The sequence below is a fragment of the Oratosquilla oratoria genome, chromosome 30, assembly GCF_046742065.1.
Source record: "Oratosquilla oratoria isolate Oo_2021 chromosome 30, ASM4674206v1, whole genome shotgun sequence".
NCBI classification, from domain to species: Eukaryota; Metazoa; Arthropoda; class Malacostraca; order Stomatopoda; family Squillidae; genus Oratosquilla; species Oratosquilla oratoria.
The window spans coordinates 785,740-857,828 of NC_134806.1; the positions used below are offsets into that span (position 1 = coordinate 785,740).

Sequence of the window (72,089 nt, forward strand, 5' to 3'; positions counted from 1 at the left end):
GTATTGCTAAAAAGAGACGGGCTTATAAGAAATATAAGTGCTCGGGTGCATCTAATGACTATGAAAGTTATGTATCAATACAGAGAGATTTAAAAAAGACAAGAAAAAGAAAACGACAATACGAAATGAACATCGCTGATAAATCCAAAGAGAATCCCAAAGAATTCTATAGTTACATTAGAGATAAAAAAGTTGTTAGGAATCACATTGGTCCACTATTATTTGCTGACGGTCAACTTGAATATTCAAATGAAGGAATGTGTAATATCTTGAACGATTATTTTAGCTCGGTATTCAAAGTGAATTCCAAACTGAAACCTGTGAAAAGTCTAGGGAAACTTACTACAGTAAATATAACAAAAGAAAAAATTAAAAGGTGTATAGACAAACTCAAAGTTAATAAAACACCAGGGCCTGACGGTTGGTATCCAAGAATCCTAAAGGAAATAAAAAATGAGATTGTTGTTCCATTAGAAATTATTTTCAAGAAATCCATCATATCCGGAGATGTCCCAAGAGAATGGAAGCTACCTAACGTTACTCCCATATTAAAAAAAGGTGACAAAAAGAATCCAAATAACTATAGGCCTATAAGTTTGACTTCAATCGTAGGAAAAATAATGGAAACTATCATCAGAGATGCTATTGAACATCATTTAGAAAGTAACCGTTTGATAAATGATAGCATGGTTTCAGACGGAAACGTTCTTGCGTGACTAACTTACTCGAATTCTACAACACAGTTATCTCGAATTATGACAAAAGAAACAATATAGATTTAAAATATCTAGACTTTGCAAAAGCTTTTGATACCGTCCCACACGAAAGACTACTTACTAAATTAGCTTTACACGGAATAAGTGGTAGCCTATTAGGTTGGACTAGTAATTGGTTGAATGGTCAAAAACAGAGTTGTTTTAAATGGAAAAACTTTTAGATGGAAAAATGTTACAAGTGGAGTTCCTCAGGGTTCCATTCTTGGGCCACTTCTATTCATAGTATATATAAATGATATAGACCATGGACTAAAATCTACTGTTTCCAAATTTGCTGGTGATACAAAACTGTGCGGAATAGCAAATGATCACTCAAACCAATTAGATATTCAAGAAGATTTAGATAAATTACAGCAATGGTCTGAAAAGTGGGTAATGAAATTTAACACTAGTAAATGCAAGGTAATGCACATAGGTAAAAATAACAGTAAGTACGATTACAAGTTATTTGGAAATTCGTTAACAAAAGTGAATAGTGAAAAAGATCTCGGCGTAATTATCAGTAAAGACCTCAAATCATCCAAGCAGTGTATTTCAGCCTCTGAGAAAGCAAATAAGATTCTAGGACTGATTGTGCGATCTTTTGATTTCAAAAGTCCATCACTCATTAACAAGCTATATAAATCGTTAGTTCGTCCACATTTGGAATATACTGTTTCTGTATGGTCACCGAATCTCATTAAAGACATTGACAGACTGGAAAAAGTACAACAGCGAGCCACAAAACTGATTCCAAATATCAAAAATAAATCATACGAAAATCGACTAAAACATACGAATCTGTTTTCCCTAAAAAAGCATAGACTCAGGGGTGACTTGATACAGGTCTTTAAGATTTTAAAGGGAATTGACATCAAAAGTGACAAAATTTTCACATTGAATGAGAATCAGACCAGAAACAATGGTCTCAAACTGTACGGAAATAGATTCAATTTGGAAGTAGGTAGAAACAACTTTGCCAACCGTGTAGTTAATGAATGGAATAAACTTCCTGCACAGGTAGTGCAATGTAGTTCAGTTCGAAGCTTTAAGAATCATTTAGATAAACACCTAAGCAAGATGCTGTAACGATTATATTTTATTTTATATTTGTTTTTGTTTCGTTATCATTTGTCTGTGATTTTCATTTAGTATTAGTTATGTCAATTTATTATTATTTACTATTTACCTGTTTGTTTATTATTTAACTATACCTATGCATTTATTTATGTATTTTATTTATTTACATTATTATAGTTTTTATCATATGATATTTTTTTTCGTATCCGACCTACATATGGACCAAAAGGTCTCCTGTCGGCATGCTCCGCCTTTGTAATCCTTTGGAGATAAATGACTACTTAAAGATAAATAAGCATGATATATTGTGTCTAGTGGATACTAAACTCCCCCAAAAAAATTATATACAGTTGGGGAACAATGGATAAACCTGGAAAAGAGACAAGATAAAAGAAGGGGTGGAGGAGTAATGTGTGTGGTGGAAAATGACAAAGGTACACATACCAAAGGCTCTTGATCCCTTACAAGGTGGAAGAAGTAAATCTGAGTAAAGGCAGGGATGAAGCAATTCACCTTAAGCATATGTTCCCCCTAAGACAAGAGCTTGGGATGAAACTAAGTATCAAGAAATGTTAATGGAGACGGCTCTTTTCCTAAAGAAAAATATTGAACAAAGTAGTAAAGTAGTCCTTACTAGAGATTTTAATTGTGGTGAAGTCAACTGGGAGGATTGGGAAGCGGGCGGCAAAGCAGATTCCTGGGGAAATACATTGCTGAGTATAGCAATGGAGAACACAATGACCCAGTGGGAAAAAGAAGTGACCCAGATAAGGGATGCACTGGCAGACACTAATTCAAACACCACAAAGAGGTACTGGTGCTGCAGCGTCTTCGTTGTGGGACCACCCCACTACCCCAAAAGTTGGGGAAGTGCAGCAAACATCCCTGGCCACTGGTGCTACGCAGGTGGCACCTATCCCCAGGAGGAGCTTCCAGACTGCTCAGACAGACAGTCTAGGGAACACTAACAACACCACGAAAAATAGAAAACACCAAGTATTCCACCTCAACGAAAATACACAGAAAAACTGTGATGAATAATCAAAAGTAATAGCTAAACGGACGAAGAAAACAATTAATGGTACAAATGACACACCCACGCCGATAATGACCTTCGACCACAATTTCAACCTAACCTAACCTTAAGTTACAAAAAAAAAAAAAAAGTCTATGCTGTATTATCAACGCACACGCTGCTGCTTCAACCGCCATCGCTTTGGACAGACATCGGGGTCGTCGCTGTGCACATTGCACAGCCCCCAAGCCCCCCCCACACACACACATATGGTCCCTCATCCTTGAACCCAACCAAATGTACAAATTGCAACGAAGATCCCCTGCATCATCCTCGAACTGTAGAGTATATCATGTTGAAAGTCTTGTCTCGAAGACTTAGAATGCATCATAGTTTCAGACAAGCCTGAAGATGAGTAAGATCCAAGGTAATCAGACCTGGAGTCACAGTATATGGAAGTATATGTATCGCAGTCCGTCAGACAACCCCACCTCCCACAATAGTTCGCCTTGAACCACCACACCAAAAGAGACAACCTGAATTATACCAAAGCTCTCCTAAACAAAGCCCCCAACACCTCACTTGTGTCACTAGAACCCTGAACTCGACACGACCACCTTCTCCCAATTTTGAAGTACAAGAACTTGCTATACAACCCCCAACCCCTCCAGTCCACCACAGCCCTCACCCACAAACCTATTCACTCATTCCCCTCACTAAACCCAACACCTACAACTTTCCCCACCTCCAGAAAAGAACCAGTTAAAAGAAACTATGACAGACCTTATAGCGTACATGAACTACACCACGCCAGTAAACTCCCCACCCCAAAAGCGGCAACAAACCATGCCCTTTCTAAACAACCGAAGTAAATCTCCCCCATCACCCATCGAAACACTCGCAGCCTTAAAACTGAAGTACAAACTAAAACCCATCCTACTCCATTACCACGTACACAACCCAAAGACTATATAGGAAAGACGGGAAAGCTCACGGAGAACCGCATCGTCCACATACATTTTACTGTGCGGCTCTCTCACTAGATGGCGTGTACGCCAATCACCAGTTTTAACTGCATGGAGTGTGGGCGGAACTATCACCCATGTGTGGTGTGCAAAAAGAAAAAAAATGCCTTTCCCCATGTAATACTTAAGTTTTTCCTAAAGATAGAGAAAGGTAAGAGATTCAACATACACAATACATGGAAACTTTAACAGAAAATGGAGGAATAAAATAGAACATAGTTAAAATCTTCTTTATCTTTATGTCAGACTCAGTGCAGTGTCACTTAGCTTGGAAATGAAAATTATAGATGAATACCTTACAAATATCTAGAAATATGAATTGATCATGTCAAATTCATACCATATCTTTATGGCAGTCCCAGGCAGGCACAGCAACTTTGATATAGTTATGTCATGTTCTTAGCTTATGTGGTAAAGTTATAAACTTTTACCTTAATTTTGAATAAATGGCCAAATACACAGCAAAAAAAAGTTGAATCGCATGTATGTTTCTTTTTTTTTGTAGGTTGTGACTGCTTCTAGTTCTTTGGTAGTTTTAAAATTTAACGGTTTTTGTTGAATGATTTCTCTGTGTTATGCTTGTTCTTTTACGGTCTCACTAAACGTCGACCAACGCCGACCAAACCCAAATAATGACGGCTTTTGCTCAAATGCATAATTTTATATAGAAATTAGCATGTGGTTGCATTATTTGACCAATTTTCTTTTTAAATGTGTGATTATCATGTAATTTGATCAAAGAGAAGTTACGTTTTTATCGTCTGCAAAATTACCTAAGTCGACCAACGCCGACCAAACCCAAACAATGACGGCTTTTGCTCAAATGCATAATTTTATATAAAAATTAGCATATGGTTACATTATTTGACCTATTTTCTTTAAAATGTGTGATTTTCATGCAATTTGATCTAAGAAAATTTACGCATTTATCCTCTGCAAAATTACCAACCACAGCTACGAATGCCGTCCGACTCACTAATAGCCGACCAACACCGAACAAGGACGGTTTATACTCAAATGCACGATTTTGTATAAAAAAAAAAAAAAACTAGCATGTGGTTGCATCATTTGACTTATTTTCTCTAAAATGTGTGATTTCCATGTCATTTGATCAAAGAAATTACGTTTTTATCCTCTGCAAAATTACCAACCGCAGCTACGAATGCCGTCCGACTCACTCATAGCCGACCAAATCTCAAACAAGAACGGTTTTTGCTCAAATGCATAATTTCATATAAAAAACTAGCATATGGTTGCATTATTTTACCTATTTTCTCTAAAATGTGTGATTTCCATGTAATTTGATCAAAGAAGTTTGTATACCAGTGTGGTAGCAATGGGGTTGTGGCCACCGGTCTATACCTTTGTAGGTATGGTTTAGTAACCGTTATATATGGTGTGGGTGAGAATGCTGCTGGACACCAGATTGTATACCAGTGTATACCAGTGTATACCGTTATGGTATGTAGTTGTGGCCACCGCGAGCCACCAGTTGTATACCAGTGTGGTACGTAGTTGTGGCCACCGCGAGCCACCAGTGTATACCAGTGTATACCGTTATGGTATGGTTGAGTAACCGTTATATATGGTTACGTAGGGAAGTCTTAATGTGGCGAGATAGACTCCAAAGCGGGAGCTTTCTATTTATTTTAAACAAGACATTGATGTTAAACTACAAATCGGAATGCCCTTTGGGGCTAAATACAATAAGTGCCAGGCCTTGACCTAGGGCACGATAGCTCTGACCTCCGGCCGGTAGGTTCGTGACCTACCCAGCCTCTGGCAGTAGGTTCTTCACCTACTCCAGCTCTGGCAACATTACATGGATGTCATAGAATATATAGGGTTAGAAGGGTTGCTGTAAGCAAAGGCGTTAGTCTCGTTAATCTATGGATTGGGGACGGTTTAGATATATAAGGGTTAGTTGTATAATTGGTGGAGATTGTTAGGTATATTATATCTATGTTAGTTTATGCGTAATACACTAGGGCAGTTATAATAAAAGGATTTATGATACGTTAGTCTGGTGACACTAGGCATCTATACTTGTTTGTCTTCAAATGTGCTGTGTTAGGGGTGCATATCGTGGGAAACGCAAGGTAAGCAAGAGGAAGTCTCGCTCTGTTGCAAGCATGTGGATCACGTGCGTGGTGGGTGATGGTTAGTAATGGTAAAGGATACATTGCCTCCCTGACCTTTTTGAGGTACGTCCTCGTACCTTGGGTTAAGGTCGTGACAGTGGGGATGGCATACATAATTGAATATAATATAATATATGATAATTTGTAAGTTTGCTAGTGGGTGATATTGATCAACAAAATATGTTTGAATGAGTAAAAAGGTGGGATTTTTACGTATATTATATCTTTTTGTGTTTTTTTTTTTTCAGTAAGCTATGTACAAAAAAATTTACACTAGTATATTCTCTTTTCAATGAGGACAAATTTCACTGTTCACCATACACTTGTTTCTCTGTTCAATGAGAATTTTTTTATATAATCTCTTTTCTATGAGATATTATTTGGAATGTACTATTTCACTACAGTCATAGCTTACTGAAGACATGACATCCTAAGTGGTTAGTGTGTTTTTAATTAATATGTTAGATTGTGTAGAGCTAAAAATACATATATAACATTTTATAGACATATAAACTTATACAAGTTTGTTATTTATGAGAATTGTTATTGGCTAAAATTTACATTTATATTTATTTAAGGCAGTTAATTTATTTTATTTTATTTATCTATTAATATATTTTTATTTATTCTAATGTATGTATGGTATGAATTGCTTATTCATCTTGTTTGAGTGGGTGGGGTTTTGAGTGTATTATTCCGGGGCTTCACGGTCGGAAGGAAGTAGAGAAGTATTGTATAGATATTTATTTATTTTTATTTTTTTTATAAGTAAATGATCGTGAGGACCTATCCTATCGAATCGCATGACGTCCTGCGTCCGAAGGGGGAATAATTTTAAGTGTTGGTTATGTTCATCTTGGGAATTGTCGTTGTATATTGATTTATCTTAATTTACTATGTTTCGGGTGACTGCCTGGGAGATTTCTTCGCGGTGACATTTTGATATTCTAATTCTACGTTCAAATTGAAAAAGATGTTTTTATCCTCTGCAAAATTATTTTATGTATGATTGCAAATCTTGTTTGTTTGATTTTGTGACTTATTTCTTGCATGTTCATCCTTTTATTTTTGTCTATGTTTTTTACAATACAGTACCTGTCTTGCTACATATGTATATATTTTTGTTTGTTTGCTTTTGGGGTTTTCCTTTGTTCTGTTAACATTTTTTGCTTTATTTTTGCTTAATATGCATGTTATGTCTGCTTCTTTGTTTATTTTTGTTTCATATTATTGTTTTTAATTACTGATTTTCCAATGTTTTGTTTGGTATTTAATATCTGATTGCATGTTTTGGTTGCCTGATGTATGGTTCATTTTTGAAGTTGAATAATGTTATTTCTTTTAGTTTGTTTGGTATATGTTCTTTACAAGACAGTATTGCTTTGTTGCAAATAAAAGAATCTCATGTATACCAAACTTTTACTATCCTTGTTTGTATAATTTGTGTACAGATACTTGAATAAGTATACAAAGTTCAAACATAAGCACAAGCACAAACAAGAAAAACATGATATTACAGAAATAATAAGATAAATATAACTAAAATAACCTTTTAAATTTTAACTGTTTACTCAATTTCAAATATTTAGTAATGAATGATGCATTGTGCAGAAGTATTTTACCAACTTTTGATTTTATAAATGTGATCATGTGTGTAAAGCATATATTAAATAGTCTTGTTTGCATGCAAAAGTCATAAAATTACTACTCATTATTTTATAAAGAGAAAGTAAAACTTTTTCGAGATGTTGATTATTTTAGCGAAAGGATCAGTTTTAAAATTTCCATAAACACTATATATGATACAAGTTAAGTATGATTTGAAAGTAGCGCTACGCCACTTCCGATTTATAGTTTGCGGCTGTGTCGATAGATGGCGCGCATTCACGCTGGATGGATGACGTTTTCTTATTAGTAAAAGATAGAAGCTTTCCCATCTTTCCTATATAGTCTTTGTACACAACCGACAACAAACCTTACGGAAGCCTCAGAGACCTTTCAGTGCCTTCAGTAGATCTAACCAGAATGAATGTGGGGCACGACCCAAAACATCATTCATCAGACCAGACAATAAATAATGCGCTCCATTATACAATGGAAATACCAAGGAATCGTCCCAAACCGGAAAAAAATGTATCGTTCATGAATATAAACTTGTATATGTTCCCAAGAAACGCTACTCTTACCCATCACCTCCACCCAACCCACAATCTGCCCCTGAATTCTAAATTCCTAGGAAAGACCACGCGCTTGCGCGGGATCGGTTTTTTGTAGGAGGGGAAGAATGTTTGTAAGACTGAAAATATAGTAGTGTATTAAAGAGGGCTATTGCCCCTAACAGTCCAAACGCATGACGACAGCTTCGGCCGCAACTACGCGTCTCCTGGCGTAAGCTCCTCACCACACCATGCTGCTGCTGTATATTCTAGACTGGGATGGCTGAGGGCCTCGTTAAGTTTTCTCGTCATCGGCGCATTGTGGAAAATTGTGCCTTTTCCTCGTGTGGGCGATGTTATCTAGAATGGGATTAATATAATACTAGTGTCCTAACTCTAAGCGCATTTTTTCCTCCTCACTGTCAGACAACAGAAAACAAGGTCAATATTGACCTTGAAAGTTTATTTTAGGAGCGAGTGAGAGTGAAAGCGTGTGTTGACAATCGATGGTACAAAGTTGCCCGTGGGCGCGCGAGAGTCTGCAGTCACGAAAGATCTCGAACGCGAAACAAGATGTGTTATGAGTACAGTGCGCCCTAGTTTTGTTTATAACATAGAATAGTGAGAGGTATTGCTGCCGGCAATAGCGGTGATAATGTTCGTGTTGTGATGGATACACAATTCGCTTGTACAGTGTACTGTGGATCTAAGACGTTTTTATATTGTGTTCATTCATGGATGATGGGTTAAGGAAAAATGTAATTTGCCTTCTCGTTGAAGTGAACTGATGAGGTTGGTACCATAGTGTTATACTAGTCCATAAAGTCATAGACGAGTTGCTACAAACAGGAAAACAAGTCAAGAAAAAAAAAAAACGATGAAACTTTTATTGGAATGAGCAGACAGGTAGAATCCGTTGGGATGGTTTGTATCACTGTATGAGGTCTATTGTTTGTATCACTAGAGGTCTATGAAAAAAAATGTGGGTTATGATACCACATAAGAGAGGTTACTCTGGGCTGGGAGGTGGTTTAATCGCCTCTTAATCGAGGTTTGGAATTGGGTATTATCAATCATATTCCCATTAATTAGAATGCATTCTGTATAAACGTTTGCTATCCACATACGGTATGCAGTCTTACAGCTAAAACTTTTCTTCAAATTAAAGGGAATGAGAAAAAATCTATTCCAGTTGGTGTTGTCTACGAACGCATACGTTAGTTGTAATAGAATTTTGTGTATTCGTTGCAACCCACGCCATCCTACCCTACTCCCACCCCTTTGAGCAAACCACAACATTGCCACTACCTCTCACTGCACATCGGGTGGCCTAACATTTTTCCTGCAATATCTTGACGTGATTCGTTTAAGTCGGTTAAATCAGTGTCTCTTAAGCCGGGAAAGGGATTCGTTGTAAATAATTCTATTCTTGCCCGCCTCAAAGGTACCAAGCTTTGAAGGCGAGTGAAACTTGTTATGTGATGACATATAAAAACATGACGGCCACACGAAAACAAGCCTTACAATTGCAGATCCAGCGGATGTGAATCTAAAGGCACGTTGGATATTGTATCTCAACGTCCACTGACACTCAGTGGTAAGTACTGCTGAAGACACTAAGCATAACAATTATTTATGGCTGACCAAACACAACTCGTGGAGCAGAATCAGTCGCCTGTTGCCATGGCAACAGCGTTTGTAAACACGTCGGGCGGAAGACAGGCACAATGAACGCAGAGGTCGCAGTCATGACGTCACACCTGCAGAAAACGGATCTAAGACTAGGGAAAGGGGGAGAGAGAGAGGTAGGAAGGGGAAGAGAAAAAAGGAGGAATGGAAATAGAGTGAAGGGAAACGGAGAGTGGAGACTGAAGGAGCAAGGAGAGCTTTAAAGGGAGTGAGGGCAGGAGAAAAGGGAGAGACATGCTTGCCTCTCAGCAGTCCTCCAACGTAGTACAATTTCCACATTAGTCGACTATAAGGTATCAAAAGCCTTCTCTAGGTCTAGGTAACCACAGTTCACCCACCCTTCTCTCTTGCAGGAAATCAACCATTCTCGAGTGTGTGTTTATATATATATATATATATATATATATATATATATATATATATATATATATATATGTGTGTGTGTGTGTGTGTGTATATATATATATATATATATATATATATATAATATTCATTTTTATACACACACACACACACACACACATAGATCGGACCTACGAGCTCTGAGCTCTCTTCCAGGAGGGAAATAGCTGTCGATCACGAGTCCAACACGTGATCCAAAGACCAAGTGAATACACACACACACACACACACACACACACACACACACACACACACACACACACACACACACACATATATATATATATATATATATATATATATATATATATATATATATATATATGCTTAAAAGTGGCAGTTTGCCGACAAATAAAGGCTCCGTCCTCATATGGTGTTTATCTGTCAATGTATATATATATACAGTATATAATATACATATGTATACACACATACACACACACACACACACACACACATATATATATATATCTGAAGATAATCGCCTGTAACGGCGTATGTCAACCCATATAATTCCCGACAGTTGCCCTGGGATTCGAACAGAGGTCTTACGTAACGCTAGGCCAGAGCTCTACCGACTGAGCAAATGGAACTTAAAAGTGTCTCCATTAGAATTCGATTTCAAAATTTCCTACAATGTTTCGGTCTTCGTTGGTCAAGGAACGAAGTAGATCTAAAACCGTTGATAGTTTTCTCGAAACGTCTTATGGCCACCAATAGGCCATCTTTGGTAATATCTTGCGGTGACTAAAAGTATCCTTGGTTGACATGGCTATTTATATGGTTCATGCTGACACTGGGGGAGGAAACGATCTAGGAGGTAACCCTTGGCGAGGTAACTTTGTGTGATATGTCCATGAGGGGAAGCTCGGTGGGTTGTTGGGAAAGGTAACACTTGGGGAGGTAACTCTACAGGCAATCTTTGTCTAGTGTGTCCACAAGGTGGAGCTTCGTGGTGTGTTGTTTGTCGTGTTTGTCTAATTTATTCACGTGATGGAGCTCCGTGTGATGCTGCTTGAGATCTTGCCAAGGGGAGAGGGGATTCGGTCAGCACACGGAGCTCCACCACGTGAATAAACAGCACACCACTGAGCTCTACCTATTGAAAACACAACACAAAGATTGTCTGCAGAGTTACCTCCCCAAGTGTTTCCAGATTTGTTGGACTCAGGGTGTCCAGTCATTGAAAATCGAGGTAACAACATTTACAACTTACATGGAGGAAAAATGATAAGGAGAAACATTACTCTTGGTTGATGGGCCTTCTTTCCTTACGTCTTATTCACTGAAACACAGAAAACCATTCAAAACTGTTACAGGAAACGATGTCGTTGGATGGTGAAGCAACGAGTGAGGAGGAGGTGAGAGGCGTGGGGGAGAGCGACAACGAAGAAGCCGAGATGGATGAGGATGAGAAGAGACAGAACAGCAGCCACAAGAGGACAAACGACCACGACAAGCACAACGAGAGCAAGAAGCCGAGCAACGACCTGGAGGCGTCTCTCATCATCAGCGACTGGGACGAAGACGCCACTCATAAGGGATCCAACACCCTCGAGTCCACAATAAGTCCAGCGCATCAGGGTGTACATGAATCTGTCAGTGAGTGTCAGAAGGATGTCAACGACAGATCGAATGAAAGTGCCAAATTATTAGGCGCAGAAAGTACTGGGCATGTATGGCAGGGGGAGGAGACAGAACCTTGGAAAAGCAATCACTCTTCCAATCAGGTAAGGTTAACAGGATATAGGTCTATTTGTCTGCCAAGGATCTATCCACTATGCGGGCCCTCTTCTCACCAAGGCCTACCTTTCTCTCCCTCCCTCGCCGCCCCCCCCTCTCTCTCTCTCTTTCTCTCTCTCTCTCTCAAAGGATTACAAAGGCGGAGCATGCCGACAGGAGACCTTTTGATCCATATCTAGGTCGGATGCGAAAAAAAAATCATATTAATAATAAAATAATAAATAAAAACTATGATAATGTAAATAACAAATAAAATACATAAATAAATGCATAGGTATAGTTAAATAATAAACAAACAGGTAAATAGTAAATAATAATAAATTGACATATAACTAATAATAAATAAAAATCAGACAGACAAATGATAACAAAACAAAAACAAATAATATAAGATAAATTATAATCATTACAGCATCTTACTTAGGTATTTATCTAAATGATTCTTAAAGCTTTGAACTGAACTACATTGCACTACCTGTGCAGGAAGTTTATTCCATTCATTAACTACACGGTTGGCAAAGTTGTTTCTACCTACTTCCAAATTGAATCTATTTCCGGACAGTTTGAGACCATTGTTTCTTGTCTGATTCTCATTCAATGTAAAAATTTTGTCACTTTTGATGTTGTCAATTCCCTTTAGAATTTTAAAGACCTGTATCAAGTCACCTCTGAGTCTACGCTTTTTTAGGGAAAACAGATTCATATGTTTTAGTCGATTTTCGTATGATTTATTTCTCTCTCTCTCTCTCTCCCCCCCCCCCTCTCTCTCTCTCTCTCTCCCTCTCTCTCTCCCTTTCTCTCTCTCTCTCTCTCTCTCTCTCTCTCTCTCTCTCTCTCTCTCTCTCTCTCTCTCTCTCTCTCTCTCTCTCTCTCCCCTCTGTGTGTGTGTGTGTGTGTGCTCTCTCTCTTTCTCTCTCTCTCTCTCTCTCTCTCTCTCTCTCTCTCTCCCCTCTGTGTGTGTGTGTGTGTGTGTTTGTGTATGTGTGTATCTGTGTGTGCTTCTCTCTCTCTCTCTCTCTCTCTCTCTCTCTCTCTCTCTCTCTCTCTCTCTCTCTCTCTCTCTGTCTCCTGTTGATCAGCATGCATTTAGTTTACGGAATTGGTAACGCTCGTACGTAACATTAGGCTCCAGGAGATACTTTCCGCCACATGAATGTATTCTGTTTGCATAATTAGTAGTGCACATGTTCCACTGTAACTCACGTTAAATTATGTTCCAGGAAGTACTTATCAAGTAGACATAAACACTACCTTTGTAACATGATGCTTCCTTTTCGTCATTTTCTTACTCCTTTCACTTTTCTTTTATCCCTTATTGCAGGTTGGCGTGGGCGTTGTAGGATCGCGGCGTGAGGATGTGGTCACTGTGAAACTTGAGGCGGAAGTCAGGGCCGGGGTAAGGAACGAGGGCGTTCTGACCCGAGCCTGGGAGTTGAACGCACCGCTCGGGCAACTCCGCCGCATCGTCAGCACCACTACGAAAGTTCCTCTACCCTTCGTCCAGGTCAGAGGTCATTGTACAGGAAGTTCTTCGTGCCTGTAAAGACTTATAAAACAGTTTAGATACTATATTTTGAAGACATGATCATAGGGCAGGAAGACGAAGGGATGGAGGGAAGGAAACGCAAAACTCTGGAAGAGCCTTTGGTAGGAGAGTAACACACCACTATCGTCGATCGGTTTAAAATTAGGTCTTCCTCAATAGTTGGTCTTACGATTTGCAGCTGGCGGTGTCTGGGCTCTGGCTCCTACCTCCGGGTTGGTCCTGTTATCCGATAGGAAACTGTAGCCGTGCCCTGTGGTTTGGCGTCTCGCCATTGGAATGTCTGAGTTGTATTGTCAAGTGACCTGTCCACGCGATGTGATTTGGTTAGGCGGATTCTATCGGTGGTCAGTTCCGCGCCTCCTGTGTTGTCCTTATTACATATCTTCATCTCTGGTTTATATCCATATACAAGATTATCCAGACCAAGGTAAAACGAATACTATAAGGTACGTTAGCGGGGGGGGGGGGAGTGAGGGAGAACCAGAAAACCTCTCCACTGTGCAGGTAGATGATGACGTCAACGGAAATATCGAGACCAGGGTTCCGCGGGTCGAGAGCTGTCAGTCACTCACACACCAGTGTGGTGAGCGAAGCTCCATCTTCTGATTAAAGGGGTAGCTAAGGTAGACAAATAACATATAAAAATGCCAACAGTTTGTGTAGTGCAGAAATGCAATGCCGTTAGACTGAAAGGTGATAAAAATATACATTTCTTTTCACTACCCAAAGATAACTTAGAAAGAAGTGGATTGAATTATGTGGCACACACAATACTCGGTCATTTGGATATGTATGCAGCCGTCATTTTGAAAGTAACTATTTATTAGCAACATTTCCTGAAATTTTCATTCAATTGCAAATAAACAGACTAAAGAATGCGGTTAAAACATGACTGAGCTTGGTGGAGATAAAGGTCTACATATAAAATCTACGCCCCACGCAAATCCAAAATGTAATATAATAAAAACCATATGATGCTTTTATGTGTCATTACTACTGGGTTTCTGCCCTATACAGTGCTGTTGGCACAATCACTCCTCCATACAGTCTCCTCTTCGCATCCATTCCCAAATGTCTATTCCTCATTACACTCTTTAATCCACCAAGGCATTTACTCGCTTCTCTCAATCTACATTCTACCTCCACCTTCACTCCACCTTTTCCTGCTACACTTGCACCCAAGTATCTAAAACTATCCACTTCCTCCAGTCGCTCTCTCTTAATGTTCACTTCCAGTCTACTGCCACTTTCACCCCTTGTACATCTCATCACCTTACTTTTACCCACATTTATCTTTAGCTTTCTTCTATCACATACTCTCCCAAACTCTGCCACCAGCTTCCTCAATCCCTCCTCCGATCCTGCCACAAGCGCAGTGTCGTCCGCAAACAACAGCTGGCTCACCTCCCACTTTTCTCCATTTTCTTTAACCATCTCCAATCCCTGACCCACTACCCTTGCATTCACCTCTCGCACCACCCCATCCATGTATAAGTTGAACAGCCAGGGCGACATAACGCATCCTTGACGAAGTCCCACCTTTACCTCAAACCACTCACTCTCTCCATTTCCAATCCTGACACAAGCTCTACTACTCTCATAAAAACTCTTGACAGCTCCCAAAAGCTTTCCTCCTATCCCATAAATCTGCATAACCTCCCACAGTGCCATTCTGTCTACCCTATCATAAGCCTTTTCCAGATCCATAAAAGCCCAAAAAACATCCTTCCCCTTTCCTATAGCTTTCTCACATATCTGTCTTACCACAAAGATCTGATCTACACAACCTCTACCTGTCCTAAATCCACACTGTTCCTCACCAATTACTCCTTCTGTTCCTCTCCTAATCCTCTCAATCAAGATCCTCCCATAAGCCTTCCCAACTACACTTAACAAGCTAATCCATCTGAAACTACTACATTCACACTTGTCCCCTTTTCCCTTGTAAAGAGGAACTATACAGGCACTCCTCCAGTCCTCCGGTACTCTACCCTCTCTCCAGCAAACATTAAATAACCTCACCAACCAGTCCATCATCACTTGACCTCCCTTTTTCAGACATTCTGCATGGCAGCACTGTATGGGGCAGAAACGTGGAACATAAGAGAAGAAGAGAGAAGGAGTTTGAATGTGTTTGAGATGAGGTGTCTTAGAAGTATGGTGGGGGTTACTAGGCTGGATAGAGTGAGAAATGAGGAGGTGAGGAGGAGAACAGGGGTGAAAAAGGAGCTGGGAGATAGGGTTGATGAAAGAATATTAGGATGGTTCGGACACATGGAAAGAATGAGTGAAGAAAGACTAGTAAAAGAGGTATGGAAGGCAGATGTGGAGGGAGTGAACATGAGGGGACGTCCTAGGATGAGGTGGATGGATGGGGTGAAGGGGGCTTTGGGGAAGAGGGGAATGTCTGTTGAGGAAGGAAGGGAGAGGACGGAAGACAGAGGTGAGTGGAGAATGGTTGTATATGGATGATGTTGTGATTGCATGAGGAGGAATGGGCGGAGGGTGGGGGGTGAGGTAGTATGTGTGAGCAAATTTTGACGCAGCCCGAAGGGATTTCTCCCCGTCCTCTCCTTATATGCAAGGGGGGACGGAGAGGGGGGGTCGCCGATTAAATGAAGCGGACTTGCTGTGGATGTGCTGTGTCTTGCGACACTGCTTCTGACCCAGGGCGGTGGGCAAGGTGCAGGGATGACCCGTCATCCAGGAGGTGCTCAGATGAGAGGGAGGGTGGGAGGAGTGTGGAGTGTATTTAGGGATGAAATGGGTGGGAGTGTTTTTATGCCTTTCCCTTTTTGGCTACCTCCCTTGAAAGGGGGAAAAAGCCTTGGTATATGTATGTATGTACTACTGGGTTTATATTCAGCTAGTTTGTGTATATCAACAGTATGGTATCTTCCTCATCTACCTGGTCAACATATAAATTGACGTGTCATCCCATCTAATAACTCGTCATGTGAAAGCATGGAAAATATTTTTATAACTTTTCTGGCGGTCATATATCAGATACTGATATAATTTGAGGATAAGAAAGTGATATTGAGTAATTTCAATATTATGTGAACATCATAGTGTAATTTTAAAGTTTACCATACATACAGATGGTTTTCTTTAAAGTTTACATTTTCTTCCACCTCTCACTCTCTCCCCCTCTGGATTTCCTATGACGTCACGGTGGAGGTGCGCGGAGGGGGGGGGGTGTTCAACGTACCTTATAGTATTCGTTTTACCTTGCTCCTCACGACTAAGCGCTGGTGGCGTAATCGATAGCGTGCAGGTCTCTTATTTGCTTAGTTGTGGGATCGAACCTCATATCCCTCTCCAATTCCCAGCAATGACTGTTACCAACCCCAATAGTCCAAGGGGTATAATAGGGTAAAAGTGACGACTTTGGCTGCATACTGCTCTGCGCCTCGTGGCGTAGGCTCATCACCACCTAACAATACAAATCAGAGATACGAAGATGCCATGTGGGCATCGCAGGTAACGGCTCTGATCACCGGTGGACTCCGCCCACCTGATCCGCAGCATGCTCAGGTTCTGAGACATGACAACATAGGGACCGACCTGTTATAGTTCAATAGGTCGGACAAATCCTTTAACTGACCAATGGCGGGAAAACAACCCACGGGGAATGACAGTAATTTGAAATCAGAGGACAGCACCAATCAAGAGGCAGAGGAGAACCCAGACATTGTCACTAGGTGAAGTCGATGACTGGTGAATGTTAGATATAAGATGAAACAAGACAAGCGATGTGTTGTTATTCTCCTGATAAAGGTTTCTCCCTTCTTCTTCTTCAGCGCATTGCCCAGTAACTCTGCTTCTATGTAATACATTTCAGCTGGTTTTAGATGACATAGTATTAAATGATGAGATTACCTTAACGCAACTGGACATAGTTGCCAATGCAACAGTCCACATGTGTGTCCGATCAACAAGTCCGGGGTACCCACTGGTGCTGCCACCTAGCACACCACCTCCGCCAACGCCCGATGTTATCACGGTTACCCTGATGGACAGTAAGTAGCTCTTTGTTACAGTAACCCCAAGTAAACTCCAGGTCATTTCCCTCGGCGTATTTGCTTAATATATCATGTGGCAGATAATACAAGTAGTTCCACTTCGCACCGTTCATGTCAGTTCACTTTTGTATTCTTCAGTCGATTTTTTTTTCTTTCTTTAGATTTCACCGTGGTACTAAGGAAAAGGTTTAAAATGGTGACATTTGTGTGCTGTATATAAGAGGATATAAACATGGTATACGATTTAGGTTTTGGTGGAATTGTCTTGTAGAACCATGTGACTGATGATGTTATGTTTTTGTAGAATAAGTTATACCCGTTGCACTGAGAACTGGCCGTTAGGGCGGAGCACTGGGAGTTCCCCTGTGGTGCCACATCTAATTATTTCATAATTTTATTTTATTTTATAATTCTATTTTATGATTTTATAATGTTGCCACATATGATTATATTATAATTTTTGTCACACACCACCACTGAGGTAAAAATCAAAGCAATGTTTTCTATGCAAAGGTTTCGTTTCTTCGAGTCTAGACATGGCATATGGAAAAGAGAGAGCGACGTTGCCGCTACATCTAATCTCTGGCCCCGCCCCCCTCACACTGCATTCAGAAAACATTGCATCCACACGCACGTTCTCGCCATGGATGCCCATGTGTGGCAACACCGGGAAATCTCCTAGCCCCGCCTTATCGGCCATTTCTCCTTGCGCTGACTATAGCTTGTAATGGAAAAATGTACCATAAAGATAAAGCTACTTAAAAGGTTGCATAAGTAAGGCACTTCATAGATACTTTATTCTAGTATACTAGGATCAAGCGGATGGGTTTATATATGCATATGAGTGGAATAATGTGGCATTGTATACAGAGGTAACTACATAATTAATCTGATTAGACAAGTTCAGCTTTGTGAAAGATGATCTGTTTGCGTTTGGTTGTTAAGAACATAAGAACATAAGAAATAAAGGAGACTGCAAAAGACCATAAGGCCTACACTAGGCAGCTCCGTATCCATCACCACCTGTCATCCCCATCCATAAAGTTGTCTAATCGTTTTTTAAAACAACTGATAGTTTCAGCGCTTACTACATGGTTACTAAGTTTATTCCATTCATCGACCACCCTATTAGTAAACCAATTCTTGCCTATTTCCTTCTTAAATCTAAATTTGTCCAGTTTGTACCCATTACTGCGAGTCCTGCCCTGTTGTTTTATTATGATGACTTGTTTGCATCACCCTTGTTATAGCCTTTGATCCACTTGAACACTTCTATTAGATCACCCCGCACTCTGCGTCTTTCCAGAGAGTGTAAGTTTAGGTGCCTAAGCCTCTCTTCGTAAGGCAAATTTCCGAGTCCTTGTATCATTTTGGTCATTCTTCTCTGTACTGATTCTAGTGAATTGATGTCCATTCTGTAGGACGGAGACCAAAACTGTACCGCATAGTCAAGGATGGGTCTAACTATTGCTAGATAGAGTTTAATAATTACCTCTGCATTTCTATTCGTTACCGTCCTAGCAATGAAGTCTAATGCTCTGTTAGCTTTATTTCTGGCGCTAATGTACTGCTTTCCGCTTTTAAGGTCCGGATTCACCAGAACTCCCAATTCCCCCTCGCACTCAGATTGTTCTAAAAACGTGTTATCTAAGCTGTATCTATTTTCGGGGTTGTGTAGCCCTACGTTTAACACGCTACACTTAGAGATATTGAAGTTCATTTGCCACTTCACCGACCATGTTAACAGCTTATTAAGGTCATCCTGCAGAATCTGGGCGTCGTCTCCTGACCTAATTAGGCGTCCTATTTTAGTGTCGTCCGCAAACTTACTAACATCACTATTTAACCCTTCGTCTAAGTCGTTTATATACATAATGAACAACAAGGGACCCAAAACCGAGCCCTGGGGAACCCCGCTAGTAACATTGCCCCACCTAGATTTTATTCCATTTATGGTGACCCGTTGCTTTCTGTTACTAATCCAAGCTCTAATCCATTCTAACACTTTTCCTCCTATGCCATGGGCTTTGATTTTATTTAGTAGTCTCTGGTGTGGCACTTTGTCGAACGCTTTGCTAAAGTCAAGGTAAATAACATCGTAATTTTTCATTGTTGTCTGCCGCCTTATATACCTAAGTGTAAAAGGATAGAAGATTAGTCACACATGACTTACCCTTGGAGAAACCATGCTGTCAAACACGAATTAAATTATGCCCTTCAATGTGTTCTCTGAGTCTATATATTATTATTGATTCAAGCATTTTTCCTATAACCGATGTCAAACTGATTGGCCTGTAGTTGCATATAGACAATCTATCTCCCTTCTTAAAAGCAGGAACAACGTTTGCCTGCCTCCAAGCAGTAGGAACAGAACCAGTGTCTACCGATTTATTGAATATTTCTGTTAACTGGTCACAGATTTCAAATTTACACTCTTTAAGCATTCTTGGAAAAATTTCGTCTGGACCCGGAGATTTTGTAGCTTTAAGTCTGTCAATCTGCTTGACTACTTCCTCTTTACTAATGCTGATATTAGTTACACTACTTTCTTCATCCCCTCTGAAAATCGGATCGCAGTCAGGTACTTTATCTAACCTCTCATCAGTAAATAACGATAGAAAATAATTGTTAAACTCCTCACTCATTTTTTTCTTCCGATTAAATCATGACATTTTCATCGTTTTTAATTGGTCCTATTCTTTCTTTATTTTTTGTTCTATAGAGGTGAAAGAAACCCTTTGGGTTGGATTTTGCTTGACTGGCAACCTTGATTTCATAATTACGTTTCGCTGAACGTGTATTCCTTTTAACCAGCTTTGCCATTTCGTTATATCTTGATCTAAGGTGTGATTCCCCGTTTTTCATTTTTACGTAAAGTCCTCTTTTCATTCCGATCTCATGTTTCAATCTGTCCGTCAATCATTTGGGAGTATTACTATTTTTCCGTATTGACTTTAGGGGGATAAATGTATTATGTGTATTAATAATTAGATCAGTTAGATTGTTATACATGTCATTTAGATTACTGACCTGATGTGTGGAGATGGCGTCATTCCTGCGGATCGATTGGTCTCGGTGACTGGTTGATTTAGTGGACTTGCTCTATTTTCATTGCGTTCTTGTGATCTGGTAGAGTATAATTGTGCCCCCAGCCCTCGGACCGAGAGGGACGGTTATTTCAATCGTCTTTCTGGGATTGAGCCCTGGAATGGCAGCTGTAATCATATGTTGTAATCGAATCAATAACCTGGTGTTGTAAAATAATTTGCAATTAATGTACCTTGGTAAGAGACAGCGAGCGATAGACCACTCTGCTAGACTTCCCACTCCTCCCAAAATTCTGTCTTTTCGACTCGCTATGGGAAGAAAATCCCACAAGGGGTCCCACATCCTGATGTCAGAGGGAAGGGGACCTTGAGCTGACCCCACTGGGGCAAATGGTTGCGACAGTTGCATAGTGTCATACACCAAGAAGTCGATTCTCGTAGGGAACCACAGGCATGAGATGGTTGTTACATAGTGACTACTCTTAAGGGCCATTTACACGGTCGAACAGTTTGACAAACCCGGTTTGTCAGGCAAGTATTTGAAGTGATGTTTGACCGTGTGAATGGGGTATTTGGTCGCCAAACACGTTTGTCGAACGTGTTTGACAATCAAATACCCAATTCACACGGTCAAACATCACTTCAAACACTTGTTTGACAAACCGGGTTTGTCAAACAGTTTGACCGTCTAAATGCCCCTTTAGTCAAAGCTTGAAAGTGTCCCCTTTAATACGATGACGCCTACGTAGGCGTCACGAGGCGCAAGTGAGTATATGAGGATGCCAGCATCGGTTTTCCGATTAAATTTATTTTGTAGTTGTAGCTGAAAGACCTCCGTTTTCTGTGAACAGGCTTGATCACTTTTTTCATTGGTTACAAACATTCTGGATTAAAGAGAACAAGTATAACAACTGTAACCTCATATTTTATAATGTGCGTATATTGTGATGCATCATCGTGTATCAGGCAGCTAATGTGCGCGCGAATATTTGACTCGCGTTGACGAGGTTAATGCTTCAGGTGACGGAACGGTGCGGGAGGTGGTGGTGGAGGTGGTGTGGAGCAAGGGGTGCAAGGATTGGCTGGGTGGATATCGGCACCGAACGTCTGGGAAGCACTACCACCATGCAGCTACACAGACCCAGTCAGGTCGTGCACAGAAACCAGGTGAGTACGTGGGGGTTCTCTGTCGAACTTTTTGGAGTCAAGAGTGAACACATCAACAACAGTGTTTTTGCAGGCGTAAACAATAAGTATTTAGGCTTGATTTCATGTATTAAGTGAAATTTTTTTTCCTTGATATAAGGACCTGAGTCAGTCTCACGAGGGATACAAACATACAGTGAACGGAGTTTGGGTGTCCAAACAAATATTGAAGCTGCCACGCAGACATCTGACCTATATCCCCTTGTGATGACGCCACATGCCCCTGTAGTCACGCCCACACCACCCAAGGAAGACACTCCTAACAATATTTCTCTTGGAGAGGAAGTAAGTAATGTTACCTCGTTAATGAGGCGTCCGGCAGGGAGGTAATTTTGGTCTAATTTGTTTGTTTGCGAACAACATTGCGACGATACAAATTGATCATTTGGCATAAAAGTCTCAGAAAAGGTGATCAGTAGTCTCAATATCGACCAAATGAATTTTGAGATAATTTGGATCAAGGTCAAAATTAAGATAACCGAAAATGTGGACCAATGGTTTAAAAAGTTACTTTATTTCAAACTAAGACGAATGTAATATCATTGTTATAATCCTGTCCAAAAGAAGAATGAAAATACATAGTTTTGAAGAGCGGGTAGGTAAAAAAAAAAAAAAAAAAAAAAAAAAAAAAAAAAAAAAAAAAAAAAAAAAAAAAAAAAAAAAAAAAAAAAAAAAAAAAGTGTGTGTGTGTGTGTTGTCAAAAACATTGCTCCCGGGTGAGGATTATTGTGCCTGACATCACTTTCATAATCTTTTGACCTTTGCTATGTGATGACTTGTTTGTGCCTGGTGTACTCTAGTGTGCACTTTACCTTATGTGCAAAGATCATGCTGGCTAAGACAGAGAGTGCCACTGGAATAGAACACATCGTGAGCAACTCAAAATGCGAATGTAAATGCAAACGATAAGGTATCAGGGACTTTATATTGTTTTAGCGAATAGTAAGGCATTTTACTCTAACTGTGACAGATTAGCGCAGTTCGTAAGTTTCCTCGCGATCCCCTCCATGGCCTGACTCACAAACACTTGCGAGAGATCCCGAGTTCAAATTACCTTCGGGAGGTGGACGGGGATGAAAACGTTGTTGTTGGTGGTAAGCCTTAATACATACGTACGTTTGCGCCCTGTCAGGATCCCCTGATGCCTCATTCAGACATCACATACACAAACGAAGCGAGTCTAGTACATTCCTACCACACGAACACTTGCCTTCTGCTCTGCCTCTTGCGTGACAGAAGAGAACGGCAGACCAGTGGCCCCTCCTCTAGGGTTTCCCCTAACGTCTCCCAACAGAGGTAAGGGGCTGTTTACAGTGTAGTGTGATAGGAGGCAAGAGGCTAACAAGTCACCTCATATAATTTTATGGACGTCGCGTGCAGGACTCGAACCTACCGCTCAGGGGCCGTTAAGACAACTGTGCAGTGCTTTAACCCTCTCGACTACTGAGACTTAAAAGTCTCGGAACTCGGAACCATACTGATTCCCGAGATTAGGAAAGATCACTCTCTGCGACCCCATTTCCTTTTTCACCCAAGACCCAAGTCCACCCGTAGGAGGGGGTAAAGACCGGAACAAGTCCCTTTCACGCTTCGCCATTGTAACTACGTGAGAAATTCGCTAGTGGACAGCGACATCAATTATCTGATTGATGTCGCTGTCTACTAGCGAATTTTTTATGAAGTCAACCTATGTTGAAACGTGGGAAACACGAACATGCTCCTGTCAAAGCTCAATGTCATGCTTAAAAGCTACTTTCTTACGTGACTAGAGACGTGTGTGTACTCGAATGTGTCATTTTCGGAAATCTTAAGATTTTGTCCTAAGTACTATTACGGCAAACATCTAGACCTGAGCCATGTCGCACTGGGACACTACAGATATCACACCTTCGGCCGTTGGGAAGTTATTCCTATATAATGTAAAATAGTTCCTTATAAAGTGGCTTTTGTGCACAAACTTGTATTTTAATGCAAGAATAACAATTAGGGATATATTTTGCACATATTATGTGGGCCATGTTTGGATGGTTAAGGGGGAATGAGATATTTTAGTAGGTACCATTACTTTAGATATATAGTATTACTATAGAAAAAAATAGAATGTCAATAAGTATATATATTTTTCCAATTTTCAGAGTTTTTATTATTCATGTCACATGTAAAGATTTTTTTAATGCATTATTAATCTTGATTTGGATCAGCTGAACTTTGATGGCAAAGGAAAGTCAAGTCGATAGCGATATTGCGAGCCTTTATAATTTCCTAATATTTCCCCAGAAAAGAATCTTCTGAGACGACAGGCCAAGAAATTAAAATGAAAAGGCTCATATCTGCATTTCCTTATCCAACAAAGTCCAACGTTGTAAGAATCAAATTTCATTGAATGCATTCCTTTGTATTCATATGTTTATTTGCAGAGAGCCTCCCTGCAGGAGAACACGAATCTCTGCACCACACAAAGTGACAATCACCAAGACGGTAAAAGAATAGATCCTCGGCCCTCCGACATCAGTCACCAAATAGCATCTACCAAAGAGCATCTACCAAAGATGGTAAACATGCCAAAGTTCAAGATAGTTAGCTTTAATGATGATAATAAGTTACTCATGGCGTCAACGTGATTTTATGGCGATCTTTACTTACCAAATGAACATTGTCTACATATTTCAAAGAGTGGGAAAAATGCCAAAACAAGTGAATTTGCCCAAATATATAACCGAACATAAACAAGACCAAAACAGGTAAATATATAAAAGTAAGAGTAATCAGAGTGGGCAGTGAAATTCTATTTGGATATATATTACTATAACGGCATTTGCATAAACACACATAATCATCTATCTAAAGCTATGTTTCTCATTATCTCTCAAGTACCTTTTCTTTTTTCACTTCCCATGGTATTTTGTTACTCTCGTTCTCAAAGTGATATTCCCTAATTTTGTCCTCCTTTCAATATCTTATCCTTTGTGTGTGTGTGTGGGGGAGGTTGTTCGTATTATAGTGTCTGTTTTCGTTCAGTCTTTCATTGGTTGTACATTTTCAACATACAAGTGTCCTTTTGCTCTGCAGGGCGAAGAGGTGAAGAGCAAGCAGAAGCGGCAGCACTTGTTGACATTTTCTGAACTGTACGAACGCCTTCAAGAATGGCACCGGAAGGAGGCCGCGCACATCAACAGCACTCTGGAGGGCCCTGAAAGAAAGCAAGCTCTGGTTGCACTCCTTGGCAAAGAGATCGAGCTGCTGCGATCTCTGGAAGCACAGAGAGCCGCTAGGTCAGCCAAGAGGAAAGAGAAGGCGACTGATCGCTTTCTGAAGGAGGTAAATTTTCTCCAAGTAATATCTGTATTTAGTTTGTGTACGGGAAAAAAGAGGTCCTTGTCTTTGTCGTCGTCAGCCGAACATGGTTTTATATTTATTGATAATTTTTAATCAAATTACTCATTCTTTTATGGTATTCCAAATGCATCAGTACAAGAGAAACAAATGCGACTCGATATCCTTCAGGCCCCTTTTCTTTTTAATTTTCCTTCCATGACATTTCACTACTCTCCCGTCCTAAGTAGTGAGATCTTTTCTCTCAGTTTTATCCTCTGATCTGAGCACAACATAATGCCACCTCTATTTCTTCTTTCTTCTAATTTACCTGAATGTATTATGAATTTACCTATGTTCATTTACTTCACTGGAATGTGCAAGGAAGGAACTACGATGGTTAGATCCTCTTTCTTTGTCGTCGCCATCGATCAAACTTAGCCTTATTTTCGTTTATGCTCATGTGTTATAACTTGTAAAAGCGCACATGAGCTTATACTGACTTGTAGGGTTCTATTCTGACGTTTACCTTCCATATCTGTAGGTAAGTCGAGCTCAGGTGTGGGATGTACGAGGTGGTGGTGGACATGTGACAGTAGAAACTCCGGCCACGGCGCCCACGCGGGAGCTGTCGGCCCTAGCAGCAGACTTGTTGCAAGACGCTGATCCTAAAGTGCGAGCTCACCAATTCATACGCATCTCCCACACGGTAAAGAATCTGATATTTTTTTGCTAAATTGTAATAAACAGGAATAGGAATGAAGCTGGGCTTATGGGTTCTTGTCTATGTATCTCCAATGACCAAATATTGTTTTGTTTAAGTTTTCTGCCTGGATTGTTTTTTCTTTTTCTTTTTATTCCAGTAGTTAATGTGAGAAACTGTTTCTTAACATCCTTCACGTATTCCATCTTAAGTTTCTTGTGACCTCACTGAAATTTTGATATGCACATGGCTATTAAAGATTTTTTTTCAGACCATCTACCATATTATCAAAGTAAAAAAAATCTAGTAAGGACTAGGTATATTTGCGTAGTAAGACTGAGTAGCACGTGTAGATGAACACTAGCAGGTTAGGATGTATGTCTACACGAATCTGCAACTTATATGAGACGCTTGAGAATTACTGAAAAAAAAGTGTCCGGGACTAATGACAAACAGCTGAAAGGGGTGGTCTTGCAAGATGGACGTCAAAGATAATCATCTCCCTGACACTCATCTTCAAAACATGTCAACACTCTCACCTCCATCTGAAGATAGCATCGAGCGGCACAATGTCTATCTGACAACCTCGTCTGTATTTCCTCCACTTTTTCGCGCAAAGTTGATAATCATTGATTGTTATAAACCAGTGATATAAAAACTGCCTAACACTAATGCAACAGACGATTGTACTTTGCAGTGCCCTGTGAAAGACTCCCTTATGATTTTTGGGGGTAATTTTGGACCCTTGCTCTGATTTGGCCAACATCTCAATAATAGGTCGAGGGGCATGAGGCCATCTGTAGATTTTACTTGAGCACCACTGAGGCTAAAGGTGCAGGCACCAGAGGCAGAAAGGCAAAAAGTCCACCCAGAGCCTCAAAGTTGACTGGGCCCCCACCCCACACATCCCCTTGGGTCCAGGTTCCTTGCATGTACCTCACGTTGCCCTGTGCACGACTCTCCCCATCGGGAAAGTTTGGGTAAAATTGGCCGAGCTGATGATTTTGGTCGAAATCTATGGGTTAACCAATGTATCATATTTTTAACCCAAAGGAGGATTAAGGCAGTGACGGAGTTTGGGAGGGTATGCAACAGGAGAAAGTTAAAGGCAATTGTGGTAAAAGTAAAATGATGGGATGTACAAGAGGAGAGGGTGGGAGCAAGTTGGAAGAAGTGGATAATTCTAAGTATTTGGGGTTGCATATGGCAAGAGATGGAGGAGTGGGAGGTGGAGATGAACTTCAGAGTAAGGGAAGCAAGTACATATCTTGAGGGATTGAAAAGTTTGATTAGAAATAGGCAGCTGGGAATTGATGCAAAGAGAAGATTATATGAAGGGATGATTATGTCTATGACACTGTTTAAGGCGGAGGCTTGGAATTTAAGAGAGGCAGAAAGGAGAAGTTTAGATGAGCTTCAGATGAAATGTCTAAGATATATGGTAGGGGATACAAGGTTGGATAGAGAAAGAAATGAGGAATAGATAGATAGACAGACTTTATTTGGCAATGAATCAATGTACATGAAGTGCAAATAATGACAAGAACACATAGTTCGGAATAATAATTGCAAATTGCCGAGGATAACACAAAAAGCATGTACGCTTATTTCCATTGTGAGAAAGGGAGTGGAGTTGGACAGAGAGCTGGCCACATGAAAATTGTGCTACATTTCTTCCCCAGCAGTATTATGTGCCAATAGTTACTTATTTGTAATTTACAGGATAAGAACTATAAATGAGTTACCATTCATTTGTCTTCATTTGTTAGAATTACCTTTACATTCATCTTTGGAAAACTATGACTAGTTACTTATTTGTAATTTATAGGATAAGAACTATAAATGAGTTACCATTCATTTGTCTTCATTTGTTAAAATTACCTTTACATTCATCTTTGGAAAACTATGACCGGAGACTCAAAAAATTATGCTTATCCATTTTACCTTCTGTTATTCTCCTTTCCTTTACCGTCTCTATGACCACCTCTTCATTGTAATATTGTCCCCATATAGTTTATGTGCTCTTGTCAGGTTTTTCACAAGGTCTGCTTTCTGTTATACTAAGTGCATTAGGATTACTTAGAAATGTCTCTAGAAGTGTTGACATTTATTTATTTGTGCCTAAAACCTGGTAAAAGTGTGTTAGACCATCTGAATTACCTTTAACTTTTACCTCATCTACAGGTTCAGACATTCCAACCATCATGTCATAACCCTGAGGACTGGCATCGCACTGCACAAGAGCTGGTGGATCTTAGCATTCGTGGAGTTGAACTTTCAGCATGTGGTACACCTGACTCACGCCTTCGTGGTTTGCGCATGCGCATCCATTCCCATCTACTTCACCTCTTGCGTATGGTATGCCCTCCATTTTATTTTCTCTGTATTTGCTCTTTAATCATGGGAATACTGAAACATGTACTTGTCTTGTGGGCAAAATGGTGTGAAGAAAAAGTGCACCTGTTGTCATCTTCTTTAAGTCTCCTGTAACACCATTACTAGGGCCTCTATTTTTTTTTGCCACTGGACAGTAGGAAGGCCTGGGATGGTTGGGGTCAGTAAGAATACCATCCACACACTCCCTGTGTGTATTAAGAGGCTTTACTAAAAAGGAAAGATAAAATGGGGATTTGTTACCTGGCAACCTCACTTTCCAAAAAGAAAAATGTGAAAAAAAAAAAATGCATGGGCAGCAATTTCACTACTATACAAAAAGAGTCCTAGATCTTTTTGTTTCACCACACAATATGTACACAACTTTAATACTAATTGCTTATGTGTTTCTTCCATTATGTATTTAGAATGTACTGGTGCTTAAGCCAACATATTCATAATTCACACTATGTTTGGCTATTACAATAATCCTTTTCTGTTGCAGGTACAGGGGCATAGTTCATCAGCTGTGATTAAAGTACGGAGTATTCGATCTGCCGGAGCTAAACCACTACTTGTTATTATAAAATAAGGCACCTTTAACAAACATGGTTTAGCAATAGGAATATCTATCCTCTTGGTGAAGGGAGTGAAGGTTAATTTCCCCAGGTATCCTCTAGTCATCTCATCTCCTTACTGAGAGGATAGTAGGTTCTCAAGGTAAGACTTATGGCACTTCCATCCCTCCCTCTGTTGGTTGTCAGGCCGGACGGCCCTTCACAGCTTTCACTATGCTTCTCCAAATGGTTCTATCCTCTACCAATTCTTTCCAGTCCTTTCTTGGTGCCACCCTCTCCACGTCATTCTTTACTCCATCCATCCATCTGTACCTGGGTCTCCTTACTGGTCATCTGCCCTCTACTTCTCCTTCCATCACCTTCTTTGGTAGTCTGTCTGCTTCCATTCGTACACAGTGTCCAGCCCACCTTGCTCTTCTTCCCCGTATTTCATCCTGGATGTACGGTTGCCGAGTCTGATCTTTAATTTCCCTGTTATATCTTCATCTCCATTTCCCTTCTTCTTCCATACAAGTACTAATATGTGACAAACTAGAGAAAAGGAAGCACTAGGGTGATGCATCACAATCTGTCCATATACCAAAGGTTTCTTCCCTCTCATAAAGGAGGTAGGCAGCCAAGGCTTGCACTCACCCCTAACCATCCTACACCCAAATGTTTCTTCTATCTTAGCTCCTTATGAATGAAGGATCATTCCTGTCTCCCACCCGATGTCCAGGTCAAAAGCAATGCAGCAAGAGAGATACATCCACAACAGGACCCCGCCATTTCATGGTACATCCCAACATGCATAAATAGGGTGGTGTCACAGCAGTGGAATGTGGACAACTAACCCCACACTGGTGTTGAATGTTGCATATAGTTCTGTCTGGACTGTGGTGTCTTCCAGGGTTGTTAGGACCCTGGCTTGGTCACAAAGAACTCCTAATTTTAGTTTTACTGTGGCTCAACTTTGACTTTTCAGATCAGAAATATAGAGAGCAGGACCCCTAATTTTATCACTTGAATCCACTTGGTTCCATTTTACAACATGCATGGGAAACACAACCGAATCCCATACTCCCACAGGGGGACCCAGAAGAGGTAGAGTTGGCAAATATTGTGTGGCTCTGGTCCATAAGGGTGCCCTCCATACATTCCCTAAAGTATTGTCTGCATGGTAACATGCAGCCAGTAACCCAGGCAATAGGTAGGGAGCTAAGAGATTTTAAAACGGGAAACAAGGAGTTGGAAGGATAAGGGATGGGTGTGGTGGCATGGATGTACTCGTATGGTTTGTCTGGCTATTTCTTTTATGAAGGGGAAAAAGCCTTTTGGCATGTAGATTATCACTATCATTACCACATTTTGGGTGACCTTACCATGGGCAGCTCTCCAGCTAGGTTGGGCTAAGGGGACCATGTGTGAGGGACCTTTTCTAGTTTTCTTTCCATGTGGGATGAGCAAGGTGGATTCATGCAGGCCACTGCCGAACTGTAGTGCCTCTTATCCCACTACAGAGAGACCACTTGGGTTGCACTACCATTCATATGGATTGCAGCATTCAGAGATCTCCCTTCTTCCAGGGGTCACATTCTCCTACTCACCATACACCATTAAAGGAGATCTTCTGAGTGTTAAGTGGAAGAATGAAGTTGTTAATTAGTGGAAGGGAAGTTTGATAGTGAGTGATTTTATTGTCATTTTCAATCTTTGTCTTACTCTTGGAAACCCTCACATGGGAGCACGTCCTGGAAAGCACCATTTGGAAATAGTGGGGCAGCAGATAGATTTCCTCTTCTAGATGTCTAGTCCCTAAGCCCTACCTAAAGATCCTGGTATCATTTTCTTAGTAAGGATGACCTCGAAACGAGATTCATGACAGGGACAGGATACCTGGAGAAGCTAAACTTCACTCGCCAACACAACACCTTGCATTCATTCATGCTTTTGACAGTTCAACAACCTTGGACTACTCAGAACAGTCAGTGCTACAAGACTTCTAGTATTCTAGATAACTCCACTTCCACTGTGGTTTCTTAAGCTGGTATCATCCATTGAACTTGCTGTGACATCACTGGGCTTGAACTTAATTAACCTGGAATGCAGATTAACAGCAGGTATCTTATAGCTGCTTTTATGTACTTCACTCTAGAGCAGTGGCTCTTAGCCTTTTGAAGTGCCCGTACCCCTTGATTATCTCAGAAAATTTTCTCGTACCCCCCATCCAATATAAGCACAATGCAAATATGTGAAAAGGATTGTTGATACAAACCTTGCTGAGAAATTATTAGATGTATTCAATTACTGAACAAAGGTATTCTTTTTATTTCAAATTAGAAATGTCAATCAGTAGGATACAATGAATGCACATCATGCTTTCTCATGGTAAATATACAGTACCATTGCACTGGCCATCATGTCTCGTACCCCCAGGATTAAGGTTTCGTAACCCTTGGGGGTACAGGTACCCCAGGTTAAGAACCACTGCTCTAGAGGAAATGGAGTATATGCTTTGGGAAAAATAAAAATACAACTACCAGCTCCAAATCACATTATTTGATCCTATGCTACTTGAGACCTCACTCTATGGTGCATACTGATGATGATTGTTGCCATAATAGTCTCTTAATTGGGGGATATTCATAGAAATATTGAAAATAACTTTTTATTTCAATATTTAACCAGATCATACATAAAGCTTTCCACCCTTTGGCCAAAAGTGGGATTGTTAGAAATAGCACATCTGTCGAAGCCTATAGGTATATTGTGTTTCATACAGTATAAACCTCATTTATTTTGTAGAAATATAGTCTTTTCAACCACAATATTTATGCTATTAATACTGACATTTTATTTCTAATAACATACTTGTACCAGCATATGAAGTACACAGTCAGTTTAACAGCTATCCTTCACTCCCACTAATGAGACATAAGGTGCATTGAAAATAGTGGGCATGCTTTCATATCACTGTTAACAAATGGCAATAATATACAATTGCTTCCACTTTTAGACTATGAATTTCAATTTGATGGATAAGTACAGGGGTGAGTCAATTCTTGTAAGTCATCATTACTTGCCTTACAATCTAAGGACCACGTCTTAGTACAAAACAGAACATTACCATAACAGCCATCCTGAGTCCACTGCTGAAAAAAGGCCTTTTTCATAGCATTCCACAATTCGCACCACTACGCCCATCTCTGTCACGCACTCCTGCAAACTTCTCTATCTCGTCTCGCTACCTTGTGTCTGGTCTTCCTCTTGTACGCTTCCCGTCTCGCGGCGTCCAGTTAGTAACACACTTGCTCCATCGCTTGTTAGTCGTTCGCGCTAACTTATCAACCCAATTCCACTTCCTCTCTTTTTCCGCCTCCTCAATACCTTTCAATCCAGTCTGCTCTCTCACCCAACTTACTCTCTTTCGGTCTCTCAGTGTTATTCCCACCATCTCACAATGAAAAATAATTCAGTGAAACATACGCCTAGAATTTATGTTTATGATGTCGCGATTCACATATGCAATGCATATTTCATAGTAAGTGTTCGGAGCTAATGTCCACAGAAATGGACTTTGCAAAATTAAGGCACTTGTATACTTGTACACAACGAAGCAGAAATATAATTATCTGTATTATGTTTTATCAGAATAAACCCTGTACATGGTGTATAACCATAGGGTAGATAAGTTGGTGAGGGTGTTTTGACAATGACCACCTCTTTGCTATGATTACAGATGTCACGCTCTTGTTATTCCTAATGCCAATTACAAAAACACACCTTGGATTTGCTTTTGCCTAAAGGAAGTCGATTTGTAGCTGTTTGTATATTTGTCATGTATATATATATATATATATATATATACATATGTGTGTATATATATATATATGTGTATATATATATATATATATATATATTATTGGAAAAGGATCTGTTTTCCTCATCCAAACAAATAATTCTTACTTTAGTTAAACTAATTCAAAAGAGAAAGTTCAATCTTACCTTCTTCTTGAATTTTAGATGTAATTAAAGAAAAGGCGGATTTTCGAGAGACCGGTTTTAACTCGGCCGAGTTATACTTACGTCCCTTTCGCCTTTTTAAGTTTATCCGTTATTTTCAATTGAGTAATCTTAAACTTTGTTTTAAAGAGAGGTTTCTCTTTATAGTTGGGAGTAATTGTTCCTCCGAAATTGATTATCTTGTAGTTTCAGTTGACACAAATTCTAAGCGTCTTAACTTGACGAGAACAAGTATTTGAATGAATCCGGTCGCAGGCCACACGCAATATCTATAATTTTCGCGACCATTGTTTACTTTTCACCGACCAGATTTTTCGGTATTTATTTCAAATGTTTAAATTTTTTCAATAGACTACAAATTATCAGTAGCAATTGATCATTAACATGATTAATTATTCAGATTTTATCCAATAATTTAAATATACATTTTATTAATGAAATTAAACTTCTAGAGTTCAATAAATGAGTTCAACATGACGTCACCTTTTACGTAATTTCTAATATACTCCAGACAAGAGATTGCATTTGTAACAAATGCAATGCAATGCAACGCAACCTTGTGTCCAAATCAATATAAATACAAATGATTCAATAAGATTTAAAGCCTCTAATCAATCTTTAATAGAACATTTTATTCTCACCCTTAGATAAGGGTGCAGTACTTAAACCACCACCTAAGCTCGTGTATCCTCACCCCAGAACCAGGGTGTAGCATTTTACCCAACACCTAATACCCAATTTATAATTTATAAATAATCAAGTTTATTTTTCATAAGTTCACGCTGCTTTAATGCAGCCTTTCTTTTTGGTTTGAGATCTCTATTATTTGCAGATGGAGCTTGAGGATTTGTTTGATTTGAGTTGTTTCCAGTATCTACCTCTGAAGGTTGTGATGGGTTTTGACTTCCAAGAGTGATATTTAATTCCATGGGATACAAATTCTTTATTGTATGGAAGGCAATTTCTCCATTATTTTGTTTCACTTTAACAATCCGAACCTTATTGTCATGCCCAATAATTATCTCTAATATTATTCCCATTAACCAAAAAGGTCTGGGTTTATTTGGATGTTTAATCAAAACTACATCTCCTTTCTTTATCTTGTCAGACCATTCTTTCTGGTAAAGATTTTTTGCATGATCCCTTAAACTCAGAAGATAGTCTTCATACCACAATCTTCTAAATTCCTCAAACATCTCATTCTGCTTGCAAAGTGCATTTTCAAGATTTTCCTGATTTTCATCATTAACCCAAATATCAGTTTCATCTTTGAACATCAATGAACCAATGTTGTTAAGTTTGAGGAATGAATTTGGAGTTATAAATTCAAATTCTTCTGAACTGGCTCTATAAGTGAGAGGCCTAGAATTAATGGCATTTTTTATGTTTGAAAGGGCAGTGAGAAACTCAAAATATGTTGATTTAGATCTTCCAATTGCCTTATACAGACAGTTTTTTACTGTTCTGATAAGACGTTCCCAGGCTGCTCCAACCCATGCTGAATATACTGGGATTCTTACATGTTTGATTTTGTTTTTTGAGAGTTCATCCAAAAATTCATTCGACTCGAGAGTTTTCTCTAATATGTCTCCACCTTTCACAAATGATCGGGCATTATCACTGTACAAGTTGGAATAGTATACTGATTACAAAATCTTTGAAAGGCCAGAATGAAATTCTTAGTTGACATGTCAGGCAACAACTCAAAATGGACAGCCCTGATATTAAGGCAAGTGAAAATCAATATAAAATATTTACTCAAAGCATTAGTATTATCTTTCCTCAAAAACACATGACCTGTATAATCAACTCCCACATGATTGAAAGGTCTGATCAGATTCATGTGCTGCTTAGGCATACTGGTTACTTTAGGGTAATTATAGGCAAGTGCATTATACTTCTGGCAAATTTTGCAGTCCTTAATTGAAGCTTTAACAGAAGATCTACCCTTTGGGATCCAGAATCCTTGGGACCTTAGGAAATTTAAGGTAGTACTGACTCCCATGTGTTGTACCTGAGCATGACAAAATCTGGTAAAAAGTACAGTGAAAAAGTGATTTTTTCCCAAAAGTACAGGATTGTGTACATTATAATCAAAATAAAGTGATTTGGAAATCCTTCCTCGTGATCTCAGGATGCTCTTTTCATCAAGAAACAAATTTAAATTCAATACTAAGGAAGGCACTTCTGAATTTTTAAAGATACTTGACTCGAGTAACCTCTTCGTCGGTAGTAGTGGTGATGAAGATGTCACCACTACTACCGACGAAGAGGTTCCTCACATGATTACTGCTCTTGAAGGTAATTCCAGCCTGACCTTCACCTGTGAACGCAGTGTAAAGGGTTGCCTCCCCTTCCTAGATGTGGACATCTCTAAACAAGAACAGGGCTTCAAGACTAAGGTTTACACTAAAGCCACCAACGTGGGCCGCTGCCTCAATGCCAAGGGAGAATGTCCTGTTTCATACAAGATATCCGTGATATCTTCCTATGTGAAGAGGGCCCTTACCCACTGTAGTAGCTGGACTGAGATCCACAGAGAACTCGACCGTATCCGCCAGCTCCTCACCAATAACGGCTATGCAGACCATCTCATCGAGAAAGTCATACAGAAAAAACTGGACCAGTTTGCAGACTCGACCCAGTTGCCCACCCCTCCCAAGGAGAAAATCACCGTTTACCACCATAATTCTTTTCATGATCGGTACCGCGAGGAGTGTGATGCCCTTAGGAATATCATCAAGAGAGGAGTCACCCCAACTAACAGAAATGCCATCATAGACTTGAGAATATTCTGCAAACCTAACCTCATTAGTTCCCTGATAATGAGGAATAGCACGGCGCCCAGGGCCCCGAGTGAGGCTACCACCAATGTTGTATACAAATTTTCATGTCAGGAGGGCCGCTGCGACGGCTCCAGCACATACATTGGCAGGACCTCCTCTACACTGCGACGTCGCCTACAATCCCATAGAAACCAGGGATCAATTTTCTATATTCTTTTGTAAACGAATGTGATAAAGTTATCAATGCTTATGATTTTATTTCGTGTTCTATTCCATGTCTGTAGTACATCAAATCCAAGCTATTGGCATATTTGGAAGTCATAATGGCAACTATTAGGAATGGTGATGATTATTTCGACAATCAAGTAAAGAGGGTATGGGACCATATTGGGCAATCCATTGGGGTTCTGGAGTCATCAAATTATAGAGTTGATATGAATATATTGTCACATGTGTATTATGAATTTGAATTATATATCAATCACCTACAATACACATCAGGGGTTGATGCCCATTTTCATGAAAACGAACCTACAAATAAACTTTTCCAATAAGTGTCCCGATGTTCGACACTATTAATTTCATTCCCATCTTCCGCAGTCCAACGGATTTTGACCAGAAATCGTCACGTCACCGATTTGGCCCAAACTTAGCCCAGAGGGGGAGAGTGGTGCACAGTGCACTGCAAGGTAGAACGGGAGAAACCTGGACCCAAGGGCATGTGCGTGGTGACCTGCCAAATTTGAGCCTTTTTCACATATCGCTTCTGGCGCCAATACCTTTGACCTGAGTGGTGTCCAAGTGCAATTAATCAGCACCTGGCCTGGTGGCCCTCCACCTGTGGGTCAGATGGTGTCCCAGTCGGAACAGGTCACCAAAATGACCCCAGAGAAAATCAAAGGGGATGTACAAACCACGATAACCACGTGGCGTGGAGCACAAGTGGTCGCCCACAGGGCTAGACCTGACGCGCCTGCGACCCTGCTTGACCCGACCCAACCTAATTCAGTGCAGTTATGTAATTACAAACCACGGGTGACTACCCCCGCGGTATATACATCGGCTCCTGGCCGCATGTACAATCAGTTCAGTTTTACCTTACAATAAAGGAGACGAACTGACCAAAACCTCTTTCTCTTCTCACAGTAGCATCATTACATTGGTGACCCGAATGAGGACCATGGACTCGTCTCCCGTTACTGCTCCCCTCCCCCCATCACCGCTCCAATTCTCCCAACAGCCACTGGGGGGACATTAAACCAAGCGCAACATACGTCGAGATGCTGTCCGTCGCCCGCCTCCTACCCACAGCCGACGGAACTAGCAGGAGGATCGACATGATCCGCCAAATGTGGCTCCTGCTCCTAGCGCCCGTTCGATCTGTCCTTGGTAACGTCAAGATGAAATCATCATCACAGTAGCAGCACCAGCGTACAAGCACCAACAACAACGACGTTGGAGCACCCCGGTCTGACGCACTGCAGACCTGCCTCTTACCACTGGGAGTCGCCACGACTCCTGGAGCTTCGTCCTGGCAGACGTTAGGATCCCTCTCCTGGGTGCTGACTTTCCCACTCATATCAGATTACTGGTCAACGTCGCCAACAGCCGTCTGGTCTGCACAACAGCTCCCGCCTCGACTACCCTCCAAACAGCACCGCCATCGACGTTAAGACATCTCACGTCCAACGCTCACCGAAGCCATCTGGGGCAACCTAATCATGACTCCAGCAGAGATGGCTCACCTCGACTCCAATGCAAACCGCATCGCAATAAACCACGGGTACTGCTATCGACGCTAGATGTTACTACGTCCAACGTTCATCGAGCCATCTGGGGCAACTTCAATATGTTTCCAGCAGAGATGGCCAGTGGCCATCCCCTCGCATGCGGAATGCCCTCTTAAGCCAAGGCCATTTTAAGACGTGAATATTGTATAAACCACGAAAACCACGTGGCGTGGAGCACACGTGGTCGCCCACATGGCTAGACCTGACGTGCCTGCAACCCTGCTTGACCCGACCTAACCTAATCCAGTGCAATTATGTAATTACGCATCACGGGTGAATACCCACGCGGTATACATACCGGCTCCTGGCCGCATGTAAAATCAATTAAGTTTTACTCTACGATAAAGGAGACGAACTGACTAAAACCTCTTTCTCTTCTCACAGTAGCATCGGATTTTGAAAAAAAAAGCCCGTCACAGATTTGGCCCAAACTTAGCCCAGAGGGGGAGAGTGGTGCACAGTGCACTGCGAGGTAAACGGGAGGAACTTGGACCCAAGGGCAGGTGCGTGGCGACCTGCCAAATTTGAGCATTCTTTCACATTTTTCACATTTCCGCCTCTGGCGCCCGTCCCTTTGACCTTAGTGATGTCCAAGTACGATCGGCACCAGGTCGTGGTGACCCTCCACCTGTGGGTCAGATTTTGGTCCAATCAGAGCAGGTGACCAAAATGAGCCGAGAAAAAAAAAAAAAAAAAAAAAATCAAAGTGGGTAACCTCCCAGTGCACTGTGCACCACTCCCACCATTTGGGCTAAGTTTTGGCCAAATCGGTGACGTGACGATTTTTGGTCAAAATCCGTGGGTACCCCATTTGAATTTTGAGGGGTTCTGGGGGTCATTTAAGTGACCTGCTCCGATTGGGCCACTACTTGACCCACAGGTGGAGGGCCACCAGCCCTGGTGCCTATTCCATTTGGACACCACTAAGGTCAAAGGGACGGATGCCAGAGGCGGAAATGCGAAAAATGACCCATTACCCTTGTATTTACCTTGCGCTCCACCCAATCCATGTATATATTGAACAGCCAATGCGACATGACACAATACTGGCGAAGTCCTACCTTTACCTCAAGCCACTCACTCCCTCCATTTCTGATATTAACACGAGTTCTACTACTCTCGTATAAACTCTTGACTGCTCTTAACAACTTTCCTCCTATCCCATATATCTGGAATACCTCCCACAGTGCCTTCCTGTCTACCCTGTCATAAGCCTTTTCCAAATCCACAAAAGAACCAAAAAACAACATCCTTACCTTTTCTTAAAGCTTTCTCACAAATCCGTCTTACCACAAAAATCTGATTCACGCAACTCCTACCTGTCCTAAACCCACACTGTTCCTCACCAATTATTCACTCTGTTCCTCTCTTAATCCTCTCAAACCTTCCCAACTGCAATTAACAAACTGATCCCTCTGAAAATACTACACTCACACTTGTCCCCTTTTCCCTTGTAAAGTGGAACTATATAGTCACTCCTACAGTCCTCCGGCACTCTACCCTTTTTTAAATAAACATTAAATAACCTTACCAACCAGTCCACCATCACTGTACATCTTTTTTTTTTTTTTTTTTATATTCTGCATAATATCCATCCAACCCAGGTGCCTTACCTGCTCTCATCATCTTAACAACTGGCTTCACCTTATATTTTTTTTTCATTTTCCTCACTCATCATTGTCATTTTCTTAGTGCTACCCACTGCAACTACCTTTCCTTTCCTCCTTCACAGATAGCAACTCAGCAACTCCTTAAGATACTCTGCCCATCTTCCTTTTATTGCCTTCTCTTCCATTATCATATCTCCATCTGCACCTTTTACCTTTTATTCTCTATTCAATTCGCCTCCTCTTCCTCTCTTAACTTCTTTCCAAAACATCTTTTTATTACTTTCAGTTTTTTTTTCACATCTGCTCTCCTCTTTGCCATTTTTATCTTATGTTTTACTTCTCTTTTCTTTTCTTTGTACATCTCATATGATTCTCTCGTCCTATTTCGTAACCAATCTGTGAATGCTCAGTTCTTCTACAACCTTCTTTGCTTCCTCATCCCACCACTCACTACCCTTCCTTCTATTTCCTCCCATCATCCTTGTTCCACACACCATATTTGCACACCTTGTGACTCCCACCTTGAACCATCCCCATTCCTCCTCCACTCCTAGTTCTACTCTATCCTTCACTCACTCACTCTCCTCTCTCAGTTTCTTCTTGTACTCCTCCTTGTCTTTCTCATTTAAGCAGTTCACTTTAAGCACCTCCCTACATTCTGTCCTTTTCCTCTTTCTCCATCTATCCTCCACCCTCAATTTACCTTCCACCAAAAATTATCTTATATTCCCCACTCCCTCCCCTTAGAACATGTACATCCTTAACTCTTCCTACTATTCTCTTGGTTACCACTATATAGTCCATTAACGCTCTATCTACCACACTTCCATCCACCACCCTCTTCCATGTATACTTATGCTTGACTTTCTTCCTAAACACTGTATTTGCTATCATCAACTCTCACTCTAGGCACATCTCCACCATCAACTCTCCACTACGATTTTTTCCTGGAACTCCACACTTCCCAATCACTCTGTCTATTGGTTCCTTTCCTACCCTAACATTAAGGTCTCCCAATATCACTAGACTGACATTTCTCCCTAAATCCTCTATGTACTCATTTAAATCTATAAAAAATATCCCATTCCTCTACACTCATCTTACTACCGGGCCCGTATGCACTTTCAAAAAACCACATCTCCCTTCCCAGTTTCATTTTCATCCACATTAACCATGAAGAAACTTCCTTCCACTCCTCCACACGCTTACCTATCTCTTCACTTACTAGTATAGCCACCCCTTCTCTCCCTCGTCCTCTCTTCACTCCTGAGACCCTCCCAACTACACTCCCAAACTCAAACTCGCCCTTCCATCTTTCCTCTCACAAACATACTGCCTATCTCTTCCCTTTTACTCTCATCTGTACCACACCCACGCACATTAAAAGACCCAAACCTTAGGGTTCTGGTTGGATACCTCCTCCCAGACCTCTTATGCCTTTATTTTTTAGCATTGTCCCATTGAGGCTACAGGGAGAAGGTTGCCTAGTCCTATCCCCGTCCCATTTTTGTCGCCTTATACGACTCAAGTGGAAATCTTCGTGGCAGTGTTTTTTTTTACTCCACCCCAGGGTTCGGCGAAATGAGAAAATAAATATTCAGAGAAGTGGTAAGTAACAAGAGTGGGGGCACAGCATAACTGAGGGACAGTCGCAGCATAATAAGGCATCATCATTTCTCTATGAATAGAGATTTCCTCTACAAAAGACAAAATGATATGTGGCTCTGGTCCGTATGGGCGATCCATATAGACCAAAATGACTCCCGAAAAAACGCAAAGGGGGACCCACGGATTTGGGCCAAAATTGTCAGATGACCGATTTGGCCCAATCTTACTCCAGAGGGAGAGTCGTGGACAGACCACAGCGAGGTACACGGCAGTAATCTGGGCCCAAAAGCGTGTGCGTGGTGACTAGCCAAAATTGAGCACTTGTTTTCCTTTTCACATCTCCGCTTCTGGCTCCCGTGCCTTTGGCCTGCGTGGTGTTCAAGTGCACTCCACAGGAGGCTTGGTGGCCCTCGATCTGTGGGTGACGTGGTGACCCAATCGGGTCAGGTGACCAAAATGACCCCCAAAAATCGTCAGGTACACTGTTTTGGCCCAAACTTACCCCAGAAGGAGAGAGTTATGTCCAGATCACGGCGAGTAGACGGGAGGAACCTGGGCCCAAGGGCGTGTGCGTGAGCTTGAGTATATATATATTTTTTTTTCACTTCTGTCTTTGGCGCCCATGCCTTTGGCGCCCATGCCTTTGGCCTGAATGGTGTCCAAGTGCAACTGGCAGCAGGCCTGGTGGCCTTCCACCTGTGGGCGAGATGGTGGCCCAATTGGAGCAGGTCACCAATATGACTCCCCCCCAACCCCAAATCAAATCAAATCAAAGGGGGTAACCCACGGATTTTGACAAAAATCGTCAGGTCACCGATTTGGCCTAAACTTAGTCCCAGATGGGTATAATAGTGCACAGTGTACTGCAACGTAGACGGGAGGATTTTGATGGATTTTGACGGAAATAATGTGGTCGGCCAATTTGGCCTAAACCTGCTCCAGAGGAAGAGAGTCATGCACAGGGCACTGTGAGGTACATAGGAGGAAACTGGACCTAAGAGTGCGTGTGTAGGGCCCAGCCAAATTTGAGTCTCTCGTTGGATTTTTGGATTTCAGGTGTCTACCTCTGGCGTCCGCACCTTTGGGCTGATTAGGGTCCAAGGTAAATCAGCGAGAGGCCTGGTGCCCATCGACCTGTGGGTAAAATGGTGGCCCAATCCCTCCATACTCATCCACCCAAGAGTTAAGAGAGCAGACAAGAAGAAATCACTTCGGGCCGTTTCAACATCTCATTTACAAAATCGATGAAACTGATGCTTAATATGCTTCAATGCATGAATTCATGAATATTATTGTTTTCAGATGTAGTTCGCCCAGAGATTGAATGCATTACTTTCAGTGCCCACCAATGTATTTAAGAAGGAAAGAGGCAAGAACTGGTTTACCAATAGAGTGGTCAATGATTGGAATAATCTTAGTAACCACGTAGCGAGCGCTGAAACTATCGGTTGTTTTAAGAGAAGGTTAGATAACTTTATAGATGGGGATGATAAGTGGTGATAGATATGAAACTGCCTTGTGGTCTCTTGCAATCTCTTTTCTTATGTTCGTATGTTCTTATTTGCAAATTTAGTGATATCTAAGAGATGCTTTGGCGCTAATTTGGTCATTCATATCCCTCATGATTGTTGTAAAAGGATAAGGAAAGGGAAATATAAAGTAATGTGAACTTTATTTAGGTTTGTGTATGCTACATATAACATATGTACATATTGCATAATGAATATTGTACATAGCCAGAAAAAGATTACTTAACACAAACCAAAGAACAACATGTATTTTTTTATATTAATATATTACATTCCATCACAAACTATTTCTCTTTCAACCATGCGACAATATTTGCCATAAGGAGAGACCATTTCGATCATGGCTACATGGAAAAAGCCTGGCAAAGGAGCAGTATGAAAACTCACTACCCCCATCTACAGGAAATGGTCTATCCCTGATGCAGAGAAATTCATTGCATGATTTGACGAGCAAGACTGATGGAATAATGACATAGATAAGGTTTGCAGGTTATTATATGGGCTATAGAAGGTGTGTGGACAACGATGACATCCTGATATGGTACATTTATGTGTACGGAAGTGATAACAAAGAGGAATACATAATTTTGGCTTGTCCTGGATAGCTAATGGAGGCCAAGGTTCGTATGATCCTCTACTAAATAATATGACTTCCTAATAGAAACCTACAGTCATGGGCACAATATATATATATTTGGATATGTACATGTGCACGTGCAAGGCTATGTAGGTAAGTATCCAGGAATATAGAGAGAAGAAATTACAGTACAACTACATGAGTTTGCTTCAAGGTCTTGTATTGGTACACCATCTACATATCAGGCACAGTGTTAAAGAAAATGGGATTTTCTCGGGAATGAAACATCTACCCTTTCATACTGAACAAAATGTGAGTGAAGTATCCACATGTGGTTCTATTGAAATCCAAGTCTTATTTCAAGTCCAAGGTGATGAAACAAGATACATCTAGAATTTGTAAGTGTCTAATCAAAAAGGAGAAATGAGAAAGATTAAAAACACGTGCTACTCGTAAAATCTAAAAGTAGACTTGATAATAAGAACTACAACAGCTATAAACATTAGTGGAATTAATATGTGCCTACAACAGATAAAACTCTATTTTTCTTATGTTGCAGCATATGCGGCTTGCCACAACTGACAGAGCTTTGCCCTACCATGGGTTTCTTCCACTGCATGGGAGTAGGATGATGAGTTTCAGTTACACAATATTTATGTCTTTTCTCTGCTGTTGAGTCTGTGAAATATCAACATGTACACAAGTAAAGGCAAGGTTGGAGATGCTATACTTACTCAAATGAATGGGTTTATTTGATGAGGTCAGTAGTACCTGATAGTGCAACTTTGTTCTACAACATGAAAACTTCACTATAATCTTCAAAGCTTAGACATCCTAGGCAACTGTTTTTAATCATGGGTCATTATTTTACATAAAAATTATATAATAATGTTAATAGGAAATTGGATTTTTCTTGTTTAATGATAATTGGGTTATAGACTTTAGGACAACTTGTCTTTAAGTTAATGAGGTTTATTTGTGACATCATTCATCCCTCCCATATCCAAACCTTACCTCCATCCTTGCGATAGGGTGCTTATGTATTTGTGACGTCATTGGTTGGGGTTGGGGGTGATACTGTCAGGTGGGGCGAAGAGAGACGACCAGGAATGCAGGTGGTCAGTCCATCTTTGGCCCTCAGGTACAGTAATCCCTCCCATATCCGAACAAATTGGACCCCTTGGAGTTCGGATGGTAGCAGTTCAGTTATGAGTGGGATTATTACACATATCATAAAGTATGAGGCTTCTGGCTACATGTACACATGATATCATGGACAAGTAGAATAGCTGAATGTATTATTTGACCATGGGTACAAGGATTTCATGAAGTGACTGCCACCTGTGACCTGAAGCAGTGTGAGTGACCTCATATGCTTGTAATGAGCAATTTCCTTCTCTCTAGATTTCTTCATATGCATGTCCCCACAAGAAAGACAGACTGTACATATACTGTACCGTACCTGCATACTCAGTGGTGACAACATTTTGTATTGTAAAAAAAATTGTCTGATTATCAAAACCTTCATTTGATAACCAACGTTCGAATGTGCTGTAAGCTTCAGATGTAAGCCTTACTATGTATATATAAAAATGCTCATCATCTGTTCTCAGGAAATTTGCCATTCGCTGAGACCATTACATCTCTGAATAGGAGCAAATATTTCCTCGAGTGTGGTTGGTCTGAGGATATAACTGACTTAAAAGCTATATGCAATTGCATAAACCTTACAATTAACTTCTATAAGATTATAGACAATAAATAATGCCACAGCAAAGGGAACAGAGTCTAGTCTTGCTAGATGTAAGGATAAATATCAAATACAATATTTTTAGGGTGATGGGTGTAAATGCAAATTTCATTAATTAATGGTAAAGGTGAATAAAGGATATACCAAAAACTGAAAACAAAAGTTACCCCTATAAGTGTGAGTTAGGCGAGAACACAATCACGCTGTTTCTGTACGAGAAGTATAAATATCAGAAACTAATGAGACCCAATAAATCGGTTCAGAAGCTTTCCTATAAAGCTTTCGATCCCAAGAAGATTTCCCAATCCGGTAAAACCTGAAGATGAGCATCAACAGCCATCAAAACCATATAATTTAATCCCTGAAGCTGAAAATAACGAACAGATGAACCAGAATTATACTACAAATCCCAATGTCAATGGTCAAACGTGGTTGGCACAGGTCAGGTCAGCTTTGGTCAATCAATTTTGTTGCTACGGCTTTTCGAAAGAATCGAAGGATTCACATCTTTCTGAGCTAGCAGGGAGAGGAAGGAAGGTTGCGAACAAATCCTCAGGAGTCAACATCGATCACGTGTTCCTGAGTTGCCGAAGTCGAGAAAATCTCCACGTTAACCCTTTTTGTCTTGTTTCTTTTGCTTTTACTGACTTCTTTTTCCCACGTGCTCTTGCCTTGCTCACTTGGAGGAAAAAATAAATATAAATAAATAAACATCTGAGCACTTTCAATCCTCACACGCTCGTTGTCGGTCTGTCAAAAGCTACATCAGTCCTTGGTCAGCTAGTGACGACATGACGTCACCAGGTAAGTAGGGCAACAACAACAATAATAATTCTTAACAACATCGACGTTCCTTGGGGTTCTTGTTGAGCATCGACCCTGGGACAACCTGACTGGAGCATCCGACGCCTCCCTGAAGTAGGAGAACGTCTACAGGAACCGCTCAGAAGCAGTTCGCTGACGTCAGCAGCAGGAGTCGACCGTACAAGACTGTTCTAGTACTTCCTACGATCACGGTCCCTCCACTCACGGTCGTGTCGGTCAGTCACCTCACGGTCACGGGACTTGTGGCGATGGTTATGGTGGTGGTGATGATGTCGACGTTTCTCCGGCCGGGTGTACATGGCAGCGACGTCGTTCACCGTCATCTCGGACCCGTCCCGAAGTCCCTCGTGAGCCCCTACGGACCGGGTCGACCTAAAGTCGGGGTTGTCGAGTGTTTCGGTACGGCTCAGGCGTGCATGCGACTTCTCGCTCTCCCGGGACATCGGAGAGGTCCCCTCCCGTAGGTTTTCCCATGCCCGCTTGTAGTACTTGTTGAGCCCGTGGCCGTCGGTCGACGAGCTCGAGTCGAAGGACGAGGCTGTCCCGTCGTCGCGCCTCCGAACATAGTTCTTCGAGGGCGAGCTTTGAGTCCTGCGAGCGAAGACGTGATGAGTAACGGAGAGGTCAAGGGCAAGGTGGAGGCATGTGGTCGAGGACCACACCCTCGAGGCTAAGCAACACCAGACCGAGTACACGCGAGGGCAAGTGGGACTCGAGAGTGAAGTGGGACTCAAGGGCGGCTTTTACGTTACAAATCGCGGGACCTGCAAGTCAGAGTTAGTGGCACCGGGTTAGTTGCGTCACAGGCAGTTAGTGAGCTGGAGCAGTTGGTTAAATGATGGACCACGTGTGTACGCGTGTGTACCTGTGTGTACGCGTGTGTACATGTATGTACGTGTGTGTGTTCATGTGATTCACAACTGCCTCTGTGGGTACGCGTGTGTGTGCATGTGACTCATAAATGTCTCAGTGTGTGTGTGATTCACAATTACTTCTGTGTGTGTGTGTTTGTGTGTGTATGTGTATACGTGTGTGTACAAGTGATTCACAAATGTCTGTGTTTGTGTGTGTGTGCACGTGTGTGTGCAAGTGATTCACAATTGCCTGTATGTGTGTGTGTGTGTGTGTTTGCGTGTGTGTGTGTTTGTGTGTGTGTGTGTGTGTATGTGTGTGCATGTGTATACGTGTAAGTGATTCACAATTGTCTCTGTGTGTATGTGTGTGCATGTGATTCACAATTACTTTTGTATGTGTGTGTGTGTGTGTGTATGTGTGTGTGTGTGTGTGTGTGTGTGTGTGTGAATGTATGTATGTGTATGTGTGTATGTATGTGTGTGTGTGTGTGTGTGTGTGTGTGTGTGATTCACAATTGCCTCTGTGTGTGTGTGTGTGTGTGTGTGTGTGTGTGTGATTCACAATTGCCTCTGTGTGTGTGTGTGTGTGTGTGATTCACAATTGCCTCTGTGTGTGTGTATGTGTGCATGTGATTCACAATTGCCTCTGTGTGTCTGTGTGTGTGTGTGTGTGTGTATGTGTGTGATTCACCACCATGGTCTTGAACAACGTGCACGACTCGTGATCAACAACTACCATCCCAAATAAGAGCTCAGAGGTCATGTAGTCCGATCAAGGGGTAACGCTATGATCTTTTACACAAACACACCACACGCCCATCCCCGTGCTCAAGGGGGACAGTGACAGTTTGCTGTAGTAGTGAAAGCGTTTACATACTGACTGGGGTGCGACTTTAGGCCTGCAGTGTGGCAGCCCTTGACGCTAACCACTACGTCAACAAACCGCGCGTGTATGTGTGTGTGTGTGTGTGTGTTAGTGTGTACGTGACAGGCCCTACTGAATGTATAGATTGATATTTGATTTTATTTGACTGTACAGTCGTTCCTGTATATATGCAAAGATCTTACACCAGTAAACGCCTAAATGTGGCCGAAGCCGTCATCTTTGCCCAATGGACGTGTGTGAGTCGAGATCAGAACCCAACGCGTCACATCAGCGAGATGTTGTGTGCATGTGTGTAGTTGTGTACGTTATTGTCCAGTCTATGTGTAAATGTGCGTGTTAGGAATACATGTACAGTTGGAAAAACAAGTTCCCTCGACCCTTTTTGGTGTGAAGCAGACTCGATATATGGTAACAACAGAATCAAAGAAAACGCTTGTCACGTGTGAAGAGAAAACGGAGGTTTTTGTTTACATTGGTCGCTATAGCAACCGCTGATGGACAACTTAGTTGAATAATTTTGATAATATTTGATAATGATTAATGATATTTTGATAATATTCTAATAATATAAATTAAAATGTTTTATGACATCAAATGCACTCCCAGTTAAGAGTTTATAAACTTGTTTACCCAACTGTAGCTCCCCCGTGTATGCCCACCTGGAATCACTCATAAGTACTACAGCGTATTTCCTTACATCGTATATTTACGATCCTCGTAACTTTACGAGGTCGTAAGAGATTTCCACCTCGTTGGGGTACGACTCGGAGATAATACGACTTCCTAGAAGGCATTGGCCGGTGTGGTACTTAAAAGTGGAGGCAACTGTGTTATTGTATTTAACGTATTTGCTTGCAAGCCATGCTTTGTGCAATAAGCAGTTCTTTATCTCCGCCAATGATTTCCAACATTTATCTATTCATTTATTTTCTTATTTACTAACGTGTTTATTCATTTAACTATGTAATCTATTATTGATCTATCTATTAATTTGTTTATTTACCTCGTATATATTATTTGTTTGTTCATTTATTTAAACTATTTTGATTTATTTATCTACTTATTTATTCATTTATTCTGTTTACCTATTTTCATTTGTTTGTTTATCTTTTTTTTTTTATCATATACGAGACCGAATAGGCTATTGTATAACAAAAGCTTCCCTCTGGACTGCATCTGTCTCACTTTGAGTCAAATGAAAATATAAATGAAACAAAAAGTCACCAACCACCCCCACCCGTCTATGGACGCCCTCATCCCGTCCCGCCCGTCTATGGACGCCCCCGTCCCCGTCCCGCTCCCGTCCCGTCCCTCTCCTGGTTGGAAACCACTGGTTTGGAAATGAAAATGGTGTGGAGTGGAATGTGCCAGTCCTCTGCCCTCGTGTGCATGCAAACTAACCTAAATACGCACCGTGTGTACAACACTACTAGAGCATAGTAGAAACAAAAAATTAAAACAAATTAAAATAAATAAACATATATATATATACATATATATATATATATATATATATATATATATTAGATAAACAAAACAAATGAATAGATAAATAAAATAAAATAAGTACATAAGTAGATAAACATTTAAATAAACATATAAATTAATAAATAGATCAATCAACCAGTCAATCAATCAATCATTAGATGAGTAATTAAAACGTTTAAGAATAAGTCAGCCAACATTTAGGAATCAACTAGCCAATGGTTAAGAGAAAGATAGCCAACGGTCAAGAATGAGACAGTCAACGGTCAAGAATGAGACTGGTACACAGTCTGGAGGCAGATTTTTCCCAAACGGTCGGGGTGGTACAAGAGGTTGACGGCATATGAACCTCTAGTCCTTCCCCCGGTCCACTCCCAGAGGGATCTTCAGGCTGCGTCTCGAGGACCGTTGCTTCTGGCAACCCAATCCCAGGTGTACCTCGGAAGACCGCCAGTGCAACCACTGCAGTGCCGAAAATCCCGACTTCCTGAACTACCTAAGCGACTGCCCCGGCACCTCTTTCCTAAGACGGCGACCCCCGGCGCCCCCTGAAGGTCTTGTGAGCCGCTTCTGCAGCCTTCAAAGCCCCTATGAGCTCCGTCAGTTACTAAAGTGGTCCCCGCCGCTCTAATAGTTGTAGCCTCTTTATTCCACTGCCCCCACTCCGCCTCCATGCTCCTTTGACAAGCTAAACCATCCCACTTTATCCAGCATACGGGATCAAACAAAGCCTGTAGGAGTGACATTACTACCCCCACCCCCCAAAAAATAAAGTCACCCCCCACCCCACCCCTCATTACTGAGGAAGATTAAATATGGAACCTGATTGTGATGTTCGGCTCGTGATCAGCGAAAAGGAAGAACGGAAAGGGGAAGATTGGGTAAAGTATTTCACGAGTGTGTGAGGATAGAACGACTTTGAAAGAGGTCCGAAGAGAAAGAAAAACGAAGAAAATAAGACACAGGAAAGGAAGAAAAAAAGAAAGGAAGCTTGAGAGAAAAAAGAAAGACAAAAGGTAGAAAAAAAAAGGTAGAGGGAAGGAGAGAAAAAAGAAAGGTAGAGAAAAAGACAAAGATACAACAAAGAAGGAAATAGAGAGAAAAAGGAAGAAAGAAAGACAGAGAGAGAGAGAAAGAAGAGGAGGAAGAAAGGAAGGAAGAGGAAGAAAGAAAGAGACAGAAAGAAACAAATAATGAAAGAAAGACAGAAAGAAAAACAAAAAGAAAGATACAAAGAGGGAGAGAAAGAGAGACAGAAAGATAGAAAGAAAGAAGGAGAGAAAGAAAGAGAAAGAAAGAGAGAATGAAAGAGAGAGAGAAAGAGAGAAAGAAAGAGAAAAAGAAAGAGAGAAAGAAAACACGAAAGAAAGAAAAATCCTGTCATCACTTTACTCTTCGGAAGAGTTTGTACATTACAATCCTTCCTTCCCGTCTTTCTTCACTTTACCTGTTTTTATCATGAGTACCTGTCTATACCTCTTCCCTGTCTACTAGACCCGTCTCCCGTCTTCCAGTGAAGATAAGGAGCCTACGCCTGGGGGCGCTGAGTAGCTGCAGCCGAAGCCGTCACCTTTGCGACTGTTAAGGCAGGTAATAAACATTCACTCCAGGGAATCGGACGTGCGGGACTCGAACCCAGAACTGGACGTGCGGGACTCGAACCCAGAACTGGACGTGCGGGATTCGAACCCAGAACTAAGCGAGTGCGAGACCAGCCCGCTTCCGTTTACGCCACCAAAGTAGGAGGGTCTCCCTTTAATCGAACTACGTCGTCTTTTTTTATCTATCTCTTTATCTATATAACCAAAGGCTTCTTCCCCCTCATAAGGGGGTAGCCAAGTCAAGGCTTGCATCCACTCCCATCCACCACCCTTTCCCTCCCTCTCAGCTTAGCTTCTCGTGGATGAAAGGTCATTCCTCTATTCCGCCCACTGTTCGGAGTCAGAGGCAATGCAGCAAGACACAGCACATCGTTTATTTTTTTTGTCTCATCATAGATAAAATGGTCAGTTATGTCACCAAGTTGAAGAGGTCGCATTTCGTCCATGTCCAGAGGAGTGACAGCGCAGTGACAAGGTGTTTCGATGGACAAGTCGGCTTTAGACAGAGGAAGAATAAGATCTGAGGGTTTTAAGGAGACAGATTTGATACACAAGAAGAAGAAGAAGAAGAAGAAGGTAAGGAGTGTACGCCAGGAGGCGCTGAGTAGCTCCGTCCGAAGCTCTCATCTTTGCCTTGTGTATATGTGCGCTTTGGTAACTGTCGGGTAGTTAACAGGCATTGCTGGAAACTGGAGTGGAGTGCGGGATTCGAACCCACAGCTAAGCGAATACAAGACCAGCACGCCTCACATTACGCCACCAATGCACAATACCAGAGATGAAGGCGTATAAGAGGTGATTTATAGACCAGGTTGGCTTTAGACAAGAAGAACAAAGAGTGGACAGACTTCGGACAGAGCTGGAAGGAGTTCTCAGGTTGGTAGAAAGGTTCGAGTTGTTACTCCAAACGTTCTACGAACTTTGCACTACTGCATGGTAAGGAGAGAATTGGCTAAGGAGGGCAGATCTGGAGTTGTAACTCCAGATACGCACTGTGTTCTGTTGCATGGTGGAGGTCGGGCTCATGAGCCCAGTTCGTTCTCGAAGATGATCCCACGATTTATACGTAAAAGCCACGGAAGAACTTATGTTCTTTGACGTTCGGGAAGGGGGTGGGGGTGTCTAGTTCGAACTGTTCTCCCATCGGTTCGTGCAGTTCGAATCTGGCCTAAAGTTCTTTAAGCCACGTCCATGGCTCGAGCTCCTGACAGTGTCTGTTGCTATAAGCGAGAATATTGATCTCCGTGTTGGAGGACCACGCTCTGGTGGTGACTGAGTTCGTCACAAAATGAATATTCTCTTTCGTGTCTGCAGACACTGTGGGATGCTCAAGCCGTGGACAAGGCTTTAGGTTGCAGAGGTGGAAGACACTATACCGTTTTAGACATGCCATCAGTGACATCAGGTCGTACACGCTGACTGACCGTCATATGTGCCCTAGACTCTTCCAGAAACCTGATACAAAATCTCCAATCAGAACGGGGCGTCCACTTTATAAACAAGCCACAGAAAGAATCCCCTTCCACATAAGTTGACCACTGAGCGGGCACAGCATGACGTCATAGATGATGTCATTAATGACGTCAGAGATGACATGGATGGCGTAATTTATGACGTCACGCTAAGAAGGCTGACAAACGGTATAGTGTGATTAGACCTCAAGCAACAGCATAGAATAAGCCATCACCTTGTTGATCGTCGCGGTTTTCAAATGTTTTCACAATCAAGTACAAATATGAACATGCGATTTGTATGCGTGTTTATATACATACATATATAAGTATATATATATATATATATATATATATATGTATATATATATACATAAGTGTATATATATACATATATGTATAAGTATATATATATATAAGTATATATATATATATATATATATATATATATGTGTGTGTGTGTGTGTGTGTGTGTGTACTTTAGTGCATATATATGTGTACATTGTACATGTGTGTATATATATATTATGTGTTAGTTACACGGGCAAATCAAACCGGTTCGTGCATCTTATCATAAATTATCCATGCAATTAATATTCTAACATTAATAGTATCACATTATTCTAACATTCAAGTAAGATTTAGTGAGAGTAGTGAGATGTAGTGAGAGTCGTGAGAGTCGTGAGATTAAAATTCTCTCACGGCACAGGTTACAGGATCAGGAAACAGGCGTTAGGTCTATTCTGAAACGTCCTATACTCTGTGCACCCCAAAAAGTCCGTTCAAGGAGTGGCATACGTCATGAGCCATGGTGCCAAATCAACCTTAGTACATACCTCATTCTCTCTCTCTTGTTTCCCAGCTATGTGTCATTTGAAATTGTTTTTTATATTCTGTATATAGTCAAAGATGCTGTATAATACAATGAGTATCACTTTTTTAGGAATATAAGATTTGAATCAGTTCTATGACACGTGGCAACAGCGCTTTTTCCCCCATGGTGCCACGTCGAGGTGTCGCTGGGTGAGACAGGTCACAGTGACGATCCGATAATTTGGTCAAATTGGCACCATCGCACTCGGGGGAATTCCCGCTTCTCCTCCACACTGAACGGACTCCTTGTAGCACAAGGACTATAGTGGAAAGGGGGGGGGTGTGTGTGTGACAATTCTGGAACTGGCCTATTTCGCTTAGGGGGTAACCTGCTTGTCATTTTGTTATTTCCGTCTAAAATGAATCCTTTAAAGGTTTTTCGGTGTGCCTAATTCAAAATTCTTACTAACAGTCCTAATCAAAAGTGTTGGCCCTCCTAGTCCTTCATGATACAAAATTAATTAAAATTCTCTATGCATGTATGTATTACCTATACTGCCAATATGTCCTTCTCTGTTATTTGCAGTGGCCGAAGGAGGAAAGATCACATGATGCCGTAGCCAAAGTAGGAACAGATAGTGATGACGTCATGTCGTTTTAAATTTGTTACTTTTGAAATTTATAAAAATAACGAGAATTATTTCTCATTTTATTATTGTTATTAACAATTTTGGCACGGTTATTACTGCATCAAATTATGTTATTACTGTCATTAGCGTTTATGTGTTTTCCAGTGTCTTTACGAGTAAAATCACTAACATCTCAAATGTTCTGAAATAGCATCAATTCTTCCTGCGGTTTTGGCTTGAAACTTTCGTTTTATATTTAAAATAATTCTGTTTTGATGAACGATTCATTTCGATTGATTTCCATGCATAAATAGGATAAAGATTTTTGGATAATTTAGATTGATAATTTTACTGTAGGCATATAATGTTTGTACTACAACTGAAATGTCATTTCAATCGCTACCCAATCTGAAAATTAAGAAACACGAAACACGACAAATCATGCAGACAGAAAATAAGAAAGTTAAACAAAAAGTGTGTAATGTGTAAAGATGAAATTTTTTGTTTGAAGCAAGGATCACAAAATATCTTTATTTGTTGAAAAGAAGTAGGAAGAAATAAATGACAAGAGAGTATTAAACTACTTTTTCAGCCACGGTCACAAAGATTTGTTTACTTGTTGAAAAGTGGGAGAAAATCGATCACAGGAGAGTAATGATCGGTGATAGAAATGTATTATGGAAATGAAGTGCAAGTTCAGTCTGTGTTCATTATCTATGTTCAATGAACACATTGAACGTCTTTATTAGTACAGACAATGAACAATCAATCAATCAATCAACAAACAAATGAAAAATAAATAGATAAATGAATAAACAAATAAATAATAGAGAAATCAGTTGATAATGAATAGATGAATAAGAATACATGAATGATTAAGGGAATCAATAGATGAATGAATAAATAAAAGAATAATGAAATAAGCGAATGAGTAAATAGATAAATGAATAAATGAACGAATAAATTAAAAATGAATAATATATTTAATAAAGAACATGGCATACACCACTTCTACCTTCTCCCACGCCAATGCCATTAATAGAATCAAGTATTCTAGATCTTTCTAACTGGAAACTAGACAAAAATAAAATCAAATAAAATGAAAATATATAAAATAGAATAAATAGATCATATAAAAATAATATAAAATAAATGAATATATAAAATGTCTAAAGGTTCCTAAAGTCACGTAGACCAAAATTAAGGATTGTTGTTGTTGTTGTTTTTGACCTTGATATTGTTATTATTGTTATTGTTACAACCGCCATTGTCGTTACTGATAATGTTATTGTTGGGTAGCACATAACGTGACACAAGTGACACGCGTCACTTGGGTCAAATGACACGACAAAAAACAAATTCCTAACGACGATTCCAAGGGAAAGGGAAAGATAGAAATGTCCCAATGTACGTAGCGGTCTGGTGTTGCTAAATTTATCGTTTTTTTCATATATCAATGAACGCCCTCTTTACATCATTTCATAAAGTAACATTCACTTGATTTATAACATGAAATTTACAAAAAAATATCCTATAGCTTATGAAGTAAGATTTATAAAATAAACATACATCCTATAGTCTATAAATTGTGGAAAATGGTATACACTGTATATGAGAATTATAGATATAAGTGTAGGACTATTTACATAAATGCATACATTTAGATGATTATAGAGAAGCATAAAGATGTAAGAATGTCTATTGTGCACACACACACACACACACACACACACACACACACACACACACACACACACACACACACACACACACACACACACACACACACATATATATATATATATATATATATATATATATATATATATATATATATATATGTTTTGTTAAAAACAACTGCGCATTCGGCGCTACAAAGCTTCTTAAGTAGACTTTCAAGTCTTCTGAACGTGGATTTCTGATTATCACAGGACAGGCGGAATAATAATGATAATCAGAAATCCACGTTCAGAAGACTTGAAAGTCTACTTAAGAAGCTTTGTAGCGCCGAATGCGCAGTTGTTTTTAACAAAACATGTTTAAAAAAAAACCTGCTGCCAAGATTCACACACACACACACACACACACACACACACACACACACACACACACACATATATATATATATATATATATATATATATATATATATATATATATATATATATAATGGGATATTTTCTTGATGGCAGACGAAGTTAGAAGCTATTGAAGATTCGTTATTAATTAATTATTTTCTTGCATATATTCTCTATACAACGAACATTTGACTTGTCAAGTTCTGCAAGTCTACTTAGTAGACCTTTTATCGTGGCGGACGTTTCGGAACTACCTTGTTCCATCTTCAGGGGCGATTTACTGTGTCATGTTGTTTGTTCTGGTTATATATGGGATATGTGGTTCACAGACAGTGTCTATGATAGAGTGTCTATGATACACTGCCTATGATCCACACATCCCATATATAAGCAGAACAAACAACATAACAGAGCAATTCACCCTGAAGATGGAACAACAGAGTTCCGAAACGTCGGCCACGATAAAAGGTCTACTAAGTAAATTTACAGAACTTGACAACTAAAATTTTCGTCGTATAGAGACTATACGCAAGAAGATAATAAAGATAAATTTTCAATAACTTTTAACCTCATCTGCTACTATATATATATATATATATATATATATATATATATTTATACATACATATATATATATATATATATATATATATATACATATATATATATAATATACACAAAAAACGTTGTGTGTGTGTGTGTGTGTGTGTGTGTGTGTGTGTGTGTGTGTGTGTGTGTGTACTCATTCGGAATACCATATAACCATATTTTTGATAGCATGTTCTTACTATTTTTCATATGAAGTTTTGTTTAATGAAAACATGAGCTTTTTGGTACAATGAAAAGATTGGGCGTTGGTGCTTGGGCACTCAAAGCAGTAAAAGACAGAAGAAAGAAGATTCTTACATCTACAGAAATGATGCTTGGAAAAGCAAATAAACACAAGAAAATATATATTTTTTAAAATGTTAAGTGCGCGCATGTGCACACGTATACACTAGGGCACACGCACACACAAATCTTCACACAATGGATTCCAAGCAAGCGTAGCTAGATTTGTCTAGATGGTATTGTCTAAGAAGCACAGTTCATAAACGACAAAGAAAGATGACTAAGCAAAAGCTGGCTAGGAAAGAAGTGTGAAGAAAATGGGAAATTACACGAAAGAAAACGGAATGAGGTAATGAAGTATCCCCCCCCCCCCGCCCTCCCAACCCAAAGTAGTTCTTTTGTCCTTGGTCAAAAACCAGAATCCTGGTAAGTCTACTCCCTTAGTTAGGGAGCATAGTCAGGGAGTTGGGAAATTGGTGTGTGTGTATGGGGAGGGGTGAGGAAGGGGTGGGGGGGAAGTCAGAGATGGAGTTGGGGGGGACAATGTGGGTGGGATACAATGGAAGAGTCTCATTATCAGGAAACTTTTGGGGAGGAGAAGGAGGAGGAGGAGGAAAAGCAAGGGAAGGAGGAGAAGGAGGAAAGTGGGAAGGAGGAGGAGGAGGGAGCAAGAGGAAGAAAGAGACAGACGGGGGGACCAGGGAGAGAGGGGGGAAGTCGAAGTGGGCGTAGGAAGAAGGGGAGGAGGGGAAGGGGGAGAAACTGTAGGAGAAAGGAGGAAGGGACAGGGTAAAGGGAGGAGAAGGGGGAACGAGCAGGGGGAGAGGGGGAAAGGACAGGAGAAGGGAGGAGAAGGGGGAAGGGGGAAGGGGAGGGGCATGAGGAGAAGGGGCAGGGGGAGGGGCATGAGGATAGAGGGAAGGGCCAGGAGAAAGGTGGGGGAAGGGCAGGGGAAAGGGAGGAGGAGGGGAAAGGGCGGAGGAGGGGCAGGGGAGAGGGTAGGAGAAGGGGAAGGGTTAGGGGAAAAGGGGGAAAAAGGGGAAGAGGCAAGGGTAAAGGGTGGAGAAGGGTCAGGTGAAGGGAGGACATGGGACGTCAGTTCGTACCTCAGGGTTGGGTGGGTGTATGGGCTGGATGGGAGGACATCTACTAGGTACTGGTGGAGTAGAGCCCCGCCCTGGGCGTGACCCTAGCCACGAGCTCCCTCTTCCCCACCGTGACGTCAGAAAAGGGCAGGGCGAGGACCGTATACCACCGAGACCCTTGAGGCCCTCCGGACGAAGCGGACGACGATCTGGACGAGTCTGAGTCGTCGCCTTCGTCGACCCCGCTCATCATGGCCTCCTTATGCTTTTGGCGAATTCGGCGCTCGGAGTGGCTGCGGCGGTCGGCTGACGGCGATTCCAGGAATGGGATGTGTTGGCTGCAGAGGGAGGACGCGAGGGAAGAAAGGGAGTCAGGGAGGCCCTTGTAGATGTCCATCGTGTTTCTATCAAGCATTCGAAATTTCTTTCAGACTTCACATGCACCGAACTTGAAGACTTTTCGCGTTCGTTCTTGCAGACACCTCGTGTTCTTCTTGCAGACTTCACATGCACCGAACTCGAAGACTTTTCGTGTTTGTTCTTGCAGATACCTCGTGTTCTTCTTGCAGGCTTCGCAAGCACCGAACTCGAAGACTTTTCGTGTTCGTTCTTATAGACTCTTGCTTTCTTGCAGACACCTCGCGTTCTTCTTGCAGACTTTGCACGCTACGAGCTCAAACACTTTTTGTGTTCGTCCTTACAAACTCTTGCATTCCTGCAGCGACCTCGCGTTCTTCTTGCAGACTTCGCACGCACCGAACTCGAAGACTTTTCGTGTTCGTCCTTACAAACTCTTGCGTTCTTGCAGACACCTCGCGTTCTTCTTGCAGACTTTGCGTGCACCGGTCTCAGAGACTTTTCGTATTCGTTCTTACAGATTTGTGCATTCTTGCAGACACCTCGCGTTCTTCTTGCAGACTTCGCAAGCACCGAACTCGAGGACTTTTCGTATTCGTTCTTACAGACTCTTGCGTTCTTGCAGACTCCGCACGCACCGAGCTCGAAAACTCTTTGCGTTCGTTCTTACAGACTCTTTCGTACCCGCAGACACCTCGCGTTCTTCTTGCAGACTTCGAGCTCATTGATCTGGCAGACACCTCGTGTTCTTCTTGCAGACTTCGAGCTCATCGATCTCGCAGACACCTTGTTTTCTTCTTGCAGACCATTTGCATTCTTTCCTTGAGACTCTTGCGTACTCGCAGACACCTCACGTTCCTTTTACTGACTTCGAGCTCACCGATCTTGCAGACACCTTATGTTCTTCTTGCAGACTCTTTTGCACTTGCAGAAACCTCACGCTCCCCTTGAAGACTTCTCACGCACATCTGGCACTCCTCGCATTCTTCTTGCAGACTCACCGTGAACTGATCTCGCATTCTCTGAACACGTTTCCTGCAATCATCGTTTATACACCTCGCATACTTCTTGTAGAATTTCTTGAAAAATTCATTTACAAATATCACTCAGACACTCCCATTCTTCGTCTACACTCTTTTTTGTACATCGATATCAAAGGGCTGTCTTCCATTCTTCGTGTAGAACTCATGTTTCACTCATAAATACTACAGTGAATGAAGTCTTCCGGGAAGATTTCCAAGCGTATATCTTTAGGTCAAAAACTGACGATACACCTAACTCAACGAGGTCGTAATAGACACATCGTAAATCTACGACCTAAAGGTAAACGCTGCCCACAACTTTCCAGGCGACATCATCCAATGAAGACACTTCAAACCTTAAACCTAACGGGCCTTCAAACAGCTATCGCTTTTATGCTCTTTCTTTCCTCATCCTTCGCCAATTTCTCTGACCAAACACTCTTCAAGCATTCGTCTTTTGCTTCCCAACAGACATCCTTCAAGAAAACTGAGAAGACTTCGGAGGAATCTTTCGCAGATGAAGGAGCGAGTTCCTTTCATCCTTCAGGAGGTCAAGAAGCATTCTTTCTGGACATAGAAAAACTTTTAATCACACAGATACCATCGTACACACCTAACCCACTACTATCTCTCCTCCTCCTCCTCCTCTCCCTCTCCTTCGTATCATCTTAACTCGTCACTCCCTTCCGTCTCTCATATCAGTACACCCAAGTCTTTTAATCCAACACTCACCAACCGCCACTTCTGCGGACGTTTGGGCCAAGGACATAAACCCACTTTGAGAATAGGCCTAGGACATAAAGCACCACCAATTCCCGAAATGGGTTTATGTCCTGGGTCCAAACGTCCGCACAAGTGGGAGGTTGACGAGTGTTGGATTATGAGACCTAAGTGTACCTCACTTCCACTCTGTTACTTTCCTCCTCGTCCATGGCTTTCTGGAACATTTGCACGTCTTTTGGAAATTTTGCTCTTCACTTCAAGGTCTCTCCCCTTCGTTCTCCACCTTTCTCTGGGCCTCCCTTTCTCATCCCGCTCCAACGGTTTTCAACCGTTTTGTAACGGTCTTTGATGACTGGGTGGGAAGGCAGGAGGTGGAGGAGGGAATAGGATTTCTTGTTTGATATCAACCGAAATAGAGCCAATGAGGTGGCAAGCGGGACAGGAACACCAAGAAGAGAAACGGACAGAGATGGCAAGGCTTGGTGGTTATTGTGAAAATGTGAAAGTGTGTATGGTGTAAAACTTGCGAGGGTGAAAATTTGGCGATGCGAAAGGCATACAAAGGTGAAAAATTGGCGATGTGAACAAGCATACAAAGGTAAAAATCTTATATATAAAGTTTACAAAGGAGACAATATATTTCTGTATACAGGGTACAAGGGTGAACAAGGGTGAATATTTGGCGATGTGAAAGGCTCACGAGGGTGAAAATTTGACAATGTGATAAGCTTACTAGGGTAAAAATCTAACCGTGTGACAAGCTTACAAGGATGACACCTTGATGTATAAAGTGTACAAGGTGACAGGGTGATTTTTTTTTTTTTTTTTTTGACAAAGTGATTTTGTGGTAAGAATTTGGTGTCACCCTCTCAAATGAAGAAGGAGGTAGTGCTTTCCCTCAAGGAGCACTTCTCCTTCCTCGGTGGTTGGGCCTCGTGAGGAGGTACGAGGACACCAAGATCGACTGAAGAAGAACCTGGATTTGCAGTGCTGAGAACGAGATTCAGCTCGATGGGACGGGAAAAAAAAAAAGATGAAATAAAATATTATGTGCATGTAGCGCTCTCTCCCTCCCTCTATTCGGAACCTCTCAAATTCAGAAAGTCTCCAATATCTGGAAAGAAAGCGCCTTCCAGAAAGGTACCAGACTTTTGGAAAGTGTTTCTGGTTTGAAGAATTCTTTGGATTTGGGAACATCTGTTCCGAATTTTGGAGAAAAAATATTCTGAATATTGGAGATTTCCGAATAATGAAGAATTTGTGTTTCGTCTTATTTTATTTTAGTGCATGCTATTTAATTTTATTTTATTCTATCTTATTATATTCTATTCTATTTCTTTTTATTTTATTTAGAAAACCCCAATACATGGATCTGTCTGTATCGCTAAACACTTAACAGAGTGACAAATACTTAACTGTTTTATTTCTGTTATTGACAGACTATTCTATTCAGTGGTTAGCGTCACTAACAAGACTCGATAATCCACAGATCAACTCAATAATTAATTTTTAAAAAATCTAGAAAATTGTCACTCTGAGTGCTTGATTAAAACTAACAAGAATGTTGTTGATGTTTATGAAAATTTTGCATCAGTGTATGATATTGTTATGAAAACATATATATGTATATGTACATATGTATATGTATATACGTATATATGTATACAAATATATATATATATATATATATACATATATATATGTATATATACTGTATATATATATATATATATATGTACATAAGTGTTTATGTATACAATATACATATATATATATATATATATATATATATATACAGTATATACTGTATGTACATGTGTTTGTATATACGGTATTTGTAGTATGTGTACATATGCGAGGGTATAATGTATTACATATGTACATGTGTACAAAAATTGTACACACTAACAAAATAGTGAGACAGTGTCTGTCTTTGTCAGTGCCTGTCTGTCTGTCAGTCTCTCTCTCTCTCTCTCTCTCTCTCTCTCTCTCTCTCTCTCTCTCTCTATATATATATATATATATATATATATATATATATATATATATAAGTTCATGCCTGTATGTGCATTTTTGCAAGTATGAGTGTGTGTAATATGGTCTGATTTGATTTGCCAAATCCCTTCTTCGTAGGATGAGACCCGGATCTGGGTTAAAACTTGGGATTTATGACTGCATTCCCATGCCGCTGCAGCCACGCCTTGATTCCAGGCGGTATCGGACCACCTCACTTTGAAGGGGCATTTCCATGTATGTATGTATCTATGTATGTATGTATGTATGTACGTATGTGTGCATGCATGTATGCTTGTATATATATACATGTATGTATATATATATGTATGTATGGTTGAATGTGTGTATATATATGTATGTACGTATTTATGTACATATGTATGTATGTGTGTGTATATGTATGCATGTATGTACATATATATGCATGTATGTATGCATGATTTTATGCACACCTGTTTGTGTGTACACATTCTTACATTTATCTCCATGTTCCTGTATTCACTAATTATTCACAGCAATATTTATTACATATTCGTTATTCGTATAACAAAAACAGAATACATCCCATCGGGTCTGAATCACGTGTGTATGTGCATGAAAATCCTAGAAGACCTAAATTCCAAATTCTAAGTTCCAATTCCAATTTTCTCATGTAATGAGATAGTATTAGACAAAAGCTTTCCTAAAGTCAGACTAAAACTCACGTCCAATTGGCAGACATTAACCTAGTTCGTAAATTTCTAGATCTAGGTTACCTCTTAGTGAGTCTAAGTTAGTTCGATTGGGTTACTTAACTAAAGGTCTTAAGCTAGTTAGTGTCTTAAACTATTTAGTGACCACGCCGGGTAGGGTGGAGGGTTGGATGCAGTGTACATGCAGAAGCAGGGGGGAAAGAGGAGGAGGAGGAGGAAGAGGAGGGGAGGAGGAGGAAGAGGAGGAGGAAGAAGAGGAGGAAGAGGAGGAGGAAGAAGAGGAGGAGGATGATCATGCGGGTGGCCCAGGGTAACGCGGAGGGAGGCAGAGACCCCGAATTCAAAGTAACTCAAAAAATATTTTTTCTTAAAGAACGGGCCATGACCTTGATTTTTTTTTTTTTTTTTTTTTTTTTTGAGGTCGGCGATCCCTTCCCCAGTTGACCCCGGGCCTCAGAACGGAAGTGACGTCACCACACTCACCTCCTGACGAGGATGACGATGGTCGTGACGACGGCGGCGAGGAAGACGAATCCACCGAAGACACCAAGGGCAATGATTCCGCCTACAGAAGGAAAACGTTATTTTTTTCCCTCACATTTTTTTGCACATGGAAGTACAGAAATGAAATACACACACACACACACACACACACACACACACACACACACACACACACACACACACACACACACACACACACACACACACACACACACATATATATATGTATATATATATATATATACAAGGGTGTTAGGAGAAGTCTCTCTTTCTCTCTCTGCCTCTCTAGCTTTCTTGGTCTCGATCTTTCTCTCTATGTCACTTAACTAGAAATACATATTTACATAGAATGCATGTACTTGTGTATTTCTGTATACGTGCACAGACCAACGTACCTCCCATTGTACACCACCACACCTACTCACCCAGTTGTAGCTTAGGCTGCGAGCTTTCGTCCTCCCGGATATCATATCCGGGACCATCGACAGTTGGTCCCCGGTCTTTCTTGATGTTGACGTCATTTCCGGCATCCGTGTCCTCGAGAGGGACGACGGAGACCACGGCAGGGTTGCTGCTCTCGATGGCATTGTCCATCTGGTCCGTCTCGTACGAAGGTTCCTGGGGTCTGGGCCTTCCGGGTCTGCCCGGACGTCCCGGGCGTCCGGGTCTGGCCCCCGGAGGTCGGTTCGGTCGGGTTCCCTGTGGCCTCTGGGAAGCTGCGGAATTTAAAGTCAACTTAATCGGGGACATCGAGAGGGTCGGCAGTCCTCGGTATGTGTTCAGATCTCTCCAAAGATAGCATATTTCGACAACACAGAAAGGGCGATAAAAGGAATAGAATTTTGAAGTCTTATCAAAATCAAAATACTTCTCGTTATGGGTCCTGAAAAAAAAACATTTGGAACATATTAGTATCTTTGGTTCCTCATGCTCCTGAAGAGGATGGATATTTCCTTTAAAAAAAAAAAAAAAAAAAAAAAAAAAAAAAAAATAATAATAATGGCAAGCACGTTTCATTTAAATCAGATTGAAGAAAGTTAACGTTTACATTTTCCCAGACACCTTTACTAATGAGACAGGATGAAGCATAAGAGATGTAGAACTCACATGCAGGATGAAGCAAAGCTAAGAGGTTCAATATTAGGACATATAGGCTTTCGAAGACTCTTAAGTGTCCCCGAATACCTTAATAGTTCCCGAAAATCCTCGAGATTCCCAAAGACCTTAGAGGTTCTAAAAGGATCCCGACGAGCCTTAAGGTTCTTGAAGATTCTAAAGGTTTCGAAGACCCTTGGGGTTTTTGAGGTTCTCAAAGAAGTTCGAAGTTCCGAACCTCGACGTTCCTGAAGACCCTCAAATTTCCCAAAAATCTTAGAGGTTCTTCAAGACCCTCGAGGTTGCCGACGACCTTTCAAATTCTCCAAGGTAAGACCTATGAGGCTCCCAAAGATCTTTGGAGTTTCAAAAGACCTTCGAGACCTTCAAAGACCGAGGTTTCTAAAAATCCTCAAAGCCTTTGAAGACCTTTGAGGTTCCCAAAGACCCTCGAAGTCCCCGAAGGCCCTCAAATTTCCCAGAGACCCTTGAGGTTATTAAAGACCTCCGATGTTCACAAATACCCTCGAAGTTTCCGGAGACCAAATAGAATCCAAAGACTTCTAAGGTTTTGAATCTTCTTAGTCTTGCAAAGAACTTCACAATTTCCATGACCCTCAATTCTTCGAAAACCTTCAAGCCTTCAAAGACCCTATAGTCTTAGAAGACTCTCGGGGTTCATAGGATCTTGAAGGTTCTACAAGTCAACGAGATTAAAGAGCCTTCTATTGCGGGAGTCTCTTAGTGTTCTAAGGAATTTAGAGTCCGTGTCCAGGACGTGGATCTAACGTGATCTTCTATTGTTTACTACAAGGAAGTCCATTTACAGTGTCTTCTTGTATCCTTCAATTGTTCTGTGAAATGTGCATTCCAGTGATATCCGGTGTCCTTTTCTGTTCTCCAGAACAGAGCGGTTCTCTACTGTGCCGTCTAGTGTTTCATCTAAAGTTTTGTAATATGTAATGTGCATTCCTGTAAATAGTTCTACAGTCAAGTCGTATACAGTTCGGAAAAGTGCTTATCATTCAAAACTTGTGCATTTTGATAGTTTTTTCTTTCCCGAAGAAAAGTGGTTTTGCTGAGTGAAACAGACCAACCGATGATGCTTCGTCCAGCTGAATTTACTCGTCAAGGTTCCTTGTAAACTCTGTGACAGAAGTCAATCTAAGGAACCAACAAAGATGCACACGAGGAATCACAGGAGAAATACACGTGCCAACTACACCAGTGGTCAAAGATCCGGTTTACACAAAAGCGGGTGCATTTCTATGTACAAAAAAAGGTGCCTCCAGACTGTAGCGAACTAGAAGGAGTGCCGTTATCTAGAAAGAGTGCTGGTGTCTTGGACTTGACCAAGGAGGAGGTTCTAAGGTGAATCTACGATTATATCAAACTACAAAGAGTGCTATTATTCAAGACTTAACAGAGAAGAAACTTCTAAGGTCTATCTACGGCCGAATCGGTCAAAAGCTCTAGCGTCTTACTGCCTTGGTCTACCCCCTTCGGTTTACCTCGGCAATTAGGCGTCTCATTGTCGAAGAAACCATTTGTTCCACAGGTTAGGGTCTGGGGCCCGACTAGGAGGAACCCCGGGTCGCAGACGAAGGAGACAGTGGTTCCCACAAGGACAGTTGGGGTCGAGATCGAGGACGATCCGTGAGCCAGAGGTCCTGGGGCGTCACAGGTCACAGCTGAGGAGGTCACGTGAAGGGAGAAATGGTCAGGAGGACGAGAAGGGAATTTTGGAGTTCGTGGAGTTCGATTGTTGACGTTTCAGAATGGTCAGAAGCTTTATGGTCATAGCATAAGAATTGAAGGATATTCAATCGTTCACAGACGCATATTTTGGTTTTCATTTCTCAAAATACAAATATGAAATAGATCGATCTCAGATTACTGTTGTTATTATTACTATCATCACTATTATTATTATTGATAATATTATTTTTACCACCCCACTATAGCTTTTGGAGGCCCGCATTTCCGCGACTTAAGATGTATTGACGCAGATACTCGAACTCCCAGATTCCTCTGGTCATCGATCTCACATGTTCTTCGGCACATTTCTTCGGTAATTACAATCTAGTCTCAAAGATTCGTGTACCTCGAAAAGAACCCGCAAAACTAACCGCGTAGTTACATATCAAATGACAAACAAGGGAGCCAACTGTTTCTTCTTCTTTGCAAAAGAATAACCATCCCAGAGTTCTTACTCTACGACCATAAAAACTAATGACCCCGTAAAAGGGTCGCGATCACTTATCGAGAATAGAAAAAAGGAGATCATTTGTATCCAGTCGTCTCAGGAATGAGATCTGGTGATGACGATGCTAGGAGAGAGGGTCACAGTGATTGGATGGTCATAAGTGAGCATGAGATGTGTCAAATCGTGTACTTTTAGTACGAGTCTACAAGTGTCGGTTATTTGTGATCGACAGGAAGAAGACACAGTCTCCCGATGGAGTTCCAAAGTCCAAAATATTATGAAAATTTCTGTCCAGTTGGTTCGTGATGTCACATAGAAGAGTCGGTCAAGCTGAAGGACCAAATGTTTTGAATTATTGGGATAAGGGGAAATACATTTTTTTTTTTCATTTTTCTAGTTATCAACTCAGAGTGGAGGGAATGGGGGAGTCCACTTCCTTCTTTGACACTCCACATCAAGGTGCCCTTACTCCATAACTCTCCACTGAAGAGGATTTGAGGACATCGAAGGCCGAGTGCAAGACCACTTGGGGTCCAAGCAGTAACTCCTCCATCACGTGTTGTCCACTGCAGGACCATTGGTCTATCCTGAGGGCGCGATACAGCCGATATACCTCCTTACAGTGGTTTAATCCTGCTGGGTAATATTGTGTGTGTGTGTGTGTGTGTGTGTGTGTGTGTGTGTGTGTGTGTGTGTGTGTGTGTGTGTGTGTGTGTGTGTGTCTGTGTGTGTGCGTGTGAAGTGTACATAACGTTTTGAGCATCTTGTAATCGCTGCGGTTGTGAATAAGGTCTGAAACCAGTAGTAACCAGCTCGACCACAGTGACAAGAAAGAAGTCGAAACTGGAAGTCAAGAGGCACCGAAGTCAAGACTCGAACTCGAGTCCTTGTGAGACTTCGATGAGGAACCTTAGCTCTTCCTCCTGTGTGACCGAACAAAGTACAAGACCACGGCTGTCGCTGCTCCCTCTCACACTCTTCGTAGATTCACCAGACTCGAAATATGTGACATGGTTAAAGGTTGAAGAACTGGTACACAATGTAATCATGGGTTAATCAAACGATGGTTGAGAACATTGACTTACCTGCAAATAAGGATGTCTTGGGGAGGATGGAGGGAAGGATATGGAAGATTGGAGATGGAGATGATGAGGAGGATGGAGGAGGGGAGATGAAGGGAGTAATGTATGCAGTCAATGAATGTTTGGAAAGTAAAGGGAAGACTGGTTACAACAAAATATCTGTTGTTTGCTTATATCTATAGGTTTTATATACATATATACATGTGTATATATATATATATATATATATATATATATATATATATATATATATAGTGTGGTAACATTCTGTTTCGTCCTGGAAGTAACGGGTATTGACAGAAACACATAAATAAGAAAAATATTTTCGAAAATGGGGAACAAGCTGCAGTTGACAAATTCGACAGAAAGCGTGATTACTCAAGCAAAAGCAGCAAAAATGAATAAATAAACAAATAAAATAAGTAATGATGAAAATAAAAACGTATCATGTAGGGCAAAGCTTGCAACAAAAACATTTCCGAATAGTTCTTTCTACACTGTCATGAAAGAAAAGGAAAGGAAGAGAAAGTGAGAACATATATATACATATATGGGCGCAAGCTTATTTCATTGATTCATTTATGTATTTATTAATTAGTTTTAATTTTGTTTAGTTATCTATTTATTTATTTATTTATCTTATTTTATTCATCTATCTACTTAATCATTTACTTATTTTCTGCAAATTCGAACATCGAACTTCTCGCTGATGTCACATGAAAGCCACAACTTCTTAGTCCGATTTACTAAAATTGAAAACTTCCGGTATTGGGAAAAGAAACTTTCATCGGAATTATTCCGGAAAATTCAGACAGACTTCCTGATCTCTTCCAATAAGCCCGGATACCGGAAGGTCCCAAATTTAAGGTGCCTTGCATACCGACACAACCAGTTGCACGAAACTGATCGTACCGGATGGCTACAATCTATGAAAGCAGTATTACCTGTACGTTTGCCCACTAGCAACCAGGTACCTGCATTTCTGAAATAACAAGTAAAGGAAAATTATATGTTCGTGTCCTTACAATACAGGGAATAATGCTTTCACAGACTGTAGGTATCTCTTGCGACCGGTTTCATGCAACTGGTTGCGTCGGTGTGCAAGCTGCCTTAAAGATTCTGAATAGAGAGAACTCTCCATGTGGGGTAGAACTCGAATCTGTTATCCTTGTAGTCTATGAAGCTCCATGTCTTTTTTATATTCATTATATCATTTACCTATTCATCTGTCTATTCATTTATTTATTTATCTATACATGTATTTAGTCACTAGTCTGTTTATTTGTCTACTTATTATTTTGATTTATCTTGTTCACTAATCCATTGCGCGAGACCCTATTGACCTTGCAGGCTAACGCTCTCCTTGGGGTCAGTGAACAGTGGCTGGACAGAATCTCCAGCGGCCATGTACAGTTGCCCCCACTTCCACGCCAAGTTTGTCTCAGTTTTGAATTATTCTATATATATATATTTTTTTCAATAAAGGGCCATTGTTATAATATGCCGTGGAAAGGTCACTTTGATTTGTTACTTTGTGCACCGTATTTGATATGATGTTTTTGTGTTGATAAAGACGAGTATTTATAAAGTTTACAATCCATAACTAACACCAGCTACGTTCTTTCACAACACATCACATTCAAATAACGCTCCTGTTGTCAAGTCTCCCAAACGAAACCAAGACACATTTGGTGGAAGTGGTGATCATATTTTGGTTCAATACGAATCTAAAAAAAAAAAAAAAAAAGCAAGACCCACATATAAGGCAATACCTCTCGCCAATCAGCTGATACTGTTGCCATACATGCGATCCTAACTTTTTTCACACCCGTTCTGTGACAGAAACAATTTCCTGAATTGATATAATGACACTTGTCAGGGCTACACGCTAAGGCCGTCAGCTGACGAGCGACTGCGAAATCGCGCACACGCTCGCCACAGAGTCGCTCGTGTGCGCGCCTTCGCTTCTAAACAATGAAAACCTATAGGAAGCCACATCCCCGCCACACACCGACTCAGCCATGTGGCGCCACAAAATCGCTCGTCTTCTCGACCTAAAGGTTGGCAAGCCTGAATCTTGTAAAGCTTTATATGTGGGCTTTCTGAACCTTTGTTAGGTTAATAACACATATGAAGCCTCACTGCTTGCAGGCCTGCCAACTGTGAGTCTGTGTTGTGCAAACGGAAGCGGAAGGCCAAAACAGACAAACTTGGTCAAATTAGGTCAGTTTAGGAAAGATTACGTTATCCTAGGTTGGTTGGGTTAGATTAGATTTAATAAAGTTTGGTCAAAAATACTAAAGAAGAAATATGTTGAAGAACTCTAGAAATAAAAAATCGTATGCTTTCAATAGCATTTGAATGTAAATGAAAATAAAAAATATATCACACAGGAAACTCTAAATACTGATGATACATAGAACTACAAAAATAATATATATATATATATATATATATATATATATGTATATGTATATATATGTAAATGTATATATATTTGTCATCAGTCTTCAGTAGCATTCGAGTGGATTTAAAAATATAGAATAATAGCAATAATATTACCTCATACAGGAGACCCTAAATGTGGCCTCTGATTGGTCAAAATTATTCCTATGCTGAGTCCCTTCATGCCTTTTTGACCTCGGCAAATAGGAATTTATTTTTGCAGGAAAGAAGCAATAAACAAATAAATAAATAAATAGAAAATAATAGAATAAAATAAAGGGAAGCAAAGCTTGAGAAGCGAGTGGGATGCAGCAGTGTATACCTGGATTCTAAAGTTCGTCGACAATGGTCGTAGTGTTCCTGTTCACTAATAGATGGCGTTGTTGTAGTTGTTCGATCAAAGGAAGAGAAAAAAAAAAAAAAAAAAGAACTATCCGGCACCTTGACCCAGGGTTACGATACCATAATGTCCACGAACTTTAGGATCCGAATGAGCAGTTGGTTTCACTTATAAGTACTACAGCGACTGACGACATATGCAAAGCTGTAGCAAGAATATTTACATCGTAGATATACGATCCTCGTAACTCTACGAGGTCGTAAAAGGTTCCTCCATGTCATAAATTTACGATTCTTGGATATACGACTCGTATCGTTCTTATTCTCTAAGTTTTTAGGGGATGTAGTACTTATAAGTGAAGGCAACTGTACTTTGGTATGTTTTGATGAATCGTCAAGTATTGGTATGACAAATGCAGAAGAAAAATAAATGAAGAATAAAAATGGTGAGACACTATGACAATTTGAGGAAGGTAGAAAAAGAAGAAACGGGTCTAGTTCCGAGTTTATTCCTGAACGGTTTCGCTTTGAGCCTCTTCAGAGGAATCAATTCCCCCAATTCCTCTGATAAAGTTCAAAGCGAAACCGGTCAGGAATAAACTCGGAACTAGACCCGTGTCTTCTTTTACTACCTTCCTCAAAAAATAAAAAATATACATACATACATACATATGTATATATATATATATATATATATATATATATATATATATATATATATGTGTGTGTGTGTGTGTGTGTATGTGTGTGTGTGTGTGTGTGTATGTGTGTGTGTGTGTGTGTGTGTGTGTGTGTGTGTGCGTGTGTGTGTGTATACCTGAAATGAATCGCCAGTGACAGCAAGGTCATACAAACAAACTACCGGCAGTCGCCCCGGCTTGGCATCAAGTTAGGTCTCGGTTCGATTCCCGGGTCGACTGCCAATGTATTATATATATATATATATATATATATATATATATCTATATATATTTATGAGCATCGCGTCTTTGCATGTATAAACAAAAAGCGTGGCAGTCAAGCGATACAGTCCGGAGGCGCTATTTACAAAGCCAAGGCCAAGCTCTCTTGAAATCCCGGATCCTCAGTTACCTCGACAAGTGGGCGGCTCGAACTCGAAGGTACCATCCCCTCGACATGTGAGGGTCTCCGCGCCCTGCAGGAGGTACCCGGAGTCGCAGACGAAGGAGACAGAGGTCCCCGGGTGGAGGTTCGGGGTCGAAACGGAGACCGAGCCGTGGTCTGGAGCCCCGGGGGTGTCGCAGGTCACGGCTGCAGGAGCGGCGGTCGTGAGAGAGAAGAGTAAGAGGTTTTTCGAAGTCGAAGAGGGTCTGCGGGTCGAGTCTGTTGGGTTGTGGGAAGTGGAGGAAGATGGGAGAGGAAAGGGGGAGAGGGGGGAAAAGGGGGAAGTGGGGGGGTTGAGGGTTAAGAAGGGATGGTGTTGTCTGAAGAGCGAGTTAATATTTTTTTTTTCTTTTGAGTCTTCGAACTCAAAGACGAACTGAGATCGAGTTTGTGGGAAGTGGAGGAAAAGGGAGGAAGTTGAGGACGGGGGGTTGAGGGAAGTGGAGGGAGAGGGGGGAAGTGGGGTGGATGAGCGTGGGGAAGGGAAGTTGTTGTCTCAAGAGTGAGTTAAACCTTTTTTGAGTCTCCAAATTCGAAGACAATATGAGTTCGAGTATAAATGGTCTGTGAGGTGAAGGAATGATGGGATTAGGTGAGGGTGAGACGAGAAGATAATTTCTAATGTCCTGACATTTTTTTTTTTATGTACAGCCTAACGACCAGGCGATTTTATTCAGTTTGGGAGAGCCTCTGGGACCAAAATAATTACAGACATTGACTAATTAAAAACAAAAAAAAATCTTGGACATTTTCAAAATTCCCTGTTGTCTCACACCTCACGCCATGAAAAACAAATATGTGGTTCTACAGTTCTACTGTGGGTTGTTTAGTAAAACAGTGTTCTTATCTAGATTTCTACTGTGATGTTCTCTATGATTCTACTAGGATTATTCTTCTGAACGGCCATGTCGAATCAAACAGCATAATTCTAGAAATACCTCTTTTTTCTCGATTGGTTTTGATGTTAATTTCTCATCTTTTTTAATTTAACAAAATGTATATTTATGCATTATTTCATCAATGTGTATTATACTCTGTATATAAAAACAAGGAAGCTGAATCAGATCAAATCAGTAAGTTTATCAAGTCAAAGTCTAAAATCTAAAACGTTTGAAACCTACTTTTAGATTTTTTATTATTTATTTGATCTATTTTATTTATATTATTAATTCTATTTTACATAATTTACAGTATACAATCTGTTTTGTATTTTTAATTATTCATTCATTCTATTTGATTTTAATTAAGTTTATTTATTTAATATTCATCAATGTTATTCTACTTCATCTACTTACTTTTATTTATTTATATGATTTATCTGTTTTATTTAGTGTCTATTTATTTCATTCTATTTTATTTCATATTCTATCTTATTCTATTTCATTCTTATCTCATTTTATTATATTATTTTTAGAAAGCGTGTTAGTCTGAGTTAACTACATTAAAGCAAAGCGAACTCATGTTTACTACAGAAGCATCGGTTAACGTTAGTTAAGC

The 72,089-nt window shown here is 40.8% G+C and overlaps 2 protein-coding genes across 3 annotated transcripts in view; one reads left to right on the plus strand and one right to left on the minus strand.

Moving 5' to 3' along the window:
• Positions 1-11,565: 11,565 nt before the first annotated feature.
• Positions 11,566-36,568, plus strand: LOC143040966 (IQ motif and ubiquitin-like domain-containing protein). 2 transcript variants are annotated; one of them, XR_012967764.1, is made up of 11 exons: positions 11,566-11,993; positions 13,328-13,510; positions 17,397-17,574; positions 21,645-21,791; positions 21,931-22,115; positions 24,248-24,382; positions 24,900-25,148; positions 25,687-25,851; positions 28,030-28,203; positions 28,724-28,938; positions 36,185-36,568. XR_012967764.1 is itself a non-coding variant. In XM_076212405.1 (10 exons), the coding sequence occupies exons 1-10, from the start codon at positions 11,589-11,591 to the stop codon at positions 28,808-28,810; spliced, it is 1,908 nt and encodes a 635-aa protein (XP_076068520.1). In that variant the 5' UTR covers positions 11,566-11,588; the 3' UTR covers positions 28,811-32,589. The 2 variants fall into 2 exon arrangements, 1 of the variants encoding a protein (XP_076068520.1); XM_076212405.1 differs by lacking the exon at positions 36,185-36,568 and having other exon boundaries at positions 28,724-32,589.
• Positions 36,569-41,138: 4,570 nt separating this feature from the next.
• The window catches only part of LOC143040967 (CUB and sushi domain-containing protein 3), a 141,761-nt gene continuing 110,810 nt past the window's right edge, over positions 41,139-72,089 (minus strand). Inside the window, exons 10-13 of the mRNA XM_076212406.1 lie at positions 70,560-70,739; positions 62,726-63,016; positions 62,280-62,361; positions 41,139-45,864 (exon numbers count right to left, since the gene is read on the minus strand). Coding sequence (XP_076068521.1) covers positions 45,444-45,864; positions 62,280-62,361; positions 62,726-63,016; positions 70,560-70,739 — 974 coding nt within the window. The 3' untranslated portion in view covers positions 41,139-45,443. The remainder of the gene's footprint in view (positions 45,865-62,279; positions 62,362-62,725; positions 63,017-70,559; positions 70,740-72,089) is intronic.

Bases quoted from the DNA above. Each gene is read 5' to 3' on its own strand.
- LOC143040966 (XM_076212405.1), top strand. From the start codon at position 11,589: ATGTCGTTGGATGGTGAAGCAACGAGTGAGGAGGAGGTGAGAGGCGTG. The intron at 17,575-21,644 runs GTAAGTAGCTCT...TTAATGCTTCAG, and splicing joins CACGGTTACCCTGATGGACA to GTGACGGAACGGTGCGGGAG. The intron at 21,792-21,930 runs GTGAGTACGTGG...CCTTGATATAAG, and splicing joins AGGTCGTGCACAGAAACCAG to GACCTGAGTCAGTCTCACGA.